This window comes from Anolis sagrei, chromosome 1 (genome assembly GCF_037176765.1).
Source record: "Anolis sagrei isolate rAnoSag1 chromosome 1, rAnoSag1.mat, whole genome shotgun sequence".
Lineage (NCBI taxonomy): Eukaryota > Metazoa > Chordata > Lepidosauria > Squamata > Dactyloidae > Anolis > Anolis sagrei.
In genome coordinates, this window is record NC_090021.1 from 10776918 (window position 1) to 10849006 (window position 72089).

At 41.9% G+C, this 72089-nt stretch overlaps 1 long non-coding RNA gene across 1 annotated transcript; it reads left to right on the plus strand.

Annotated features, from left to right (window-relative positions):
• The first annotated feature begins 48369 nt into the window (after window positions 1-48369).
• Window positions 48370-55736, plus strand: LOC132762145 (uncharacterized). The gene is made up of 3 exons (XR_009630116.2): window positions 48370-48714; window positions 53138-53257; window positions 55547-55736. It is a non-coding gene; the product is annotated as an uncharacterized lncRNA (long non-coding RNA).
• The last annotated feature ends 16353 nt before the right edge of the window (window positions 55737-72089 follow it).

Below are 72089 nucleotides of genomic sequence, written 5' to 3' on the forward strand. Positions count from 1 at the left end.
TTATTGCCCAAAGTGTCTCCATTTTGCATCTCATCCTCATTGACACTGATCACATCAGGTTCACTATCCGAGTCAGACTCAGAAACATTAGAAGGGTGAAACACTATAACAGATTCAGGTTCAAACACAGGCTGAGTCCCAACACACACGTGACTTGAGGATGTGTATCCACAGTTTGAAAATATTTTTAAATTCCACCAAGTAATATTGACTTTGCTACTTCATAAAAGGGACACTATTTTACTACACTATCACATATAATGAGACATGGACATTCATTTGGGTATCTATGGGGAGGTCTTGAAACCACACTCCACAGATGCATATCCCTGGAAATTCTAAGTTATCATGAGAAAGTTCCTGCCACGGGAAGGCAGGAAAGTTTACTCACTTCTCCAGGCTTGAGTTTGCAAGATAGTTTCACACCTGCTGCATCTAAAGAGGAGATAGATAAGACCAGTCACCATCTGGAAATCAGCCAGAACCGTAGAGATGCCCAATGTCTATGCAGGTCAGAAAGAATTCAGAAGTTAAGGTCAAAGACTGAGGGGAGTATAAATCAGTTTCAGGGATAACATTAAACATGAGCCAACAATGTGATGTGGCGGCAAAAAAAGCCAGTGGGATTTTGGCCTGCATCAAGAGGAGCCTAGTGTCTAGGTCCAGGGAAGTAATGCTACCCTTCTATTCTGCATTGGTTAGACCACACCTGGAATATTGTGTCCAATTCTGGGCACCACAATTGAAGAGAGATATTGACAAGCTGGAATGTGTCCAGAGGAGGGCGACTAAAATGATCAAGGGTCTGGAGAACAAGCTCTATGAGGAGCGGCTTAAGGAGCTGGGCATGTTTAGCCTGAAGAAGAGAAGGCTGAGAGGAGATATGATAGCCATGTATAAATATGTGAGAGGAAGCCACAGGGATGAGGGAGCAAGCTTGTTTTCTGCTTCCTTGGAGACTAGGATGCGGAACAATGGCTTCAAACTACAAGAGAGGAGATTCCATCTGAACATTAGGAAGAACTTCCTGACTGTGAGAGCTGTTCAGCAGTGGAACTCTCTGCCCCGGAGTGTGGTGGAGGCTCCTTCTTTGGAAGCTTTTAAACAGAGGCTGGATGGCCATCTGTCAGGGTTGATTTGAATGCAATATTCCTTCTTGGCAGGGTGTTGGACTGGATGGCCCATGAGGTCTCTTCCAACTCTTTGATTCTATGATTCTATGACTGGTTTTTGGTTGCAGGATTGTTTGCATCAAAACAATGCAATCGTTTAATAAAATAGTGCATCTCTTATATAATATGACAAAGTCAGGATTGATTTGTATAATTTACAACTATTTTCAAGCTGTCAGTTGACATTTTAGAACCACCTATGTGCTCTCCTTTCCTATGCCACTTTTCAACTTTGAAATTCAAGTTGGACTGGACAGCCCATTCTATCCATGGGCAGAAGCATGTCTAATTTCTACTTCCTCCATTCCTCTCCCCCTCCCTCTCTGTCCAAATTACATTATTATCCCAGTTTTCTATAAATAGTGAGAACTTTCCTGTGTTATGCAGATTGAGCTTTTGATATTTCATTGCATCTGGATTATTACAGCAAGCTTTTGTAACTTTGTTATTATTCCTATGTTTGGACACTGTTCATGTTGCTGCTTATTTGGCTTTTTGGTTCTGGACTTTTATCAACTTTATATTCATCTCTTTTATTGGCTCCAATTATTCTTCAAATAAAGATGACTCTTCTTTCAGCCAAGGTGTGGTGTAATTAATGATTAGAGGGTCCTGTTCCTGCTCTAGGGTGCAACAGTGTGCTCTCCTAACGTATGCTACTTTTCAACCTTTCTATTCAACTTGGACTGGACGGACCATCCTGTACATGGCTAGTAGCCAACTACTTCCTTCCCTTCACCTGCCGGGCTGAAGGGCAGTTTTATAAGTATGGTCCTCCCAGTTCTATAAATAGAGTTGTTTCTTTCAATTGGCAATCTTGAGATCCAAGAGAACTGCAGTAAATAGTGAGAATTGCCTGTCTTATACAGACTGAGCAGCACTTTGCTTTAGAGCTGTTTTGCCTACTTGGCAAACTTGAGCTCTCCAAGGAAGGTTATGATATGAAGTTTCTTCTCTTTTTTGGTCTGGTTGGCTTGGTCTTTTTCCAGGTTGATTCAGGTAAGCAAAGTACTCAAGATGGTTAATGAGGGGTAGGGGGGAAGGTGAATGTGGTAGAAAGAAGCACACGCATATACAGAGGGTGTCATCCTGTTAATAACCTCTACAGGTCTAAGTGTTGCTATCTTCAGGGGTGAATTCATTATGATGCAACAGATGTGTTCTGTATATAATGGTGGACATGGATTTGCTCATAATGCAATGGTATGAATTGCAGCTATGCATATTGGATTTTTTTAATTTCACTTCTGCAATTTCACATTGTGCATTGGATTTATGCATTATGCAGTGGTGGTTTCAATTAATCTTTACCCACAAATATTGATGCTACTCAGAAACAAATGTTGGTTCACAGCCAATGGGAATGATATCCGAATACTTAACTCCCTCTTCCTCTCTCTTTGATGTCAGGAAATTTAATGAATGAGAAAATATGTGCTAGATGTTAATTCTGAATTATTCCTCTCAGCATAATGACTAAAATAAAGGTTCTATGGGATTCAATGTTATTTGCTGTTATTTACTGCAGAGTGGAATGAAAAGCATACTTTTGAATTTTCATGTCCGTACTAATAAAAATGGTTGTGTTTGCATCGAGACACCCTACGAAGAAGCTGTATAACTGTGGGAAGAGTTGTTTGTATCTTGGGCCTTTTAATCTGCAATTTGTGACCAAAAAATGCTTTCGTAGCCTGTGCAGGAAATAATCCCTTAAGGATTGCATGCATGTCTTGGGAAGCCAGACTTGGCCATAGTAGCCCATGCTCTGGTTACATCCGAAATAGATTACTGCAACACACTCTACATGGGGTTGCCCTTGAAGACTGTTCAGAAGCTACAATTTGTCCAAAGGGCAGCAGCCAGATTACTCACCAGAGTGGGGTAGAGGGAGCATATAACGCCCCTGTTACGCCAGCTCCACTGGCTGCCAGTCTGCTACCAAACACAATTCAAAGTTGTTGTAGGTTTTTCCGGGCTATATGGCCATGTTCTGGAGGCAATTTTTCTCCTGACGTTTCGCCTGCATCTATGGCAAGCATCCTCAGAGGTAGTGAGGTCTGTTGGAAGCAGGAAAAATGGGTTTATATATCTGTGGAATGACCAGGGTGAGACAAAGGACTTTTGTCTACTGGGGCTAGGTGTGAATGTTTCAGTTGATCACCTTGATTAGCATTCAATGGCTTGGAAGTACCTGGGGGGAATCTTTTGTTGAGAGTGATTTTATGTGCCTGTTTGTTTCCCCTCTGTTGTTTTACTGTTGTAATTTTTGAGTTTTTTAATATACTGGTAGCCAGATTTTGTTCATTTTCATGGTTTCTTCCTTTCAGTTGAAATTGTCCACATGCTTGTGGATTTCAATGGCTTCTCTGTGTAGTCTAACACGGTGGTTGTGAGAATGGTCCAGCACTTCTGTGTTCTCAAATAATATGCTGTGTCCAGGTTGATTCATCAGGTGCTCTGCTATGGCTGATTTCTCTGGTTGGAGTAGTTTGCACAATACAATTCAACAATACAATTCAAAGTGCTGGCTTTAGCCTATAAAGCCCTAAATGGTTCTGGCCCAGCTTACTTGTCTGAACTTACCTCTATGAACCATCATGGAGGTTGAAAAAAATGCTGCCATTTATTTTCTTGGGGCAATGTGGGAATTCTAGTCACCCCTTTTGGCCCCTCTTAGGATATTTGAGGTCCATAAAAGACTTTAAAAACAAGAAGAAGTAGTGACTTACACTCACTTTTTGTTGTGAAAAAATCCTTCCTGGAGCTAGAAATGGTGAAAATGTTCCTAATGACTGTGCAATACATGTCCATTTTTATCCCTTTCAGTATTATACCAGCACTAATGACACAATTTTCCATTTCTTTTCAGCATTCTTTAAAAGCGCTTGTGAGAAAAAGAATGGCTACTGTCTTGAAGAGTTCATTCGCTGTCCCTCCAACGTTAAACTCCCATATCCATGTAAGGAAAAAAACTTTAACTGCTGTGTGAAATTGAACGTACGAAATCCTCCTAAACCCTGATATCCTGATCAAAGCAATTGATCTTCACTCAATGCAATATCATTGGTTCCACTGTGCCAAGACAGACAGAGTGAAATAAATATAATTTGATTATTAAAAGCATGCCCCCCAAAACATGGATTTCTTCTTTTGATTTTTTAAAAGCGTCTGTTAGATGCACTCCATGATATTTCGTCACTTGGACAAAATATAACAACAACAACAACAACAACAACATACTACAAGTAGAGGCATAACACTGTTGCTCAGATGATTCATTGGAACTTGTGCCACAAATACCATCTGCCTGCAACAAAGAACTGGTGGGATCACAAGCCGGAAAAAGTTACAGAGAATGAACACGCCAAGCTACCCTGGGACTTCCAGATTCATACAGACAGAGTTTTGGAGCATAATACTCCTGACCTCACAATCATGTTAAGAAACAAAGTATGGATCGTCAATGTCACAATCCCAGGTGACAGCAGGATTGCAGAGAAACAACTGGAAAGCTGACACGAAGTGAGGATTTAGAAATTAAACTGCAAAGACTCTGGCACAAACCAGTAAAGGTGGTCCCAGTGGTGATCGGCACACTGGGTGCAATGCCTAAAGACCTTGGCCTGCACTTAAACACAATCAGGAAATATCCTTAGCAGTTGAGGTTACTGGAAAGAGGGCCAAACTAAAGTGAAGGAGCTTAGATAAGATTAGACTAATTCTCTGGTGAACTACCTAATCAAACACACAGCGGAACATCCAAATTTTCAGTTGTCGAGGTTACTGGAAAGAGGGCCAAACTAAAGTGAAGGAGCTTAGATAAGGTTGGGCCAATTCTCTGGTGAACTACCTAATCAAACGCACAGCGGAACATCCAAGTTTCCAAGATTAAACTAGAAAACTCATCCCCCTTTTTCAGGGTTCCTCACCCACTGGGCCAAACCATCATTTCCATGGGTTTTGTATTCATGGATTCAACCAATTTTGGATTAAAATACGTGGATCTAGAAAGCAAAACTTAATTTGCTGTTTATCAGTAGTCAGTCACATATGCTGTACTCACACATTTTATTGCTTTCTCCAGTAATCATTTGGGTTGTATGAAATTTTATATAAGGAACACAATTTCACAATGCCCACTTGAACATCAATGGATTTTGCAACTCCACCTCCCTCCCATCCTCAGGTTTCACCTGGTGCTACAGAGAAAAACTAGGTGAGCAGAAATGAAAGAGATTAATCCACCACGAATTTAAAACCGATTACAATAACAGTGGCACTCTAAAATGGGTCGGACGCCACTTGCAATACGGTATCTGGTTTTGGGCATAATAATTCCAGAAGAATATTGACAGGCTGAAAACATACAAAGGAGCGTAAAGAAAATGGTCACAGGACTGGAAGCCAAACCCTATGAGAAGCAGGTTAAGAAGTTGTATATAGCTCTTGCAAGTAGGTTCTTCCAAACCTTATTCAAAGAGAAATCACAAGCGTAATCTTTCTAATCAGTCCCTAACAGCTCGATCATTCGGCTACCTTGTTGTAACTGATTGCTTAACCACCTCACTACCTCTGAGGATGCTTGCCATGGATGCAGGTGAAACGTCAGGAGAGAATGCCTCTAGAACATGGCCATATAGCCCAAAAAAAACCTACAACAACCCAGGAGAGAAATGATTTAATACAAAATGCAGTTTAAACAGTCTTTGTTTTCCTTTATTTTCAGAGAGATTTTTAATGACTAATTGTCTTTAAATTTAGAATCTGTTGTCAGTTAAATTTTTCCTTCCATTAAATCGCTATTTGTATGTCTTCTGTCTGTTAACAGTAAAGTTCCATAGTTTAAATTCCTCTTTTTACAGAGAAAAGGCACAACTCACCGGGTGGTATCACTGATAAGGACAGATAAGGAAAACTTGCAAACCTCATTGTTAGCTCACAGTAGCTGCTCCCAATGAAGACACAGGAATGCGCTCTGGTATCAACGAGAAACTTTACTACTGGATGCATGGACGTGTGAAAAGCCGAGATTGCTCGGCATCAGCCGGTCCCTCCTTATATATACACTAGGCCTGGGTAACAACGGAAAAATTTGTTTCTAAAATCGATTCGTTTTTTGGAGTTTTTTGCGTTTCGATATTTAAAAGAATTCCGAAATTTTCCTTAAAAAAAGTTCGATATTTACGAAATTTCGTAAATGGTAAAAAAATTACAAAACAATAACGAAACAATAACAAATTGATTCGTTAATGGCGGCCGCGATCGCGCAATACGCTAAAAAAACTTCTGAAGCTTCCCTCTCCCTCTGTTGTTGACTCTTGGTGTGATATTATAATTTTTTTTCACTAATTAAACAAAAAACAACTATAAAACTTGCCCCAGACATGCAGAAATAATAACGAAACAACCTCAAACCAATAACGAAACGAATACATAACGAAATACGAAGCATTTACGAAACGAATTGAAAAATTCGTTTCGTTTTTAAGGTGCTCCAGAATGGTTCGTTATTGCTTCGTTAACCAAAAAAAATAACGAATTTTTAATGAATTACGAATTAACGAAACGAAACCGCCCAGCCCTAATATACACCCCTCATTTGAAAGTACATTTCCCGCCAAGTCAAAAACCCCACACAACATTCCCACCTAGCTGCAAGCCGTTGTCTTTCAAGGTCGGCAGCTGCAAAAGTCTTATCAATGTCCTACATCAGGATCTCGGGTTCCAGCGCCAAATCCCAAGGCCTGGAAGCTGGATCCTGACACTCATTTGGTACACTTTAAACTAGGTCCACCGGCGGAGGGGAACAACAGCCTTCCAACAGTACTTTACTCACAATTTCAGCAAACCGCCAAGAGGCTAAACAGAGGGTTGCACAAACACAATAAGGGCCAAGTACCGAAAGCACAATAATTCCAAATAAACTGCTCAGGGGAAGATCTCAGGGGCTCACATGTCTTTACACTAATGCACAGAGCATGGGAAATAAACAAGATGAACTCCAACTTTTAGCACAACACCACAATTATGATGTCATAGACAGTACGTGTGAAAAAGATCTTGGAGTCCTCGTGGACAAGTTAAACATGAGCCAACAATGTGATGCGGTGGCTAAAAAAGCTGCCTTGGTAAGACCACACCTGGAATATTGTGTCCAATTCTGGGCACCACAACTGAAGAGAGATATTGACAAGCTGGAATGTGTCCAGACAAGGGCAACTAATATGATCAAAGGGTCTGGAGAACAAGCACAAAAGACAATGGATTCCCAAAATTGCAACAAACACAAATTCACTACACATCGTAATACATAATTCACAAAGGTAAATTTTTTGTTTGTTTGTTTTTTGCAGCTTATATAATACAATATTAAATGTATAACCAACTTATATAATACAGCATTGAGCGATATTCAAGGAACAAAAAAACGTTTATACAGTGATTTTACATCAGTCACAAAAATAGAGTCTTTCTTGCTGTAAAGCAGACTTCTGTTAAGGGCATAAGATCCCTGAAGATACTATTGAGTGGAGTTTCCAGTTCCTTGTATGAGGATATCCACGTAGAGCAGTGTTTCTCAACCTTCCTAATGCCGCGACCCCTTAGTACAGTTCCTCATGTTGTGGTGACCCCCAACCATAACATTTTCATTGCTACTTCGTAACTGTAATTTTGCTACTGTTATGAATTGTAATGTAAATATCTGATATGCAGGATGTATTTTCAAATCCAAAATACCCAATATGCCCAAATTTGAATACTGGTGGGGTTGGGGGATTGATTTTGTCATTTGGGAGCTGTAGTGGCTGGGATTTATAGTTCACCTACAATCAAAGACCATTCTGAACACCACCAATGATGAAATTGCACCAAACTTGGCACACAGAACTCCCCTGACCAAGAGAAAATACTGGGAGGATCTGATGGACATCAACCTTGAATTTTTGGAGTTGTAGTTCACCTACATCCAGAGAGTAGGCTTGGGCGGTTTCGTTCGTTAATTTCGTAATTCCTTATTAATTCGTATTTAAATTAGCTTACGATCCAATATTGAGCCATGCAGGAATTGTGTGAGGAGTAATAAAGATTCGAAACAATTTTTTCAATTTATTTTGTAATTATTTTGTAATTATTTCGTAATTATTTTCGCATGTCTGGTGCAAATTTTATAGTTGTTGTTTGTTTTATCACACCAACAGTCAACAACAGAGGGAGAGGGAAGCTTCAGAAGTTCCTCCTGTCCCATTTGGAGGTTTTTTTTAGCATATTGCGCAATCTCGTCCGCCATTAACGAATCGATTCGTAATTTTACGAAATTTTGTAAATTTCGAAAATTTTTAAAGGAAAATTTCGGAATTATTAAAAAAAACGAAATGCAAGGGCCCCCTAAAAACAAAACGAGTTTAGAACCAAATTTTTCCGTGGTTACCCAAGCCTACCAGAGAGCACTGTGGACTCAAACAATGATAGATCTGGACCAAACTTGGCACGAATACTCAATATGCTGAAATGTGAACACAGGAGGAGTGTGAGAAAAATAAACCTTAATATTTGGGAGTGGTAGTTGCTGGGATTTATAGTTCACCTACAATGATATAACATTCTGAACCCCACCAACGATAGAATTGGACCAAACTTCCCACACAGAACCCATGACCAACAGAAAATACTATGTTTTCTGATGGTCTTTGTTGACCCCTCTGACACCCCCAGGTTGAGAAACACTGACGTAGAGGATTTCCAGATTGGTTTCAACTGTCTAATGTCTTCCTCAGGTGGAGAAATGTGAAGAGTACAATGAAGTGGACATCAAGTTCTCCCAAATAACAATTCTTCCTTGGGTGGATAAGGATACAGCAAAGAAGTGGATCTAAAGGGAATATATACAGGTGGCTAGAACATGTCCCAAAAGGGATAAATATTTCCATATGTTGCCAATATGTAAGGTATACAAATCAAAAGAGGCATAGGTACTTACATCAGGTTCTCCTAAACCGTGCTCTGCAACGATTTGATTCTGTAGCAAGCACACAGCCAGCAGGTATAAACTAGTATATAAAGTGAAGCAATTAAAGGGGCCCAGAACAGGTAGAGCAGGTGATAAAAGTGTTAAAGAGCTATACACTATAGTTTACAGGAAACATTGGTACGAAATGGTGTCATTTAGACCATTGGGATGTACAGTTTAAAGGGTAAAAATCCAAAAGGATTCATGCTGTAATAATTTAGTACTCAAATCCAAATTAGAGGGGTGTGTGACAACCTCTAAAACTGTATATATTCCCTTTAGAGCCACTTCTTCATTGTATCCTTATCCACCTGAGGAAGAATTATTAGTTTGGAGAATTTGATGTCCACTTCATTGTACTCTTCACATTTATCCACCTAAGGAAGATGTTAGACCAGGGGTCCTCAAACTAAGGCCCGAGGGCCAGATGCGGCCCTCCAAGGTCATTTACCCGGCCCTTGATCAGGGTCAACCTAAGTCTGAAATGACTTGAAAGTACACAACAACAGCAACAACAATCCTATCTCATCAGCCAAAATCAGGCCCACACTTTCCATTGAAATACTAATAGGTTTATATTTGTTTAAAATTGTCCTTCATTTTAATTATTGTATTGTTTTTAAGTGTTTTTGCACTACAAATAAGATATGTGCAGTGTGCATAGGAATTCATTCATGTTTTTTCAAATTATAATCCAGCCCTCCAACAGTTTGAGCGACTGTGACCTGCCCTCTGTTTAAAAAGTTTGAGGACCCCTGCGTTCAGGGGCAGCTCGACCCATTACGCATAGTAAGCATTTGCAGTAGATTTTGCCCAGGGGTGCTCTTGAGGTGCTCTTGGGGGGAAAATATGCAAGTTGTAGTTATTGGGATGTATAGTTCACCTACAATCAAAGAGCATTCTGAACTCCACCAATGATGGAATTGAACCAAATATGGCACACAGAACTCCCACGACGAACAGAAAATATATATCAGTGATTAGTTGGTGGGGGGGGGGGGGCGCCAAAATACTGTTTGCTTACCGTTGAAAATTACCTAGGGCCGCCTCTGCCTGCGTTAGACCGCCGAAACCGGTCTGGATATCCTCTTACAAGGGACTGGAAACTCCATTCAATAGTATCTTTAGAGAAAGTAAGGGATCTTATGCCCTTAAGAGAAGTCTGTTTTACCGCAAGAAAGACTCTACTTTTGTGAATGATATAAAATCACTGTATAAATAACAGTTTTTTGTTCATTGTATATCACTCAATGCTGTATTATATAAGTTGGTTATACATTTAATATTGTATTATATAAGCTGCAAAAAACAAAAAAAACCCCTCAAAAAACCATTTACCTTTGTGAATTATGTACTACGACGTGTAGTGGATTTGTGTTTGTCTGGACAACAAGCCCCATGAAAGAGCTGGGCATGTTTAGCCTGAAGAAGAGAAGGCTGAGAGGAGACATGATAACCATGTATAAATATGTGAGAGGAAGTCATAGGGAGGAGGGAGCAAGCTTGTCTTCTGTTGCCCTGGAGACTAGGACGTGGAACAATGGCTTCAAACTACAAGAAAGGAGATTCCATCAGAACATTAGGAAGCACTTCCTGACCGTAAGAACTGTTCAGTAGTGGAACTCTATGCCTCAGAGTGTGGTGGTGGCTCCTTCTTTGGAGGCTTTTAACTAGAGGCTGGATGGCCATCTGTCGGGGGTGCTTTAATGCGATTTTCCTGCTTATGGGCAGGGGGTTGGACTGGATGGCCCACGAGGTCTCTTCCAACTCTATGATTCTATGATCCCTCATGGATATTAAAAATAATTCAATAGTGTTTTAAAATAGTGCCCCTTTGATAGAAAACGGTAAAGTCAATGTTGTTTTGTTGAATTTAAAAGTGTTTTCAAGCTGTGACCAGACATCTTAGAATGACTTATGTGCTCTGCTCTCCTTTTCTATGTCACTTCTCAACTTCTAAATTCAACTTGGACTGCATGACCCATTCTACCCATAGATAGAAACATGCCTAGCTCCAACTCCCTCTTCTTCTTCCCTTCCCTCCTGCTCAGGCTAAATGGCATTATTCTTTCTAGTTCTATAAATAATTAGGACTTTCCTGTCTTCTACAGACTGAGCAGCACTTCGCCTTAGAGCTGTTTCTCTTACTCAGAATACTTGAGATTGCCAAGGAAGATTGCGCCATGAAAATTATTCTCCTTTTCTTTCTGGTTGGCCTGGCCTTTTCCCAGGCTACTGTAGGTAAGTAAGGAACTCAAGATGATTACTGAGAGGAAAGCTCAACATCATCATCATCATCATCATCATCATCATCATCATCATATTTAATTACTTATTTATTTATTTATTTATTTGATGCACTTATTAACCGCCATTCTCAGCCCATAAGGGCGACTCATGGCGGTGTACAGTACACATAAAAGACAATTACAAAAAAGCCAGTTTCAACAACATATAAACTATACAACAATTACAGACTACACTAAAAATCCGCTTCGTCTCTTAGTGGAATCATAGCCAGTCTCATATTCCTTGTTCCATTCCAGTTCTCATTACCGTATTGTTTAGCACTTAATTAAATGCCCTCTCGAACAGCCATGTCCTAAGGCTTTTTCGAAAGGACATGAGGGAAGGCGCTTGTCTGATGTGTGCAGGGAGAGTGTTCCACAGCCGGGGGGCCACCACCGAGAAGGCCCTCTCCCTCGTCCCCGCCAAACGTGCCTGTGAGGCAGGCGGGATCGAGAGAAGGGCCTCCCCAGACGATCTCAAGGTCCTCGTGGGCTCGTAGGCCAAGATGCGGTCGGAAAGGTATTTTGGGCCGGAACCGTTTAGGGCTTTGTAGGCCAAAACCAGCACCTTGAATTGGGTCCGGTAGCAAATCGGCAGCCAGTGGAGCTGGGACAACAAGGGCGTTGTGTGCTCCCTGCGACCCGCTCCAGTTAGTAACATGGCTGCCGCGCGCTGAACCAGCTGAAGCTTCCGGGTCGTCTTCAAGGGCAGCCCCACGTAGAGAGCGTTGCAGTAGTCCAGGCGGGATGTGACAAGAGCGTGTACTTATTAATCGCCCTCCATCTGAGAATGCTCTAGGCAATTTACAGCTAAATAGTTAATTTACAGCTAAAAGTAATGGAAAGATACTCACAGACATGCAGATGCTGGTACCTTCTTAGTGTGCTGTGCAGGTCTAAATTGTGCAATGTATCAGTGGTGAAAATTTCATTATGGTGCAACAGCTGTGTTCTTAGATAATGGTGAACATAAATTTGTTCATACCATAATTGCATAATTTTAGCTATGCACATTGAACTTTGTGTTGCACTTCTTCAATTGCATACAATGCACTACCATTTCACATTGCACACTGAAATTATGCATTATGAAGTGGTGATTTCAATTACAACAACAACAACAACTTTATTCTTATATCCTGCCACCATCTCCCTGAACGGGCAGCTTCAGATGGCACAAAGTTCCTAAAAACAAACACAAAAGTGAACACAATATAAAATACAATAAAATAAAGCACATGCACATATAAAGACATCAGTTCAGACTCAATCAAGCTGCGATTCCTGCTTCTTGGCAGGGGGTTGGACTGGATGGCCCATGAGGTCTCTTCCAACTCTTTGATTCTATGATTCTATGATCCTCTAACCGTGGCGGTAAATTACTATAACCATGGCTGGGCTATAAATATTAGGAATAAAATAAGTGTCAGCTGCACTTGTGGGCAAGGGATAAAGTGCAGGATATGCAACTACTCAACTACGAAGGACAACTAGGGGCTAAATACAGTATTCCCTCACTACTTTGCTGTTTCATGGTTTTCAAAAAATATTAATTTAAAATAAATATAATGGTATTTTCGCTGCTTCACGGGTTTTTGCCACCACCACTCTTCGGGGTGCTTTTTTTCCTCAGACCTCCCTCCCTCCAGCCTTGAAGGGCCTTTCCTTCACTTTATAACTACTAAAATAATGCATAAATATTAAAATAAATATAGCATCCCTAAATCGCTGTTTTTCACTTATTACGGGAGGTCCTGGAACATAACCCCCACAATAAGTGAGGGAACACTGTATTCTCAAAGGCTTGATTGAAGAGCCACATCTTCAAGTCCCTATGAAAGGAAGACCATTTGGGGCCTGTCTAATCTCCCTAGGAAGGGAGTTCCAAAGTCGCAGGGCCACCACTGAGAAAGCCCTCTATAACTCAGCTTGTGATGTATTCACAAGAGGTAGCATTTTTTCAAATATCAACACAATTTAAGGCACTTCCATCACCTCGCTTTCATTTTGGCAAGAATTATCTCCATTTGTTTCGTGGCTAGTATTGATTTACCATATTTATATCCTGAGAGAAGTACTTACTTACTTAGGCGATCCCTCGTTTTCCGAGGAGGATTGTCTTCCAGTATTCTTGTGGGTCCGTATGTGGCTGTGGAGCCCTATTCTTGCTCTGCATCTTCTTCCACAGTGAGGGCATTGGTTTCCAGGTGGAAGGCGGTCTCGGTTGGGGTTGGCTTGACGCACCTTCCTCTTAGCACACTTCTCCCTTTCGCCCTACATTCACGCCTTTTCCAATTCTGCAGCAATGCTGGTCACAGCCGACCTCCTTCTCAGTGTCTATGCCAGAGTTTTTAAGGTTGGCTTTGAGTCCATCTTTAAATCTCTTTTCCTGTCCACCAACATTTCGTTTTCCATTCTTAAGTTCGGAGCAGAGCAACTGCTTTGGGAGACGGTGGTCGGGCATCCGGACTACGTGGCCGGTCCAGCGGATTTGATGGCGGAGGACCATTGCTTCAATGCTGGTGGTCTTTGCTTCTTCCAGCATGCTGACGTTTGTACGTCTGTCTTCCCAAGAGATTTGCAGGATTTTCCGGAGGCAGCGCTGATTTAATTGTTCCAGGAGTTGCATGTGATGTCTGTAGACAGTCCATGTCTCACAGGCATATAGCAGGGTTGGGAGGACAATAGCTCTATAAACAAGCACCTTGGTATCCCTACGGATGTCCCACTCCTCAAACACTCTCTGCTTCATTCGGAAAAATGCTGCACTTGCAGAGCTCAGGCGGTGTTGTATTTCGGTGTCGTTGTTGACTTTGGTGGAGAGGTGGCTGCCAAGGTAGCGGAAATTATCAATATTTTCTAATGAGAGAAGTGCCTCCTCAAGTTATGCAGAAGTGAAGAGGATTTTATTTTTGACAGACAAATTGGAAAAGAAAAATCACAGATTTTGTTGAGGAATACCAGAGCAAATATTAGTGACATATAGAGAACAAATATTCTTGTTAAAAACTGGTCACACCTGATTTAAAGTTTGACTAAAAACCAGAATAGACCTCTACCTCCAACATTGTCCTCCCAACCCTGATATACGCCTGTGAAACGTGGACTATCTACAGACGTCATATGCAACTCCTGGAACTATTCCATCAGCACTGCCTCTGAAAAATCCTGTAAATTTCTTGGGAAGACAGGCGGACAAATGTCAGCATGCTGGAAGAAGCAAAGACCACCAGCATTGAAGCGATGCTCTTCCGCCATCAACTTCGCTGGACTGGCCACATTGTCCGTATGCCCGATCACTGTCTCCAAAAGCAGTTACTCTACTCTGAGCTCAAAAATAGAAAAAAGAATGTTGGTGGACATGAAAAGAGATTTAAATATGGGCTTAAAGCCAACCTCAAAAACTGTGACATAGATGCAAAGAACTTGGAAGTCCTGGCTCTTGAATGCTCTAGCTGGAGGTCAGCTGTGAACAACAGTGCTGCAGAATTTGAAGGAGGACGAAAGGGAGAAACGTGCCAAGAGGAAGGCACATCAAGCCAACCCTGACTGGGACCGCTTCTATCTGGAAACCAACGTCCTCACTGCGGGAGAACATGCAGATCAAGGATAGGGCTCCACAGCCACCTACGGACCCACCGCCAAGACACCATATCTGGAAGACAATCATCCTCGAGCTACGAGGGATCACCTAAGAAGAAGGAAGTCACCATAATTTACTGGCTGTAGGGTCAAATGATATCCCTATTAAAGTGATCATTTGTACAAAAGATTTCTTTTCTACCTTCACACTTTGCAATATGTGATAATTTTTTCTCCCCTTCAGCAGCAGATCCACACTAATGACACCATTTATTGTTTCTTTTAAGTGACCCTTGGAAGACCTTGTTACCTTGGTGGTGGCTTCTGTCTTTATAAGGGTGTTGGTTGTGGCAGTGCGAAAATTCTTCAGTTAGACTGTGGTAGCGACAATACACACTGCTGTAAGCTTCCGTAACCTCCTCGGTGAAAGTCATCGATCCTGATTTCCTGATTAAAGAGACAATTCTTCACTCCATCAGTTGTCATGGGCTCTACCACTGCCAAATAGACAGAGCTAAATCTATTGATTATTAAAAGTATGCTGAAAACAAAAACACAGATTTTGATCTTTTTTTCTATAAAAAAATAGGTATATGCAGGACCCAGTCCAAGATATTTTAGCACCTAGACAAGACTGAGCTAGAAATTAAAATTGCTTTGTTAAGGTTCCTCACCTACTCATCCAAATCAATACAGTTAACATTCCATGTGTACGGGTTCTGGTGTGTGTGAAATTCCTTTGATCGATTTCGAGTTTGGATAAATTTAGCTATTCGGCAGCCAGACACCAAAAAATGGACCAGGAAGGACCCCTTTGGAGCCTTTCTTGGAACGTAACTTGAGCAGCCGAAGCTTTTCATTGGATTCAGGAAGGGTCTGTTGATTCGGCTGCCTGTTGCTCTGATTGTGTGTTCCTGCCTGGGAGAATGTGGTTGGACAATGTCCCTTGCGGTCTCTTAAATAGAGCAATGAAGATGAGAGTCAAGAACATTCTGCAACAACCACTTAACAGCCAACCCTTATGTAAGAAGGTGTTTTCCTGATGGCAGAATGAGTACAGAAACAAGGGTCAGTGTAGAAGAAGAAGAGAGTCCCACAAAGGAACCTCCTTTGAACAAGAAAGACCCAGGTGTGGAGGGAGCATTTAGATCAGTGTTTCTCAACCTGGGGGTTGGGACCCCTGAGGGGGTCGTGAGGGGTTGTCAAAGGGGTCGCCAAAGACCACCAGAAAACATAGTATTTTCTAGGTTCTTGTGGGTTTTTTCGGGCTATACAGCCATGTTCTAGAGGCATTTCTCCTGACGTTTCGCCTGCATCTATGGTAAGCATCCTCAGAGGTGTGAGGTCTGTTGGAATTAGGACAATGGGTTTATATATATCTGTGGAATGGCTGGAGTGGGGCAAGGAGCTCTTCCCTGCTGCAGTTAGGTGTGAATGTTTACCTGATCACCTTCATTAGCATTTGAAGGCCAGCCTGAGCCTGGGAAAATCTGTTCCTGGGAGGTGTTAATCTGTGCCTGGTTTTTTCCTCTCTGTTGTTTAGCTGTTATAATTTTAGAGTTTTTTAGTACTGGTAGCCAGATTTTGTTCATTTTCATGGTCTCTTCCTTTCTGTTGAAATTGTCCACATGCTTGTGGATTTCAATGGCTTCTCTGTGTAGTCTGACATGGTGGTTGTTGGTGTGGTCCAGCATTTCTGTGTTCTCAAATAATATGCTGTGTCCAGGCTGGTTCATCAGGTGCTCTGCTATGGCTGACTTCTCAGGTTGAGAGAAGTCAGAGAGGAAAAAACCAGGCACAGAATAACACCTCCCAGCAACAGATTTTCCCAGGCTCAGGCAGGCCTTCAAATGCTAATGAAGGTGGTCAGCTAAACATTCACACCTAACTGCAGCAGGGAAGAGCTCCTTGCCCCACCCCAGCCATTCCACAGATATATAAACCCATTGTCCTAATTCCAACAGACCTTCTCAACCTCTGAGGATACTTGCCATAGATGCAGGCGAAACGTCAGGAGAAATGCCTCTAGAACATGGCTCTATAGCCCGAAAAAACCCACAAGAACCTAGTGATTCCAGCCATGAAAGCCTTCGACAATACATAGTATTTTCTGTTGGTCACTGGGATTCTGTGTGGGAAGTTTGACCCAATTCTATTGTTGGTAGAGTTCAGAATGCTCTTTGATTGTAGGTGAACTATAAATCCCAACAACTACAACTCCCAAATGTCAAGGTCTATTTTCCCCAGACTCCACCAATGTTCACATTTGGGCATACTGAGTATTAGTGCTAAGTTTGGTCCATCATTGCATGAATCCACAGCACTCCTCTGGATGCAGGTGAACTACAACTCCCAAACTCAAGGCCCATGCCCACTGAACCCTTCCAGTGTTTTTTGTTGGTCATGGGAGTTCTGTGTGCCAAGTTCGGTTTAAATCCATTGCTGGTGGAGTTTAGAATGCTCTTTTATTATAGGTAAACTATAATTCCCAGCAACGACAACTCCCAAATAACAAAATCAATCCTCCCCCAACCCCACTAGCATTCACATTTGGGCATATTGGGTATTTGTGCTCAATTTAGACCAGTGAATGAAAATATATCTTGCATAGTCCACGCGCTGGTTACATCCCGTATAGATTACTGCAACGCTCTCTACGTGGGGTTGCCTTTGAAGACGGCTCGGAAGCTACAAATGGTCCAACGATCGGCAGCCAGGTTGTTAACAGGAGCGGCACTCAGGGAGCACACCACTCCTCTGCTGCGCCAGCTCCACTGGCTGCCAATTTGCTACCGGGCACAATTCAAAGTGCTGGCTTTAGCCTTTAAAGCCCTAAACTGTTCTGGCCCGACCTATCTGTCCGAACGCATCACCCCCTATGAACCAGTTAGGACATTAAGATCGTCCGGGGAGGCCCTGCTCTCGATCCCGCCAGCCTCACAAGCACGGCTGGCGGGGACGAGAGACAGGGCCTTCTCCGTGGTGGCCCCTCGGTTGTGGAACGCCCTTCCCGCAGATGTTAGATCGGCCCCCTCCCTGCTGGTGTTCAGGAGAAGAGTGAAGACCTGGCTCTTTGAACAGGCGTTCAATTAAGCAGTGCAATCAATTGACTGAATTTGGAACTGGAATAATGGATGAGGAGATCGGATTGTGATTTTACTGATGAGACGTGACGGATTAGTTATTGGATGTATTGATGTTTGTTCATTTGCTGATGTATAATTGTATTGTTTTAACTGCTTTAATGACTGTTAGATGTTAATGCTATGCTCTTTGTCTATTGTCCTGTTGTAAACCGCACTGAGTCGCCTACGGGCTGAGATAGTGCGGTATACAAATAAAGTAAATAAAGTAAATAAATAAATATTGGATATTTACATTACAATTTAAAACAGTAGTAAAATAATAGGTATCAAGTAGCAACAAAAACAATAATATGGTTGGGGGTCACCACAACATATGGAACTGCATTAAGGGGTCACAGCATTAGCAAGCTTGAGAACCACTGATTTAGATCATGTTTGGGGGGCTTCCCAGGCTTCCTAGAGCATGTGAAAACAAGTCCACCAAATTATGGACCCCCTGGACAGTTCTGGTATTCAAACTAAAAACCAGGAAGCAATTTCTGCTGTCTTCTTGTTGTTAAAAAAGATCACTCCTGTGCCTGTTGTGGGAGCATGAAACAATATAATAGGATCATGTCCCTGAACCTCAATCTTCAAAGGATTTTGCGTAGACATACCCATCTGGCTTGCTGAGGGACTGCTATTCAAAAAGACTATTTGCTCAAGAATTTCAGGAATGGATAGACATCTCTTTTTCAGCCCGAAGGCTACAATGCCTGTTACCTCATCTTCCAGAGGTTGCATGTTGTACGTAAAAAGGAAAGGCAAAGGCAATTAACTTTTCCATTGAGAAGTTAATTCTCTGACGTCTTTGCTTCACTTGGAAATATTAGCGTAGTTCAATGTAAACATCTTGAGTTGTTTGTGGTAACATAGTTGACATTTTCCAGAAAGGACAGTCTCTTCCCAGCAGTTTCAGAGACTAATATGCAAACTAAAAATTAAAATACTAAAAACAAAAATGTAGGAAGAAAAAAGTCATAGAATCATAGAATCATAGAATCAAAGAGTTGGAAGAGACCTCATGGGCCATCCAGTCCAACCCCATTCTGCCAAGAAGCAGGAATATTGCATTCAAATCACCCCTGACAGATGGCCATCCAGCCTCTGTTTAAAAGCTTCCAAAGAAGGAGCCTCCACCACACTCCGGGGCAGAGAGTTCCACTGCTGAACAGCTCTCACAGTCAGGAAGTTCTTCCTCATGTTCAGATGGAATCTCCTCTCTTGTAGTTTGAAGCCATTGTTCTGCATCCTAGTCTCCAGGGAAGCAAAAAACAAGTTTGCTCCCTCCTCCCTGTGGCTTCCTCTCACATATTTATACATGGCTATCATATCTCCTCTCAGCCTTCTCTTCTTCAGGCTAAACATGCCCAGCTCCTTAAGCCGCTCCTCATAGGGCTTGTTCTCCAGATCCTTGATCATTTTAGTCGCCCTCCTCTGGACACATTCCAGCTTGTCAATATCTCTCTTGAATTGTGGTGCCCAGAATTGGACACAATATTCCAGGTGTGGTCTAACCAGGTGTGGTCATGGCTTTCAGCTACCTAGATGATGGTCATAATTGATCATTATTCTACTTTGACTAATTTTTCTTCATAACATCAATGTCTACTGGCATTTTAATATCTGCTACTCTTCATATCCAATCCTGATAACCTTCCCCAATAGTTTCTCAAAAAAAATGCAATTATTGATTGTCGATACTCCTTAAAATTACTTAATGATTCGTCTTTAATCAAAGTCATTAGTATCATAGAATCATAGAATCAAAGAGTTGGAAGAGACCTCATGGGCCATCCAGTCCAACCCCCTGCCAAGAAGCAGGAATATTGCATTCAAATCACCCCTGACAGATGGCCATCCAGCCTCTGTTTAAAAGCTTCTAAAGAAGGAGCCTCCACCACACTCCGGGGCAGAGAGTTCCACTGCTGAATGGCTCTCACAGTCAGGAAGTTCTTCCTCATGTTCAGTATGTCAATTTCTGCGAAAATCATAACTTTTCCAACAACCCTCTTGTGACTGAATGGTTGTATCTTTCAACTCTGTGCATATAGCAACCTGGCAGCTGTAATCATCTATGGCAGTGGTTCTCAACCTTGCTAATGCCGTGACCCCTTAATGCAGTTCCATATGTTGTGGTGACCCCCAACCATAAGATTGTTTTCGTTGCTACTTGATACGTGTCATTTTACTACTGTTATAAATCATAATGTAAATATCCGATATGCAGGATGTATTTTCATTCACTGGACTAAATTGAGCACAAATACCCAATATGCCCAAATGTGAATGCTAGTGGGGTTGAGGGAGGATTGATTTTGTAATTTGGGAGTTGTAGTTGCTGGGATTTATAGTTCACCTATAATCAAAGAGCATTCTAAACTCCACCAGCGATGGATTGAAACCGAACTTGGCACACAGAACTCCCATGACACTGGAAGGGTTTGGTGGGCATTGACCTTGAGTTTGGGAGTTGTAGTTCACCTGTATCCAGAGGAGTGCTGTGGATTCATGCAATGATGGATCTGGACCAAACTTGGCACAAATACTCAATATGCCCAAATGTAAGTACTGATGGAGTCTGGGGAAAATAGACCTTGACATTTGGGAGTTGTAGTTGTTGGGGTTTATAGTTCACCTACAATCAAAGAGCATTCTGAACTCGACCAACAATAGAATTGGGTCAAACATCCCACACAGAATCCCAATGACCAACAGAAAATACTGTGTTTTCTGATGGTCTTTGGTGACCCCTTTGACACCCCCTCACGACCCCCTCAGGGGTCCCGACCACCAGGCTGAGAAACACTGATATATGGCAAGAGTGGGTTGTTGTAGGTTTTTTTGGGCTATATGGCCATGTTCTAGAGGCATTCTCTCCTGACGTTTCGTCAGGAGAGAATGCCTCTAGAACATGGCCATATAGCCCGAAAAAACCTACAACAACCCAGTGATTCCAGCCATGAAACCCTTCGACAATATGGCAAGTCTTTCTATATCTTTTATCATATTGGTCATCCCTCAGTCTCATAGAATCATAGAATAATAAAGTTGGAAAAGGCAACATGGGCCATCTAATCCAGTCCTCTGCCATGCAGGAAAAGCACAAAGTAGAAAGAATTCTGATTTCAATTGAATTTTAAACATAGAAAGTCCTCCATTACAATTTGAACAACTGTTTTGCAGGATTAGGTTTGATTTAGTTCATAGATGGAGCCACTGGTGGTGCAATGGGTTAAAACCATGTGCCGGCAGGACTGAAGACCAACAGGTCACAGGTTCGAATCCGGGGATAACACGGATGAGCTCCCTCTGTCAGCTCCAGCTCCCCCTGCGGGGACATGAGAGAAGCCTCCTACAAGGATGGTAAAACATCAAAACATCCAGGCATCCCCTGGACAACGTCTTTGTAGACTGCCAATTCTCTCACATGAGAAGCGACTTGCAGTTTCTCAAGTGGCTCCTGACACAAGAAAAAAAGGGAAAAAAGCTCATAGACAACAACTTTATAGCAATTATTTCTAGTTGCACTGACTTTGGTATCAAATTCTACAGGATAAACTAATGTGAAAGATAAACAGAAGCTATTTTACATCTGGAAGTAAGTCATGTAGGAATTGCTTTGAAGAAGAAGTAGAATTGCTTGAGAAAAGAGCACTACAAAATTGCATGTGGCGGTTTTGTACATTTTGTTTGTTAGTTGTTCCACACAATTATGTAGTAATTCCTAATTAAGCTCTGAAGTATTTCAGAATATTGCTGCTACTTTACAATAGAATTGTTCATATATTCTGTTTGATCGTGCGAAATTGTGTAGCATGCGTCAATATCCCATTGTTTCTGCAATCTTATAAATAGGGGTAAAGTTTATTTTTGAAATGAATTTCAACACAGATTGCCTTTTGGAGTGGTTTCCTCTCACGCATCCTGAAAGCTGAAGACATGAGATCTCCATATCTTCTCTTGGCTACGTTTGCTTTCCTCTTGTATAGGGCTGAAGGTAAGGGGGCAGCTCAAGCTCTTGAGATGTATAGGACATCTGTTCAACATCTTTATTAATGACTTAGATGAAGGGCTAGAAGGCAGGATCATCAAGTTTGCAGACACCACCAAATTGGGAGGGAGAGCCAAGACTCCAGAGGACAGGAGCAGGATTCAAAGGGATCTTGACAGATGAGAGAGATGATTGCCCAAAACTAACAAAATGAAGTTCAACAGGGACAAATGCAAGATACTCCACTTTGGCAGAAAAAACAAAATGCAAATATACAGAATGGGGGATGCCTGGCTCAAGAGCAGTACGTGTGAAAAAGATCTTGGAGTCCTCGTGGACAACAAGTTAAACATGAGCCAACAATGTGATGTGGCGGCAAAAAAGCCAATGGGATTTTGGCCTGCATCAATAGGAGCATAGTGTCTAGATCTAAGGAAGTCATGCTACCCCTCTATTCCGCTTTGGTTAGACCACACCTGGAATATTGTCTCCAATTCTGGGCACCACAATTCAAGAGAGATATTGACAAGCTGGAATGTGTCCAGAGGAGGGCGACTAAAATGATCAAGGGTCTGGAGAACAAGCCCTACGAGGAGCAGCTTAAAGAGCTGGGCATGTTTAGCCTGAAGAAGAGAAGGCTGAGAGGAGATATGATAGCCATGTATAAATATGTGAGAGGAAGTCACAGGGAGGAGGGAGCAAGCTTGTTTTCTGCTTCCTTGGAGACTAGGACGCAATGGAACAATGGCTTCAAACTACAAGAGAGGAGATTCCATCTGAACACGAGGAAGAACTTCCTGACTGTGAGAGCCGATCAGCAATGGAACTTACTGCCCCGGAGTGTGGTGGAGGCTCCTTCTTTAGAAGCTTTTAAACAGAGGCTGGATGGCCATCTGTCAGGGGTGATTTGAATGCAATATTCCTGCTTCTTGGCAGGGGGTTGGACTGGATGGCCCATGAGGTCTCTTCCAACTCTTTGATTCTATGATTCTAGGAGAAACTGAGGTTGTGTCTACACAGGCAAAATGATCGGGACCCAACTCTCAGCTGCTGTGGGGAGTCCACACAACATACAATGGATTCAAAGCAGGACTGCTGGAACCAGCTGTTAGTTTGGTTCAAGGAGAAATGGGTTTGACACTGGAGCTTCCAGTAAGCTCTGGAGTGATTACAGAGTTTTGGAAGTATGGACAGCGGAATTGAACTGGATACAGCTTAATCTGCTATCCATGTGGCTAATAGACCATTACTGAGTTACCAACTACAAGCCACTGGCTGCCGGTCCATTTCCGAGCACAATTCAAAGTTCTGGTTTTGACCTATAAAGCCCTATATGGTTCTGACTCAACTTACTTGTCAGAACATATCTCCTTCTACGTCCCGCCTCCGACTTTAAGATCATCCAGGGAGGCCCTGCTCTTGTTCCTGCCTTCTTTGCAAATGTGTTGAGTGGGGATGAGAGACAGGACCTTCTTGGTGGTGGCCCCCCACCTCTGGAACATCCTCCCTAGCGAGATTAGGTCAGCTCCATCCCTCCTCTCCTTCAGGAAGAAGCTTAATCATGGTTCTGGGGCCAGGCATTTGGGGAACAGACTTGATAGCCATTGCAATGTTTATGTAAACTGCCAATGGACAGGCTCTGACGCTGAATTGGATTGGACTTGGCTGAATGGTTGTTAATAATGTTTTTAAAATAGATTTTAACTTAATGGTTTTATTTAATGTGTAATGTTGTGATATATTGTGTATGCATTCTGTATGTGTTGGCATTGAATTGTTGCTGTTGGAAGCTGCCCTGAGTCCCCCTTTGGGGGTTGAGAAGGAAGGGGTATAAAGGTTGGAAATAAATAAATAAAAGCACATCCTTTGCAGGAGGCTTCCTGTCACTTCTAGTGAGGTCACACCAGGGTGCTAACTGATGTGACCAAAGGCCACAGCAACAGCATTCCTCTGCAAAGGAGTTGCTTGTGGTTGGTGATGGAGGGGTGGTGCTGACACTCTCACAACGCACCCTCAGCCTTACCTCGGAACAGAGTGTTCTTGGGCTATGGAGCAGTTTACCTTGGATTAATTGGATAAGTAAAGCCATAGCCTGGATCTCATCCTTACTCATTTGAATTTTAGCATTTGCCCCAATTAAAGGAGACAAATAAATCCTTTACTTCTAAGACTATGACCAATACTACTACTACTATTAATAATAATCTCTTTCGTTGCCCACCTCTCCATGGCTTATACCAACTTTAGGGAAACTCTGGTCCATGGGGCAGCATATGGATCCAAGACTATGTGTGCACAAGGTCCTGCAAATGTTTTCTTTAAAAAAATATTTTGAGATTGGTTTTTTTTTTACTCCCTTTTGTTTCCAAACACCTCTTAGGACAATGTTTCCATACCTTCCTAATACCATGACCCCTTAATACAGTTCCTCATGTTGTGGTGACTCCCAACCATAAAATTATTTTTGTTGCTGCTTCACAACTGTAATTTGCTGTCTGTTTGCTGACGACACATTGCTATTTATAGAAAATATAGTAGAGAAAATGGATAAAATAAAGGATCATTTGGAGATATTTGGGGAAACAACAGGTTTACAAGTTAATTGGAATAAGTCAGAAATGATGCTTCTCAATTACACAAAGAAAGAAGAAAAAGAATATATAGAACAGAGTAAAATGGGAATAAGAATTAAGAATAAATTAAAATACCTGGGAGTAATAATAACAAAGGATTTAAAAGAAATGGAAGGGGTAAACGTAGTAACATTGAGGAAAGCGGTTCAGAAAACGATAATAGAGTATGAAGATATATGATTATCTTGGTTTGGAAGAATAGCATTAGTAAAAATGAAAATACTTCCAAAGATAAATTTCATATTTAGGATGCTACCACTTCAAATTACAGAAGATGAATTAAATAGATGGCAACAAATGATAAATAAGTATTGCAATGGTAATAAAGGAAATAGATTAAATAAACAGTTATGGTATAAATCGCAAAAAGAGGGAGGATTAGCATTACCCAATATTAAAAAATATTATGAGGCGAGCAGATTAAAAATGGTGATAGAAGGAATGGTTAAAAAAGAGGGAACAGATTGGCTTAGCAAAGACTCAGAAGAAGTGGAAGAAGAAATTTGGAATATATATTTTAAACAGTTCACGAGAAAAGAAATTAGGGAAATTAGAAACCCAATGTTGAGCAATATATTAGAAGTATGGAACAAATATAGGAGATTGTTAATATCGGATGGGTCAAGTATAATCCCAATTGTAATGGAAAAGAAATTTCCAAAAAACCTAAAAAAAGTAATGGATAAAACGTTAAGGGAAATTTTTTTAGACAAGATAGGGGATTGGATAAAGGTGGGAATGAAGAAGGAAATGATTATGAAATTGTTTAAAGAAATAAAATTGACATGGTTCCATTGTATACAATTAGAACAATGGTTTAAAAATTGGGAAAAAATAATAAAAATGGAAGCAAACTTAATCAATTTGAGCAAATAATACAGAATGGAAGGGCTGAAGAAGAGCATGAAAATTTGAGAGGAACAATTAGTAAAATATATAAGATAATAATTGAAATGAAGGAAGGCAACACAAAAAATAATACCCTTAAAGAGGTTTAGGAAGAAGATTTAGCGATAAAAATAAACAAAACAGAGTGGCAACAATTATGGAGACAAAGACATTTAAATAATCTATCAATACGAGTTAAAGAAAATTATTATAAGCTAATATGGAAGTGGTACTTGACACCAGTAAGAATAGCATATATAAATAAAAATAATTCAAAAAATTGTTGGAGAGGGTGTCAAGAACCAGGAACATATATACATATGTGGTGGCAATGTAAATATGTAAATAATTTTGGGGGGAAAGTATTTAGAGAAATAGAGGTTATAATGAATATGAAAATTGAGAAAAGTCCTAGTATAGCTTTATTATCATTATATAATAATAAACAATTGAAAAAGGAGGATAAAGAAGCGATAACAAACCTATTAACAATAGCACTGGAAAAAAGAAATGAATATACAAATAGAGGAGTGGTACAAGGAAGCATGGAAATTGGCAATAAATGATAAACTTACATGTATATCAAAGGTTAAAAAAGGTATATGGAAACAAAGTGATTTTGATGTTGTATGGGGTAAATTTGTTGTACATGGTTTAAAAAACAAAGAAGGAAGGTTACCGTCACAAAAAGAAATGAGATTTTGGACGGATGATATGTAAAAGCTGTGGCTTGAGACGGGGGAGGGGAGCACAGTGGTGGAAAAAAAAGGGGGGGGGGAATTAAAAAGAAAAAAAAACAACTGTAATTTTGCTACTGTTATGAATCGTAATGTAAATATCTGATATGCAGGATGTATTTTCATTCACTGGGCCAAATTTGGTACAAATACCCGATACGCCCACATTTGAATACTGGTATTGATTTTGTCATTTGGGTGTTGTAGTTGCTCGGATTTATAGTTAACCTACAATCAAAGAGCATTGTGAACTCCATCAACGATGGAATTGAACCAGTCTTGGCACACAGAACTCCCATGACCAACAGAAAGTACTAGAAAGGTCTGGTGGACATTGACTTTGAGTTTTGGAGTTGTAGTTCACCCACATTCAGACAGCATCATGGACTCAAACAATGATGAATCTGGACCAAACTTAGCATGAATAGCCAATGTGCCTAAATTTGAATACTGGTGGGGTTGGGGGGGGGGTTATTTTGTCATTTGGGAGTTGTAGTTGCTGGGATTTCTAGTTCACCTACAATCAAATAGCATCCTGAACCCCATCAATGAAAGAATTGGGCCAAACACTACACAAAACCCCCATGACCAACCAAAAATACTGTGTTTTCTTATGGTCTTTGCAACCCCTCTGACACCCCCTCACGACCTCCTCAGGGGTCCTGATCCCCAGGTTGAGAAACACTCTATGGATATGTGTGGAATTTTTTTTCATGCTCTGCCAAGTCTGCTTTAGACCTAGGAGAAGGCTCTTCCAACCACACTGAACTACCAATAAATACACCCACTTGGTTTAATATAGTGATCAGCTCATCTTGGGACCTAAGTAAAAGATCCAAGGTGAAAGTAAAAAGGTAAACTGAAAGATATAGGAGCTAGAGAGTTATAATTGCTGTGCCAAGCTGGATGTGTATGCTGCATTGGTTTAATGTGCCTACTCTAGCCAGGATTAAAAGCTGGACTGATGCCACTGATAACATCTTCTTTTTTCGTTTAGGACGGCCTTGTGAAGATGAATGCAGTTCAAAAAGTGAAGAATGCGACAGAAGCGAAGAGCGTTCTGATGGCTGTGATAACAATGGTAAGCAACACCATACTGTAAGTGTTTTGTTGTTGTTGTTCATTCGTTCAGTCGTCTCTGACTCTTCGTGACCTCATGGACCAGCCCACGCCAGGGCTCCCTGTCGGCCGTCACCACCCCCAGCTCCTTCAAGGTCAATCAGTCACTTCAAGGATGCCATCCATCCATCTTGCCCTTGGTCGGCCCTTCTTCCTTTTGCCTTCCACCTTCCCCAGCATAATTGTCTTCTCTAGGCTTTGCTGTCTTCTCATGATGTGGCCAAAGGACTTCAACTTTGTCTCTAGTATCCTTCCCTCCAGTGAGCAGTGTAGTATTTAGTTATTACTCCAGATTACAGAATCAAATGTCATCTTCATATGATTTTTTATTGACATCCAATCAAACGATTGCCAACATTAGATAAAATAAGTCAACATAGATTGTAAGGACCTTGTTGATATTGCTGCTTTTATATCGATCTCATCTTATAGCAATTCCATAGTGAACATAACATAATTTTTTCTTGGCAAGGAAAGGATTTGCCTTAAGGTCACTTGCTGATAAATCTGTGGCCAGTTTGCAGTAGTATATGATGGCGTTGCTGCTGCTGATAAATAATAATAATAATAATAATAATAATGTGGCATAATATAAATAAACCACACGTAGTTCACATTTGGTCAGCCCACACACTGTGTCAGAACCCAGAAGCCTTAAACCACGCCAGACACAGATTAAAGGTTCAAACACAGCTTTATTGCAAACAAAAGGACCTAAAAAGCACTTAACTACAGTGCTAAGGTCTGCTGGAGCAATTTGGCACCAAAAACAAGTCAATAGGAGAAACAAAAATATAATCCGGATTATAGCGCTGCCTCTTAATCCGGATTAAATTAAAGATGAAGCGAATTGCTTAAAAATCAAAATGTAGCAAGAACACAGTCTGTAAAGTTGAAAAAAAGTTGTAACAAAACTGAAAGTTGTTAAAGTCACAAAGATATTAGCAAACAAAGTCCAGAAGTCCAAAAGCGAAGTCAAACCAGTCCGTAGTCAATTCCGTAGAGAAGCAAAGCTGGAACGTTGAAGTCACCCAGGAAACAGCAGCACAGGAACACACGAAGCTATAGCCCAGGACCCAAGGTGGAAAGTTGGCAGGTACAAGAATTATGTCCCCAAGAAGACACTTTGCCTCCTGCGACTTGCAATTCAAACTGAACCCCCTTTTATCTTACAATTCGTCTTCAGAGCTTGATGAGCTCCCCACCTTCTCATCATCACTCCCAGCTGCTCCCAAGCCTGCAGCTGAATGCCCATCCCTCCACCTCTGCCAACGATTATCAGGATTCAGATCCTGCCAAGAGTCCCCTGGCTGCCAATCATCAGTGAACCCCTCAAATCCCTCACTAGAGGTGGGCTGGTTACAGATATCCCTTATGTTTTGCACACGGGTCCAATTTAACTCCTCATAATCTTCCATATCACTCCCAGTCCCAGAACTCCTTTCAAACCCAAAGAAATCTTCATCCTCTGTTGGTGAACAAAGTTTTTCCCAAATACGCTTCCTTTGTAATTCCCCTTCAGACTCTGGCTCACGAGCAGCCCTCTTTACACCTCTGCTCCCTTCCCCATCCCCCATCTCCCAATCGGAGAAATCTGGGAATGTGTCAGTATCGCTTGGAGCCATAATGATTTCTCTAATGTGCTGACACTGCTGTTCCCCTTCTTACTCTAAAGGAGATCCGTTCTCCCTGCTACTAGGAGTAGCAACTCACGCAACACGCTGAACTACAACACACTGCCTTGCCAGAGAAAGAAAATATGCCACGCAGATGAACAATAAAGAACAAATAGTTTACTCTTCATAGTTCGGAAAAAAACATATGTACAATGTGATCAGTTGCATCAACTCACATAACTTCCTTTTATGAGAAATTTAAAATGGTCTTTCTTTGTCCATGAGGATAAACTCCTTCAGCAGCTCATGAAGCAAGTTCACACTCCAAACTCTCTCTCTCTGCTTCTCTGTGCTTCTCTCTGAGCTCCTGCATAGCTCAAGCTGAATAATGTAACTGTATCCAAAAGTCCCAGGCTCAGCCTGCTCGCCAGGCATTGCTTGATCAATCAGCTTCATGCATATTATTTTACAGTTGACACACATACATTAACTCTTTCAGCAGCTCATGAAGCAAGTGCATACTCCAAACTCTCTCTCTGCTTCTCTGTGCTTCTCTCTGAGCACCTGCATAGCCCAAGCATGAATAATGTAACTGTATCCAAAAGTCCCAGGCTCAGCCTGCTCGCCAGGCATTGCCTGATCAATCAGCTTCATGCATATTATTTTACAGTTGACATACATACATTAACTGATTCCTTTCCTGCTCCAACAAATCATGCCAATAATAAACTTATTGCCGGCCTTGCAACTCGAGGCGGAATACAACATGGTGGAAACAGAGTGATAAATCAACACTATTAAAATACATATAACAAGGTACACACGGAAAAAATGCAGGTTCAAATTCACAAGTTAAAATGGACTGGGTAGACTTGCTAGGAGAGATAGGTCTTCAGCTTTATTTTTCATTATGACAAGTGATTTAGCAGTTGGAGCTCTTTTGGCAGGTCATTCCATAGTCTTGGGGCAACCAATGAAAAGATCTTCTAAATAAAATCAAAAGAAGAGAAGAACTGAAGAAAACCATAATGCCCCTGCCAAAACACACATAGTTCATTGAATGAGAAAGAAAAATAAGTAAAACCTGCCTTTCAGACCTAAAGCACCTGATATTTTGTAAAAGAATGATAACTTTTGAATGCCTAAGCAAACAAATTAATCCCCAACTCTATTCCTTCTGATATGAGGACTTATCATTTCACATTTGTCTTCAATTGGCCCCCAATCCCAATTCTTCAGTGGCTTCCCAGTTGGAAAAATTGATTAAGCGGATTAAACCGTTGAGCTGCTGAACTTGCTGACCGAAAGGTTGGTGGTTTAAATCCGGGGGCGAGTGAGCTCCCATTGTTAGGTCCAGCTTCTGCCCACCAAGCAATTCAAAACATGCAAATGTGAGTAGATCAATTGGTACCTTCTGTGGGAAAGTAACAGCGCTTCATGCAGTTATGCTGACCACAAGACCTAGGAGGTGTCTAAGGACAACGCTGGCTCTTTGGCTTAGGAATAGAGATGAGCACCAGCTCCCAGAGTCAGACACAACCAGACTCAATGTCAGGGGAAGCCTTTACCTTTACCTATATATATAAAAAAATCAAACTCGTTGCTAACTCAACAGGAAGTATATACACAGAAAACACAGGGCAGATTGTATTAGTGTCAAACTCACAAGTAAGTTCCCCTGACCTTACAGTCTTTTCTGTTTGGACTACTGAATGGATGCATTCAGTTCACTGAAGTCTGCAAGTGTAAGGATTTTACAAGTACTTCCATGAAATGACTGGAATTGCAGAAAAAGCCACTGTGTATTTCCCATTACAAAAGAGGGAGCCCCCAGTGGCACAGTGGGTTAAACCCCTGTGTTGGCAGGACTGAAGACTGATGGGCCGCAGGTTCAAATTTGGGGAGAGTGCACATGAGCTCCCTCTATCAGTCTAGCTCCCCATGCGGGGACATGAGAGAAGCCTCCCACAAGGATGATAAAACATCAAAACATTCGGGCGTCCACTGGGCAACGTCCTTGCAGATGACCAAATCTCTCACACCAGAAGTGACTTGCAGTTTCTCAAGTATGAGCCCCCAGTGACACAGTGGGTTAAACCCCTGTGTCGGCAGGACTGAAGACTGATGGGTCGCAGGTTCGAATTCGGGGTAGTGCACATGAGCTCCCTCTATCAGCTCTAGCTCCCTATGCGGGGACATGAGAGAAGCCTCTCACACAGATGGTAAAACATCAAAACATTCGGGCGTCCACTGGGCAACATCCTTGCAGATGACCAAATCTCTCACACCAGAAGTGACTTGCAGTTTCTCAAACCCCTGTGTCGGCAGGACTGAAGACTGATGGGCCGCAGGTTCGAATTCAGGGAGAGCGCACATGAGCTCCCTCTATCAGCTCTAGCTCCCCATGCGGGGACATGAGAGAAGCCTCTCACACAGATGGTAAAACATCAAAACATTCGGGCGTCCACTGGGCAACGTCCTTGCAGATTACCAAATCTCTCACACCACAAGTGACTTGCAGTTTCTCAAGTATGAGCCCCCAGTGGCGCAGTGGGTTAAACCCCTGTGTCAGCAGGACTGAAGACTGATGGGTCGCAGGTTCGAATTTGGGGAGAGCGCACATGAGCTCCCTCTATCAGCTCTAGCTCCCCATGTGGGGACATGAGAGAAGCCTCTCACACAGATGGTAAAACATCAAAACATTCGGGCGTCCACTGGGCAACGTCCTTGCAGATGGCCAATTCTCTCACACCACAAGTGACTTGCAGTTTCTCAAGTATGAGTCCCCAGTGGCACAGTGGGTTAAACCCCAGTGTTGGCAGGACTGAAGATTGATGGGTCGCAGGTACGAATTCAGGGAGAGTGCGGATGAGCTCCCTCTATCAGCTCCAGCTCCCCATGCGGGGACATGAGAGAAGCCTCTCACACAGATGGCGTCCACTGGGCAACGTTCTTGCAGATGGCCAAATCTCCCACACCAGAAGCAACTTGCAGTTTCTCAAGTTGCTCCTGACACACACACACACACACACACAATTACAACAGGGTTTAATAGACACACCGGCACATATGCAATTGATTGTACAATGTCAGTGTGGTAAAGCAGCACAAACTTCAACGTAGTTAGATTTCAATCTGCACCATGCAGACACGTCGTATGAGCTCAGCCACAGTTTTGTTCACAGGAAATTGTGTTCAGTGCACAAAGAAACATGTATTTCCTCACCTCTTAACGCTTTTTTGGATGAGGGGATGGGAGGAAATCAAAACTTAAAGTGCAAACAGCTAGCAAAACTCCACTCAAACTATCATATCCTTCTACATATTGAGTAGAAGGGCATTTTTTTGAAATTCAGGGATGAAATAACATTTAGATTCGTAAGAAAGAGCACAAAAGGTCTTAAGTCATCGATTTATTTGCATGGTAAAATATACATTGTACAAGTATATCCATAACCATCATCTCTCTCAAACTACATATACCCTCTGTTCTTTTGCTCTGTTGTTTACCTTTTACTTTTCACCTATACTATTTTATTTTCTAAGATGTAATTAGCCCTATAGCACACCCCTCCATACAAGAAAACAAAAGTTTCAAATGTGAAAGCCAGTTATTTTAAGCTCCAGCATTTTAACAGAAATGTTATGCCCATCCTTACATGCCTAGTTTTGCCACTAAAGTTGAGAGCAAAGTATGCTGCTAAGTTTTGAATGATATGAGCCCCTGGTATCTGCTTCCTTGGTATCTTCTTGAATTTAGTTCCAAGCGGATACCATGGATACCAAAATCTGTGGGTGGATGCTCAAGTCCAATTATATACAGTAGTGTAAAAAAATATTGTCAAGCCATAGATGGTTGAATCTATCAATGCAGTCCAACTCTATCCTTATCTAAAGAAGCATTAAATATGCTTTGGCAGAGTTGAAAACAGCAAAAAAATGAATTGTCGAAGGCTTTCATGGCTGGAATCACTGGGTTGTTGTGGGTTTTTTCGGGCTATATGGCCATGTTCTAGAGGCATTCTCTCCATTTTCCTAGTTCCAACAGACCTCACTACCTCTGAGGATGCTTGCCATAGATACAGGCAAAACGTCAGGAGAGAATGCCTCTAGAACATGGCCATATAGCCCAAAAAAACCCCACAACAACACAAAAAAATGAATGTCTTTTTGTCCATGCACAGAAAATATTCTCTTTTATACATTGGAGATACCAGGATAATGGAAAAGATTCAAAACTAAGATTAATTTACTGGGGGCCCATCCAGACAGTCTCAAAAGTTGGGACGTGTCTCGGTTTTTACCAGAGGCATCCAAATGACATGTTATGAGGAAAACCAGGAAGCTTTTTAGTAAGTTTTAGAGGGGTTAATTGGGGGCTTTGGGGTGGCTTTATGTAACCACCACAGGAAGGAATTCCTGAGGTTGTGGGGACTAGAACAGATGCCAAAGAGGGTTACTTGAATCCATTTTGGTGTGGGATTTAGTACTGTCTGGAAGGGCCCTGGGTGTGATGGTCAAGAAATAGATTCGATGATTTGCAAGTGAATATGAGGAACGCTTCCATTACTCCAAATCAACATCTTCATAATGATATATGTACTTGAGTCAGGAGGATGTAATTATGCAGAAGGTAATGTCATCAGAGATAAGGGTTCATCATGGTTCCAAATTTGTATCAGTTGAATTTTTGTTAAGATCATAGCTATTAGGCTTGGGTAACCACGGAAAAATTTGGTCCTAAACTCGTTTTGTTTTTAGGGGGCCCTTGCGTTTCGTTTTTTAAAAATAATTCTGAAATTTTACTTTAAAAAATTTCGAAATTTACGAAATTTCGTAAAATTACAAATCGATTCGTTAATGGTGGACGAGATTGCGCAATATGCTAAAAAAAACCTCCAAATGGGACAGGAGGAACTTCTGAAGCTTCCCTCTCCCTCTGTTGTTGACTGTTGGTGTGATAAAACAAACAACAACTATAAAACTTGCACCAGACATGCGAAAATAATTACGAAATAATTACGAAATAATTACGAAATAATTATGAAATAATTATGAAATAAATTGAAAAAATTGTTTCGAATCTTTATTACTCCTCACACAATTCCTGCATGGCTCAATATTGGATCGTAAGCTAATTTAAATATGAATTAATAACGAATTACGAAATTAACGAACGAAACCGCCCAAGCCTAATAGCTATCCTTAACCAGGAGGCTTAAATATATTATGTCTAGTGGGCACCAAGCTGGAGAAGTTTCCTTTTACCCTTTTCAATCTGTTCCCAATGAACAGAAAGTCATGCTTGCATAGTATAAATCTATATTCATGTTGTTAAACAGTGGATCCACCTACAGTCTTATGCTGGCTACAAAAAATCTTTAATTGACTATATTCATCTCCATGTAAATAGAGGATGCATATAACATTTCCTTTATCTCCTTTCTTTCTGAAAAAAAAGCCACCCCCCCCCCCCTGTAAGCATGACAAATAATTTAACTGTTTTGTGTAGCTAAGAACATTTTCCCAAGATTTTCAACACCTTTCTCATGTGTCAAAAACTTACTGTTTTTATTTATTCCCAATTTGAAATTTAAATAAAGATTCTGGAGAAAAAGCCCTGGAATCTCCGTCTTCTACAAGAGGTCATGGTGATGAAGGTGATGATGGTGATGACGACAATGCCAAAAAAAGAGAACCTGGGATTGACAGTAACTCTGGAACTATCCCTTCTTCAACAGAAGACTTTGGGGATGACAGTGACCCACATCATGAGGATGACGATGGTTCCAAAACTGCCCTTTCCCCAATGGAAGGCCCACCCCCTGGGGATGATGATAACTCTGAAACTACCCTTTCCATAACCCAAGGCTCTTTGAGTGACAATGTCCTACCCCAAGATGGTGGTGATGGCTCTGAAAGCACTCCTTCCCAAATAGGCAGCCCAGGCCCTGAGAATGATGATGACCCCGAAACTGCTCGTTCCATACCACAAGGCTCTGTGGGTGACAATGTCCTACCCCAAGATGATGATGATGCTGGCTCTGAAACCACTCCTTCCCCAATAGGCAGCCCAGGCTCTGAGAGTGATAACCCCGAAACTCCTCGTGCCATAACACAAGACTCTGTGGGTGACAATGTCCTACCCCAAGATGATAATGCTGGCTCTGAAACCACTCCTTCCCCAATAGGCAGCTCAGGCTCTGAGATCGTGGATGACCCTGAAGCTGCTAGTTCAAAAACAGAAGTCTCTGCGGATGACAATGCCGTAGCCGATGATGATGGCTCTGAAACCACTCCTTCCCCCATGGTCGGCCCAGCCTCTGAGAGTGTGGATGACCCTGAAGCTGCTAGTTCAAAAACAGAAGACTCTGCGAGTGACAATGCCCTAGGCGATGATGATGGCTCTGAAACCACTCCTTCCCCCATGGTTGGCCCAGCCTCTCAGAGTGTGGATGACCCTGAAGCTGCTAGTTCAAAAACAGAAGACTCTGCGAGTGACAATGCCCTAGGCGATGATGATGGCTCTGAAACCACTCCTTCCCCCATGGTTGGCCCAGCCTCTCAGAGTGTGGATGACCCTGAAGCTGCTAGTTCAAAAACAGAAGACTCTGCGAGTGACAATGCCCTAGGCGATGATGATGGCTCTGAAACCACTCCTTCCCCCATGGTTGGCCCAGCCTCTCAGAGTGTGGATGACCCTGAAGCTGCTAGTTCAAAAACAGAAGACTCTGCGAGTGACAATGCCCTAGGCGATGATGATGGCTCTGAAACCACTCCTTCCCCCATGGTTGGCCCAGCCTCTCAGAGTGTGGATGACCCTGAAGCTGCTAGTTCAAAAACAGAAGACTCTGCGAGTGACAATGCCCTAGGCGATGATGATGGCTCTGAAACCACTCCTTCCCCCATGGTTGGCCCAGCCTCTCAGAGTGTGGATGACCCTGAAGCTGCTAGTTCAAAAACAGAAGACTCTGCGAGTGACAATGCCCTAGGCGATGATGATGGCTCTGAAACCACTCCTTCCCCCATGGTTGGCCCAGCCTCTCAGAGTGTGGATGACCCTGAAGCTGCTAGTTCAAAAACAGAAGACTCTGTGGGTGACAGTGCCCTACCCCATGATGATGATACTGGCTCTGAAACCACTCCTTCCCCCATGGTCGTCCCAGCCCCTGAGAGTGCAGATGACCCTGAAGCTGCTAGTTCAAAAACAGAAGACTCTGTGGGTGACAGTGCCCTACCCCATGATGATGGTGCTGGCTCTGAAACCACTCCTTCCCCCATGGTCGTCCCAGCCCCTGAGAGTGCGGATGACCCTGAAGCTGCTAGTTCAAAAACAGAAGACTCTGTGGGTGACAGTGCCCTACCCCATGATGATGATACTGGCTCTGAAACCACTCCTTCCCCCATGGTCGTCCCAGCCCCCGAGAGTGCGGATCACCCTGAAGCTGCTAGTTCAAAAACAGAAGACTCTGTGGGTGACAGTGCCCTACCCCATGATGATGGTGCTGGCTCTGAAACCACTCCTTCCCCAATAGGCAGCCCAGGCTCTGAGAGTGATGACCCCGAAACTGCTCGTGCCATAACACAAGACTCTGTGGGTGACAATGTCCAACCCCAAGATGATGGTGCTGGCTCTGAAACCACTCCTTCCCCAATAGATGCCTCAGTCCTTGGGGGTGATGATGGCTCTGAAGCCACTCCTCCCCCAAATGGCGGCCCAGGCCCTGGAGATGATGGTGGCTCCGAAACTACTCCTTCCCTAACAGGCGACCCAGAATTTGGGAGTGATGATGACTCTAAAACTGCCCATTCCATAATTGGCTCTGAGGGTGACAATGTCTCTGAAACCACCCCTTCCTCAATAAATGTTGCAGGCTCTGCGGATGACAATGACAATGACCCTAATACTAACCATTCCCCAACAGAGAGCTTTGCGGCTGCCCATGAGCCATTGCCTAGCGATGATGATGGGTCTCAAATCACCCCTTCTCCAGCAGAAGGCATAGGCCTTGAGGATGACAATGTCTTTGAAAGCACCCCTTCCTCAATAAATGCTGCAGTCTTAGAGGATGACAATGGCCCTAAAACTAACCATTCCCTAACAGAGAGCTTTGGGGCTGGCCATGATGATGATGAGTCTCAAATCACCCCTTCTCCAGCATAAGGCACAGGCCTTGAGGAGACAATGTCTTTGAAAGCACCCTTTCCTCAATAAATGCTGCAGTCTTTGAGGATGACAATGACCCTAAAACTAGCCATTACCTAACAGAGCGCTCTGGGGATGACAATGTCTGGAAAATGATCAATTCCTTAATGGAAGTCTCTGGAGATTGCCATGGCCCAATTGTTGAGGGTAATGAGGACTTTGAAACCACCCCTTCTCCAACAGAAGACACAGGCCTTGAGGATGACGGTGGCTACCCCAGAAACTACCCCTCCCCTAACAAAAAAAGATGGTCATGATGACTACCCTGTATATTCTTCTCCTACACATTGAGAACCTGAGGATAACAAAGGCCCTGAACCCACCTCACCTGAAGAGGAGGGATCTTTTGAGATGAGAGACACCTGGTCTGCTCATTCCTAAAAGAAGCCACACAGTAATGAGAAAATCCTATCGTCTCCTTCTGACAACAATCTCAGAAAATGAATCCCCATGAATCCCCATAAATTCAACATCTGAATCCATGTATCTTCAATGGAAAAATTCAGCAGAGAGCAAAAGTCGGCCTATATTTATCCACAACAATTTGCCAATGAGAAATACCTTGGGTCTCACCTCATCCTAATAGAACAACTGAGAGGGGAAAAAAATCTAAGACTTCTCCTTTTTATGTGGAATAAGTTGACAAAATGAAAGATTCTGATTCACATAGAAATAGGATGCTTGCCATAGATGCAGGCGAAACGTCAGGAAAGAATGCCTCTAGACCATGGCCATATAGCCCAAAAAAACCTATAACAACCCAAAGAGAAGATTCTTTAAAGGAAAAGTTTATTCTAAGCAACCAAAACTTACATTAGCAAATATTATCTTGCACATTAATGCACCTTCCTTCAAGAATTATATAAGAGCAGTTTTAAATCGTGTTTATCTAGTTTAAGGAAGAAATGTAAACACTAACATGGCTAGACTGCACATTTTCCTATTTTACTTTTAATGGAGCAGGCATCCTGGGACTTTGGATGTTCATGGGTAAGCTGGGATCTGAACTTGTGCCCAGTCTACAATAGCTGTTTCTCAGAGGATGATGAAAGAGGCAGCACTGCTCCTATTCCTCCATCAGTCCTAAACTCGCTATCTTTCTGCTTGTTCCATCATGTTTTTATAGCTGCTCATATTTGAGGAATTTCACAAGTACATCATCCCACTAGAGATTGCCTGTAGTGGTATAGCATATCCAGTTCTGCGCACCACAATTCAAGCGTGCTGGTACTAACCTTTAATGCCTTATATGGTCTGGGGCTGGTGTACCTGAGGGCCCGCTTATCCCCTTACCAACCCCAGAGATTACTTCGGTCCGAGGACCAAAATTTGCTTGAAGTCCCCAACATCTGGACTTATCATCTGTCCTCTACTAGACAGAGAGCCTTCTCGATTGTGGCCCCTTATTTATGGAATGCCTTGCCAGTTGAAATCTGAACCATCCAAGAGCTACTTGATTTTTGGAAAGCCTGTAAGACCTTTCTTTTCCGACAAGTTTTCGATGGGTGAATAACTCGGGACTATGTCAGTTCTCGTTATTATTGTATTTTAAAGTTGGTTGTATTGTTTTAATCTAAGGCTGTAAACTGCTCCGAGCCAAATTGGGAGTTGCGGTATACAAGTAAAAAATAAATAAAAATAAAGTAGACTCCATGGGATATAAGGGAAAAGTGAGGAAGCTGCATCACATGCTCTTTCTCAGCCAATTATAGTTTGGACTTCAAATCCCAGGATTCCCTGTGCATCTGGTCCCCCCCCCCCCCCCGCAAGCTATGTCTTGTCTCTTCCTCTTAATAGCAAAAACAGAATTTTTTAAAAAAATCCAAAAAAGTCAGTGGATGATCAGATATTTCTGAAACTTTGCAGGAATGCTGCCCTTCTCATCTTCTGTCGCTGCAGAGATATTGAAGTGGGCACATCTTTTGGTTTTTCAAAAAAAATATATTTGTAAAACTTTTTAAAATTCCAGAAAAATCACTGGATGAGTGAAATGTTCTGAAACTTGACAGGCAAACAGTGGCAAATGTACTGTATTCTACAAGTTAGACAAGTTTCATCCCAATAGCCTTTGAAAAAAACCCAATCCTCTGAGGTTTAGCGAGTGTGACTCGCCTGAGGTGCTTAAATTGTGAAAAAAATCCTAAAAATCAGTGTATGATCGGATCATTCTGAAACTTTGCAGGAATGATGGCCTACTCATGTTCTGCCTCTGTGGAAAAATTAAAGTAAATACCACTTTTGGTTTTGTAAAATATTATTTTAATTTTTTTTAAAAAAAATCTAAAAATTAGTGGATGAGCAAAACGTTCTGAAACTTAGGGGCTTACAGTTGTCAATGGATCTGTAATTGGTTAAATGGATGAACCCAGAGGGTGCTCACCAATGCTTCCTCTTCATCTTGGAAAGAAGTGACAAGTGGAGTGCCGCAGGGCTCTGTCCTGGGCCCGGTCCGGTTCAACATCTTTATTAATGACTTAGATGAAGGGTTAGAAGGCATGATCATCAAGTTTGCAGACGACACCAAATTGGGAGGGATAGCCAATACTCCAGAGGACAGGAGCAGGATTCAAAACGATCTTGACAGATTAGAGAGATGGGCCGAAACTAACAAGATGAAGTTCAACAGTGACAAATGCAAGATACTCCACTTTGGCAGGAAGAACGAAATCCAAAGATACAAACTGGGGGACATGCCTGGCTCGAGAGCAGTACGTGTGAAAACGATCTTGGAGTCCTCATGGACAACAAGTTAAACATGAGCCAACAATGTGATGTGGCGGCAAAAAAAGCCAATGGGATTTTGGCCTGCATCAAAAGGAGCATAGTGTCTAGATCTAAGGAAGTCATGCTACCCCTCTATTCCGCTTTGGTTAGACCACATCTGGAATATTGTGTCCAATTCTGGGCACCACAATTCAAGAGAGATATTGACAAGCTGGAATGTGTCCAGAGGAGGGTGACTAAAATGATCAAGGGTCTGGAGAGCAAGCCCTATGAGGAGCGGCTTAAGGGGCTGGGCATGTTTAGCCTGAAGAAGAGAAGGCTGAGAGGAGATATGATAGCCATGTTTAAATATGTGAGAGGAAGCCACAGGGAGGAGGGAGCAAGCTTGTTTTCTGCTTCCTTGCAGACTAGGACGCGGAACAATGGCTTCAAACTACAAGAGAGGAGATTCCATCTGAACATGAGGAAGAACTTCCTGACTGTGAGAGCCATTCAGCAGTGGAACTCTCTGCCCCGGAGTGTGGTGGAGGCTCCTTCTTTGGAGGCTTTTAGACAGAGGCTGGATGGCCATCTGTCAGGGGTGATTTGAATGCAACATTCCTGCTTCTTGGCAGGGGCTTGGACTGGATGGCCCGTGATGTCTCTTCCAACTCTTTGATTCTATGATTCTATGAATGTGTCCTATTTCTATATTTCTATTCAAGTGTGGCATGTACATTAGAGATGTGCAAAATTCTGGATGTCATTTTCAGATTTGGAAAATTTCAGCAATTTGGATATATGAACTGCCAAAACAAGTTGGAAAAAAAATCCTAAAAATCAGTGGATAAATGGATCTTTCTGAAACTTGCAAGGGATGATGACCTACTCCTGTTTTGTTGCTGTGGAGAAATTGAAAGGGATAACTCTTTTGGTATTTTTAGAGACACTTTATTTGTACAAAATTAAAAGGAATCCTAAAAATATGTGGATGAGCAAAAAGTTCTGAAATCTGGCAGGTTTACAGTCATAAATGTGGCTTATGTGTCTGGCAAGTTTCAGCCTCAAATTTTCAAGCCTCTGAGGCTGAGAAAGCGTGACTTGCCCAAGGCTCTTAAAGTGGAAAATATTCCTAAAAATCAGTGAAACATGACTTGAGCCCCCGGTGGTGCAGTGGGTTAGACCCCTGTGCTGGCCGGACTGAAGACCAACAGGTCGTAGGTTCAAATCCGGGGAGAGGCGGATGAGCTACCTCTATCAGCTCCAGCTCCTCATGCGGGAACATGAGAGAAGCCTCCCACAAGGATGATAAAACATCAAAAAACATCCCCCGGGCAACGTCCTTGCAGACGGTCAATTCTCTCACACCAGAAGCGACTTGCAGTTTCTCAGGTCACTCCTGACATGACAAAAAAAAAAGTGAAACATGGCAGGAATAATGCCCTACTCCCGTTCTGTTGCAATGGAGAAATTTAAGGGGATACCTCTTTTTTTGTTTTTAAGGAAACATTTTATAAATGTCCTAAAAATCAGTGAATAAACGAAATGTTCTGAAACTTGGCAGGCTTACAGTTGCAAAGATGTTCTACAAGTGTGGCATGTTTCATCTCGATAGCCATAAAAATGACAGAAAGCCAAGCTTTTCAAACATCCCCATTGAATGTATTGTCGAAGGTTTTCATGGCCGGAATCACTGGGTTGTTGTAGGTTTTTTCGGGCTATATAGCCATGGTCTAGAGGCATTCTCTCCTGACGTTTCGCCTGCTTCTATGGCAGGCATCCTCAGAGGTAGAGAGGACCTCACTACCTCTGAGGATGCTTGCCATAGATGCAGGCGAAACGTCAGGAGGGAATGCCTCTAGACCATTGCCATATAGCCTGAAAAAACCTACAACAACCCATCCCCATTGAAGCTAATTGGCCAAATCTTTCTGAATCGAAATCTCTGGATTTCAAATTACAAATCGAAATGCCCCCCTCTGAATCTCCCCAAATAGTCCCAAAATAAAACCAGGAGGGGGGATCTAAAATTAGAAACAAAACCGAAATGAATTTCTGCCATTTCACACACCCCTACTGTACATGTCATGCCTTACTGTTCTTTGTAGATGATTGTTACAAGATGCTGTAACAGCAACCTGCCAAATGAGAAGATCGCATTCGTAGGTCTGGTGAGGAGGCAAGAAATTTTGTAGGAAACCTCAGTCTTTTCAGACTTGCAGTTCGATGAAAGCCTGTTGCATCACTCTAAGATGTCCCTGAATCAGTAGGACAAAACACATAAATAAAGGATATCATTTATATATGAGGAAAATGGCTTTGCACAAAGAAATAACAAATCAGTAATGGAACTAGTGAGATGCACAATCAGCCCTCTACATTTTCGAAGTCACACAACATCTGTGGATTTCTTAATTTGTCTGAGAGAATATCTTTTTAGGAATCTTTAGGCATGTGCTGGGCGTTAACCATAGAGTTATATTGGAGATCCCAGAGATTCCTAGAAAGGTGTTCTCTCTAGGAATTTCAAAGTCCTCCAACATTATTCTGTGATCAGCATCTGGGGGATATTGACCCTAGACTCACATTGGAGTGGTTAGAGATTCCTAGAGTGGTGCATTGCTCTGGAGAGGCTATGATAGTTGCTATATGTCAATAGAGAGATTTTATCTCTGTGTTAGTGAAAAGTTCACATAGATCACCTCATAATGTTCAGATCTGCATTCCAATGGAGAAGGGTGGGGGTAATGACTGATTGTTTTGCAGGATATGAAACCTACAAAATCTTGAATCTGAAAACAATAACATTATTGGAGAGCAGAGTTGTATATGTTGATGATGATGGAAGGTGATGTCACACCAGCCAGGTTGATGTGAGCTGGTCAACAACAGGAACCACAGCTAAGAAGAAGTATTAAGTTATTAGTGAAGACATTGAGTTTATGTGTCTCCATTGCTATCTAAACACAATAAGAACAATTTTCAGATTAATATGCATTGACCTATGCATGAAGACTGCCTTTCCACGTGTAGAGAAGTCAAGAATTATATTCACACCAAGCAGCTACCTGGATTTTAGATATTAGGAAGCAACTATTAGTATGCAAATATTTATTATCTAAAGCGAGTTGTACAAGCAATAAATGAGAAGTTAGACTAGATGCACATCAGATAAACTGGGGCTTCATCTACACTGTAGAATTAATGCAGTTTGCACCACTTTAAATGCTAGGCTTAATGTTATGGGATCCTGAGAGCTATAGTCTTCTAAGGTGTTTGGCCTTCTCTGCCCAAGCATGCCTATAACTCCTATAATTCCATAGTATTGAGCAATGGAAGTTAAAGTGGTGTCAAAGTGCATTACTTCTACAATGTGAATGTACCCTAAACATGTCTGGTTAAAAATGTGGTTATGGAATTCAGGAGATAAGCAATGCAGACAAAACCTGCTATTTATACAGAACTATTCTTCCTTGTTCATCTTGATCTATGTTGTTGCTGTATATTTTTTAATAAAAAAAACCCTCCAGATATAAAAACAAAATAAGTTCTCAGCTTTTCATTTTGGTATTCTGTAGAATGGAGAATAGAGAAAAAAAACCATGGAAAAAAGTTCCCTAAAGTCCGGTTTTGGCAAAAGTATGAAGACTTCGACAGGAATTCATAACCTTGTATATTTATGCAAAATGTTTGTGATTGGCAAAGAAAAAAAAAACTGTGTGAAGACAGCACTACATAATATGGAAGAATCCCAGAAGGCATATTTATTAGATACACTTCCAGAGAGCAAGAAAGTTAACATAAAAGAAGGAAAGATTATTTATATGTAAATAAAGCACTCTAACCTAGATACTGTTTTCCTAGCTGTCTGGCAAACCTCAAATCACAGAGAAACAAATTATTCCATGGGCGTTTATTGGATCTAACAGCTTTTAGCTGCATCATCATCATCTATATATCTATCTATATATATAAATGTGGACGTCGTCGTGAGTGGCTTAAAAATGGAAAAAATACAGGACCAAATATCACCAAATTTGGCCTTCAAATGCCTCATACCCCAAAGTATGACCAACAATCATAAAAATTAAAATAAACCACCAAAACAAACTCACAAATTCTAAAAAAAAAAGGAGAGGACAACACGGAGCATGCGCACAGGGGTGGGGAGGGTGCACGCGCGCAGGAGAGGTCCTCCATCATCTCTCTCCCTCACCTCGGCTGAACAGTCCTCCTTGCTCTGGCCACTTGCTTTCCCCGTTCCCATACACACAGAGAGATACACAATAGTACTGCTATAGAATAATGTTCCTAATGGGAAGGCAATGGGAAGCCAGAGCATCCTCTCTCTCCAATGGCTGTGCCTGGAAAGGGAGGGCGCGAGGGAGGGAGGAAGGAGCCCCCCCCCCACCTCCGGAGGCCTCCCTCACCAGCCGGGTGCCTCCTCATTGCATAATCCCTGGGAAGGCACCGGGGGGGGGGGGGGGCAGGGAGGAGGCACAGGAGGAGGCGCAGAGACCCCCATCATCCCGGGGGGAAGGGCGAGGGAGGGCGAGGGCGGGCCCGGCTGACATCACCAGCCCCGCAGGTTGGTTGCGGGAGAGGCGCGCCATTGGCCGCAGACACGCCACCGCCAAAAAGGGGCAGGCCAAGAAGGATGCCCCGGTGAAGGAGGCCCACTATGTCACCTTGGCAACCGAAGCGCCCCCCCCCCCCACCCACTCACCCCCCAACCCCCACCCTGCCTTGCCAGGGGGATCTGAGGGAGAGAGGGAAGGAAGGAGGGAGGGAGAAGGGGCATGCCGGGGGCAGGGGTTTGCTGCTGCCGCTGCTTCCAGATAGGGGTCTGCCCCACTGTCATACCGGTTGTGGGTCCAGCACCTGAGTCGGGAGCAGCATCACGGTTGGGAAGGGGGAGGTAAAAACAGAAAGAAGGAAGGAAGGAAGGAAGGAAGGATGGAAGGAAGGAAGGAAGGAAGGAGAGAAGGAAGGAAAGGAAAAAAGGCAGGAAAGAAAGAAGGAAGGAGGGAGGGAAGGAAGGAAGGAAGGAAGGAAGGAAGGGGAGAAAGAAACACAAGGAAAAAAGGAAGGAGGGAAGGAAAGACAGAAAAATTAAAGGAAGGAAGGAAAGAAAAAAAGAACGTAAGGAAGGAAAGCAGAAAGGGAAAACAGAAATGGAAGGGAGGGAGGGAGGGAGGGAGGAAGGAAGGAAGGAAGGAAGGAAGGAAGGAAGGAAGGAAGGAAGGAAGGAAGGAAGGGACAATACATCTATCAGGCCATTGAGTGACCATCACTCATAAAACACTGAAAAACACAGCAGACAAGCCTTAAAACCCCAAAAAACAAACCCACTGCAATGCACGCACATAACCACATTGTTCCCATTACATTAAGTCTCGGACACAACGGGACTTAATGTAATGGGAACAATGTGGTTATGTGCGTGCATTGCAGTGGGTTTGTCCGATTTGAGGTGTGTGTGTGTGTTGGTACTCATCTCCATTTCTAAGCCCAAGAGCTGGCGTTGTACATAGACACCTCCAAAGTCATGTGGCCTGCATGACTGCATGGAGCACCCTTACCTACCCGCCAGACAGGTACCTATTGATCTACTCACATTTTCAGGTTTTCAAATTCCTAGGTTGGCAGAAGCTGGGGCTAACAGCGGGAGCTCATGCCGCTCCCTGGATTCAAACTTCCAACCTTTCCGTTACCAAGTTTCACAGTTTAACCCACTGCAGGCTTCAGCATAACCACATGTGTATTTATGCATAAACAGTCACATACACACATATATACATATATACACACACAAAACACATATACACAGATTGGGCCACAGCAATGCGTGGCAGGGGACAGCTAGTGTATATATATATATATATATATATATATATATATATATATATATATATATATTAGGCCTGGGTAACAACGCAAAAATTTGTTTCTAAAATCGATTTGTATTTGGGGTTTTTTTTTGTTTCGATATTTAAAATAATTACAAAATTTTCCTTTTAAAAAGTTCGATATTTACGAAATTTCGTAAATGGTAAAAAATTAACGAATCGATTTCCGAAACAATAATGAATCAATTCGTTAATGGCGGACGCGACTGCGAAATACGCTAAAAAACCTCCAAAAACTTCTGAAGCTTCCCTCTCCCTCTGTTCTCGACTGTTGGTGTGATATTATAAATTTTTTTTCACTAATTAAACCATAAAACTGGCCCAGACATGCGGAAATAATAACGAAACGACCTCGGAACAATAACGAAACGGATACAATAACGAAATACGAAGCATTTACAAAACGTATTTAAAAATTCGTTTTTTTAAATAAATGCTCCAGAATGGTTCGTTATCGTTTTGTAATTGGAAAAAATAACGAATTATTAACGAATTACGAATTAACGAAACGAAACCGCCCAGGCCTAATATATATATATATATATATATATATATATATATATATATATATATATATATAAATGCTCTGTGCATAATGAGTACCTTAAAAACAAAAGAACCAGTGAACGAAATCACACCAAATTTGGCAACAAAACGTCTCACAACACAAGGAGTGACCATCACTCAAAAAATTATTATTTTTGTCATTTGGGAGTTGTAGTTCAAAGAGGCACAAATGGAGGGCGAAAGAGAGAAATGTGTCAAGAGGAAGGTGTGTGAAGCCAACCCTGACTGGGACCAACTTGCGCTTGGAAACCGATGTCCTTACTGTGGGAGAACATGTGGATCAAGACTAAGGCTCCACAGCCACCTACGGACCCACCGCCAAGACACTACACTTGGAGGACCATCATCATTGAGCTATGAGGGATCGCCTAACTGAATTAACTGAGAGTAGCACCTGAAATTTAGAATTAATGCAGTTTGACATGTTTTAATTGCACGGCTCATTGCTGTGGAGTCTTTGCAGTTGAAATTTGGTGAGGCTCCAGCACTCTGTGGTGGAGAAGCCCAAATGGCTTATCAAATTAGGAATGCACACTAAAGTACCCCTGTCTCATCTATCTATCTATATATAAAATGCTTTGTGTGTAATGAGTACCTTAAAAACAAAAGAACCAATGAAAGAAATCACACCAAATTTGGCAACAAAACATCTCACAACACAAGGAGTGACCATCACTCAAAAATTTATGATTTTGTCATCTGGGATTTATAGTTCACCTATAATCAAAGAGCATTCTGAACTCCACCAACAATGGAATTGAACCAAACTTGGCACACAGAACTCCCATGACCAACAGAAAATACTGAAAGGGTATGGTGGGCATTGACCTTGAATTTTGGAATTGTAGTTCACCTCCATCCAGAGAACACTGTGGACTCAGACAATGATGGATCTGGACCAAACTTGACGGGAATATTCAATATGCCCAAATGTGAACACAGATGGAGTTTTGGGGAAATAGACTTTGACATTTGGGAGTTGTAGTTGCTGGGATTTATAGTTCACCTACAATCAAAGAGAATTCTGAATCCCACCAACGATGGAATTGGGCCAAACATCCCACACACAACCCCCATGACCAACAGAAAATACTGTGTTTTCTGGTGGTCTTTGGTGACCCTTCTGACACCCCCCAGTGACCCCCTCCCCGGGGTCTTGACTTCCCAGGTTGAAAAATGTTGCCTTAAGGCCATCCAGTCCAACTCCCTTCACCAGGATAAGAAAACATAATCAAAGCCCACCCGACAAAGGACCATCCAGCCATTCACACACACACTCATATATATGACAGATGCAGTATCAAATATTTGAAAGGGACCCCTAAAGAAAGACAATTATATGTTGCATGTTCCAGAGTAGGCAAACCAGACCATCTCCACATCAACACTGAAAAAGAAACAACAAGAAGTACTGTTTACCCACAAGCATCAAGACATTACATATATTAGAAACCAACACTTTCTCATTACTTTATTTTTCCATATCACCAGACTGGGCCACAGCAACGCCTGACGGGGACCACTAGTTATTTATAATAGTGTAGTAAACTGTATCCTTTTGATAAAACCACAAAATCAAGATTTTCTTTTGGCGATTTCTTTGAATATTTTCAAGCTGTGGATGTTTGAATTCATGGATGCAAAATCTGGATATGGAGGCCAACTTTACACTGCAATTGCATTATGACGTCACTTCCGCTACCATGGCAGCAGATTCCTATCAAATCCTGGAGTGTGTAGATTAGTGAAGCATGAGAACTCTCAACTCAAAACAGATCATGCAAACCTACCAATATTCACTGTCATTTTGCAGAATCTCCTCTCTTCGTAAAGGAAAGGAGAGCAATAGTCACAGAGAGAAATCATGGAATCACAGAGTTGGAAGAGACCGCAAGGGTCATCCAGTCCAACCAAGCTGTAATCAGACTAGGTATGGGAAAAAGGAAACACTAAAACATTTCCTTGTGGGATCGTTGACTTTGCAGTTTTCTACTCTGCTGCCTGAATGCAAAAGGATGGGAAAACTACAGCCCCCATGATTCTGTCAGGAAATGATGTTGCTAACCTTGCTAGAGGCAGTCAGTTCTTGCTTTGAGTCAGACAATCAATCCACATGTCCTTGAGATTTCCCCCACAGCTGGTTTGCTGTCCTTGACTGAACACAAAGGTAAGGAATGCATTTGTTTTCTTTTGTTTTATTCTGGCAAAGTGGGATCATATAGGAGAGAATTCAAACTGACAGGGGGAGAAGATTAGGCAGAAATGATTCCCATTTTCCACAATTTCCTTTGATAAATTGAATTTTCAAAAAACATATACACATCACCCTTACGATACTGAAACCGTAATATGGTGATGAAATCTTTTTGATATGTAAGTATTTTTTTCATTCAAGAAAGTATAATAGAAAGGCAACAATAATAGAGAGAAACAAGATTTTGCAATATGTAATGCTACATTCTAGCTACTGTAACTAATCACAAACCTACATCAAAACAAAAACCAAATGCACACACAGGCACATGCAAACTGTAGAATTTGTGATAAAATCTAAAGATTAATTCAAAGAGCTGGTTTTGCAGGAAAGCAACAGAAATATGGGGAGGGTGTTTACACCATTAATTGTGACTATTAAAGTACAACAGAACCAGTATCCATGGTTTCATTTATCCACATCCTGCAAATATGCCTTTGCTTGGCATTTTCTAGATCTTTTAGTATTACTCAAAGGTATCATTGGTCTGGAAGTCTTTAATTTGTAAGATTTACTATTATTTGCAATTTGTGTATCCATGCACGGTCTGAAAATGTGTTACCCGTGGATATAGAGATTGTGCTGTATATCTGAATGGAGGCAGAGAAATAGCAATGACCCTTCCTTGCTATTCAGCTACAGAAAGGCTTTTCATGCCTGCAATGTATTATTGATTGTCACCATTGTGCAGGTATTGATTCTTTATTTCTTTACCACACTTTTATCCCGCCCTTTTCAGCCTGAAGGCAACTCAGGGCGACGTACAAACTGGCAACAATTAGATGCCGAACACACACATATACATAATTTAAAACAGATTAAATCACGTAATAAAATTCAAAATAAAACTGTTTAAAACTATAAAAAATCAATGACTTCTGAGTTAAAATCCATGTCCATTTGCATCGTTAAGCCATTCCATATTCGTTCACAATACAATGAGGTTCCAAAAGCTTGCACGAAGAGCCAGGTTTTCACTCTTTTCCTAAAGGTCAGGGGGGAGGGGGCTGATCTAATATCCCCAGAAGGGAGTTCCACAGTTGAGAGGCCACCACTGAGAAGGCCCTGTCTCTTGTCCCCGCCAAATGCGCCTGTAAAGCAAGCAGGATCGAGAGCAGGGCCTCCTCAGATGATCCCTAGTTCCTAGGGGGTTCATAGGGAGAGATGCATTCGGATAGGTAAGTTGGGACGGAACCATTAAGGGCTTTATAGGCTAAAGCCAGCTCTTTAAATTGTGCCTGGTAGCAAATTGGGAGCCAGTGGATGTATAAATACAAACTAGTTCATTCCTGCTATGTTAGAGTTATATCTATTCCTTTTGTAAAAATACTGACATTTCATAAACATTCTTTGAAAATGGTATAGATTATACGAGCAACTATATGTGTGCATTTTGTTCCATTTTTGGACTGTTTTGGCACAGAGTTATCACCTTCTCTCCTGGAATATGTTTTTTGTTCCTGGGTTATAAATGTCATTTCCTAATTGGTTCTATCATAAACACATGGGGAAATGTTTTTAAACTGCAAAAACTTTGCCTTCGCAGGAGAGACATCCTGCTATAGCAATCCCTTCCATTCCAGCAATCCTCCTCCTTTCTCTCTCTCTCTCTCTCCTTTCCCATATTGGAAGAAGGAAGGAAGAAAGGAAGGAAGGAGAGGAGAGGAGAGGAAAGGAGGAGGGAGAGTAAAAAGAGTCCCTGTTAACTCACAACCTGAACCAGGCCACAAAGGAGGAGGAGGAGGAGGAGGAGGAGGAGGTCAGCCATGGTCAACCTGGTCTCCTTCCTTTCTTTTTCTCTCCCCCCCCCCCCCCAATAAATACTTTATATATAGACCACCCTCTCTGCTGGAGGGGACTCAGAGCAGTTTTCCTTCTGGATGGGGAGGAGGAGGGCTTTGTGTGTTGCATGCTTTCCATCTTGAGAAAAGGAGGGGGAAGAGGGCAGGGGAAAGAGGCAACCTTAGGTAAGGAAGAAGGGAAGGAAACAAGGAAGGGGAGAGAGAGGGAGAAAGGAGGGAAAGAAGGAAACGGAAGAAGGGAAAGGAAATAAAAAGGAGAGGAGGAAATGAAAGAGGGAGAGAGGGATATCTAGATAGAATCATAGAATCATAGAATCAAAGAGTTGGAAGAGACCTCATGGGCCATCCAGTCCAACCCCCTGCCAAAAAGCAGGAATATTGCATTCAAATCACCCCTGACAAATGGCCATCCAGCCTCTGCTTAAAAGCTTCCAATGAAGGAGCCTCCACCACACTCCGGGGCAGAGAGTTCCACTGCTGAACGGCTCTCACAGTCAGGAAGTTTTTCCTAATGTTCAGATGGAATCTCCTCTCTTGTAGTTTGAAGCCATTGTTCCGCGTCCTAGTCTCCAAGGAAGCAGAAAACAAGCTTGCTCCCTCCTCCCTGTGGCTTCCTCTCACATATTTATACATGGCTATCATATCTCCCCTCAGCCTTCTCTTCTTCAGGCTAAACATGCCCAGTTCCCTAAGCCGCTCCTCATAGGGCTTGTTCTCCAGACCCTTGATCATTTTAGTCGCCCTCCTCTGGACACATTCCAGCTTGTCAATATCTCTCTTGAATTGTGGTGCCCAGAATTGGACACAATATTCCAGATGTGGTCTAACCAAAGCAGAATAGAGGGGTAGCATTACTTCCTTAGATCTAGACACTATGCTCCTATTGATGCAGGCCAAAATCCCATTGGCTTTTTTTGCCGCCACATCACATTGTTGGCTCATGTTTAACTTGTTGTCCACGAGGACTCCAAGATCTTTTTCACACGTACTGCTCTCGAGCCAGGCGTCCCCCATTCTGTATCTTTGCATTTCATTTTTTCTGCCAAAGTGGAGTATCTTGCATTTGTCACTGTTGAACTTCATTTTGTTAGTTTTGGCCCATCTCTCTAATCTGTCAAGATCGTTTTGAATTCTGCTCCTGTCCTCTGGATTATTGGCTATCCCTCCCAATTTGGTGTCGTCTGCAAACTTGATGATCCTGCCTTCTAGCCCTTCATCTAAGTCATTAATAAAGATGTTGAACAGGACCGGGCCCAGGACGGAACCCTGCGGCACTCCACTTGTCACTTCTTTCCAAGATGAAGAGGAAGCATTAGTGAGCACTCTCTGTGTTCGTCCACTTAACCAATTACAGATCCACCTCCCCGTAGTTTTGCCTAGCCCACATTGGACTAGTTTCCTTGCCAGAAGGTCATGGGGGACCTTGTCGAAGGCCTTACTGAAATCCAGGTACGCCACATCCACGGCATTCCCCGCATCTACCCAGCTTGTAGCTCTATCGAAGAAAGAGATCAGATTAGTCTGGCATGACTTGTTTTTGATAAATCCATGTTGACTATTAGCGATGACTGCATTTGTTTCTAAGTGTTTGCAGACCGCTTCCTTAACAATCTTTTCCAGAATCTTGCCCGGTATTGACGTGAGGCTGACCGGACGGTAGTTGTTTGGGTCGTCCTTTTTTCCCTTCTTGAAGATTGGGACCACATTGGCCCTCCTCCAATCTGCTGGAACTTCTCCCGTTCTCCAAGAACTCTCAAAGATGGCTGCCAATGGTTCCGAAATGACTTCCGCTAGTTCCTTCAGTACTCTTGGGTGTAGTTGATCTGGCCCTGGGGACTTGAACTCATTAAGGGCGGCCAGGTATTCCTGGACGACTTCTTTCCCAATTTGGGGTTGGATGTCCTCCAATCCCTCATCCACTCCATCTTGCTGAGGTTGAAGACTCTCTTTTTGTGAGAAGACCGAGGCAAAGAAGGCATTAAGTAGTTCTGCCTTTTCCCTGTCCCCTGTCAGCATTGCCCCATCTTCTCCTAACTAAGGCAGCTTAGTTGTAAGGGAAATGGGGGAAGGAGGATAGAAGATGAGTAAAAGCACAAAGAAGGAACTCCCTGCAAATCCTCCCTCCTGGGTAATGGCAGAGCTCAAGATATGTGTTCTCAAAAGGGGCAGTTTGGCTCCTTTCACAAATTAGGTAAACATATAATTTTAAAGCTGAGAACAACAAATGCAATCACATGACAGAATTGGCCATTTTGTCCATCTCTATCCAAATAATTCACCAAAAAGTCACTTGTCAACCAGCTCAGGAAGCATAGGAAATAATATTTGAAATTCTTTAGAAACGGAAAGAATGCTCTTCCTTACATTTGAAACCAAAACCATGTGATGAACACAGTAGGTTGCAGTGCCTTAAGTGGGTGGCTCACTAGAATTTCAGTAGATATTCATGCCTGTGATGAATTGGAAGGATTTTGTGCACTTGAATCTTTAAAAGCTTAATACATTCTTCCTGTGATCCTTTGTTTCTAACCCAGGTTTTTCTCTTCTTGGGGTATCTTCTTCACAAGAATAGTACTATACTGAATAAACATTGATCATGAAGATCCTTCATTGTCTCTTTGCTGTTATCTTCTTCTTGGTCCTGGGTTTGCAAGGTAAGTGATGAACAAACTCATTCATGGTGGGAAGTGAGTCTTGTGATATTGAGATATAGGTTGAGCATCCCTTATGTGAAAATCCATAATTGTCCAAATGGGTGGTTGAGATAATGGCAACATTTCTTTCTATGGTGCAATGCATACAAACATATAAAATATTGCATACAATTACCTTAAGGTTATATTTTTAAGAAATATATGAAGCACAAGTAAATTTTATATTTAGCCATGGGCTACTTCTCCAACATATTGGTTCCATGGATTTCGGATAAGGGATACTCAACCTGTACTATATTATGCTGGCCTCCTACAAGTTGAAAATTCCACAAAATGAGAGTGAGGGAAGATCGATGTTACACAATTTGGGGATTTGTTTGGGTGTATGTGGAGAGACAGATACCATTTAGAGTTGGTCAAAATGTTCTGCCAAGGTGAGTGACAAGGAGCTTGACATTTTTGATGGTACAATGCCCATATATCTACTTTTGGAAATTATTTCCTTCCAATCCTTCCAAGACACCGTAGAAAGAAGTCAGGAAAACGTTGTCCTCACCATGATAGACCTAAAAATGATTTGGAACTAGTCATACACAAAAGGCAAAAGGAAGAGGGGCCGACCAAGAGCAAAATGGATGGATGGCATCCTTGAAGTGACTGGACTGACCTTGAAGGAGCTGGGGGTGGTGACGGCCGACAGGGAGCTCTGGCGTGGGCTGGTCCATGAGGTCACGAAGAGTCAGAAATGACTGAACGAATGAACAACAACAACAACAACTCTGAAGAAAGCAAGCTTTCATATGGACTGATAGACATATAATCCTACTAATGACTGATGATGGCTGGTCTTCTAGGACAGCTAATACAAATACCAAAAAAAAAGCATGTAAAAGCTTTGTAAATACATACCAAACATTGTAAATACATACCAAATCTACACAAATCTGAGTTGGTGGTGGTTCTATCTCTCCTAATTCATGTACCTACCTAGTTGTTACAGAATTGTATGAAATGTTTTCAATAAAGGACAGGGAGATGGGATCTAACTTGCATCCAACTGTGATTTTCAACCCACTCCATCTTAAAACTTGCTTACATTGACTTGGCAGATCAGCTTTAGTGGGTGCAGCACTCAACAACTGTTTCTTGAAGTAGGGAAGATTTTTCCAGATGTCTGGATCTTTATGCTACTCTAAAATATAACATTTGAAAATCATTGTTCTAAGAGTTTGTAGATCCCTATAGTTGTATGTTATGTGTGTGTGCATTCTTGTATTCCCAGAATTCTGTGGAGGAAGCTCATGCAACAAATCCTCCATACATAATTGTAATCTATGCACATGCAGCTGAAACAACATGCTGTTCTTGTTGTATAATCCATATTTCCATCACTCTTCCTTCCTTTTATCATGTTCTCTCTGGCCCCATCTACATTTCCATGTGATGCAGTTTCATAATGCAGTTTAACTGTATTGAAATGCATTATATGAGTCTACACTGTCATAGGATGCAGTTAAAAACTGAATTTTGAAAGTGCATTTTATAGCAGTGTAGATGGGGGTCTCTGTTTGCATGCAAACCCTCCTTCAGGTCCTTTTTATATGGCTATAGACCACACAGGTTGGAGTTTTCGAGATAGAAATTTCCCAGAATATTAATGGGGCCAAAATAGTGCACATGGTATTGAAGAATATGTGCCAGCTAGGGCTGTCCAAACACGGAAAAATTTGTTTCTAAACTCGATTAGTTTTTAGGGGGGTTTTGCGTTTCGTTATTTAAAAGAATTCCAAAATTTTCCTTAAAAATAGTTCGATATTTACGAAATTTCGGAAATCATAAAACAATTACGAAACAATTACGAATTGATTACGAATCGATTCGTTAATGGCGGCCGTGATCGCGCAATACGCTAAAAAAACTTCTGAAGCTTCCCTCTCCCTCTGTTGTTGACTGTTGGTGTGATAATTATATTTTTTTTCACTGAGAAAACAAACAGCAACCCTAAAACTTGCACCAGACATGCGGAAATAATAACGAAACATTTACGAATCAATAATGAATCAATAATGAATCAATCCCAAAACAATTACGAAACGAATTGGAAAAAATTCGTTTCGTTTTTTAGTTGCTCCTGAATGGTTCAATATCGCTTCGTTATCAAAAAAAATAACGAATTTTTAACGAATTACGAAATTACGAAACGAAACCGCCCAGCCCTAGTGCCAGCACATATTTGTTCAGAATAATAGACATCTCAATGAGTCTTTGTTGTTTCTATTCTCTTCACAGGGGAGATCCCAGTGGAAGCCATGCTCCTTACCTGCAGTTCTCTCGGTGGATTTTGTCTGCGGCTACCCAATGACACTTGTCCATCGGGCATTATCCTGGATATGCCTTGCCATTTCCAAAGAAGATGTTGCTCAAAGATAGCAGTATAACTTTGACTTTTGTGGAATAAATCTGCTGAACCATCAAAAAAGATCGCTTATTAAATCAATGCAAAACTATCATGTTTAATTTAATCCCATGAATTATAATTGGCAATTAGTACAAGGAATGAGAGTAGCGGCAATCTGTTTAAGATCAAGTCAAGGTCTAGAAGGTCTCTTCCACATAAACTGTGATGGGTTGCAGATTAACCTTTGGCATCCAAATGACACCTCAGGTTGATTCCAATTAATCTGGACTAAACTGGGATTTCCCAGTTTCCTCTGGATTAAAGAAATACCTGGAAATATCCAGACTTTACTGCAAAATTAGAATGTTGTGCCTATGGGGATTGACTCTCGAGACCACCTTCTGCTACTCCAGAAGTCAATCACCATTACCATCCCAGTTTTCGAGCTTTAAGAGCCTAAGTTTTGAGATGTCACTCCCATCCTCCCCTCTCAGCCCCCCATTTTCCCTCTAGACTTACCAGAGGGGCTTGGCTGTATCCTTAGGACCCACAGAGAAAGCTCTGACATGTCATAAAATCCCAGTTCCTTTTAGGATTTGGGCATGTCTGGAAGGGGCCAAAGATATAGAAACGAGATTATTTCCAAGCTTGTTTCCCCTTTTCAACATTTTTCATAGTTGAGTGAAGTTTTCAAAAGTTCTTCATAGTTCAGGACCCATTCTGCACAGAATCCCCATAGGATTATATTTTAAATTGTATTATCATGTTTTAAGGTTGAGAAATCATAGAATCAAAGAGTTGGAAGAGACCTCATGGGCCATCCAGTCCAACCCCATTCTGCCAAGAAGCAGGAATATTGCATTCAAAGCACCCCTGACAGATGGCCATCCAGCCTCTGTTTAAAAGCTTCCAAAGAAGGAGCCTCCACCACACTCCGGGGCAGAGATTTCCACTGCTGAACAGCTCTCACAGTCAGGAAGTTCTTCCTCATGTTCAGATGGAATCTCCTCTCTTGTAGTTTGAAGCCATTGTTCCGCGTCTTAGTCTCCAGGGAAGCAGACAACAAGCTTGCTCCCTCCTCCTCCCTGTGGTTTTCTCTCACATATTTATACATGGCTATCATACCCCCTCTCAGCCTTCTCTTCTTCAGGCTAAACATGCCCAGGTCCTTAAGCCGCTCCTCATAGGGCTTGTTCTCCAGACCTTTTATCATTTCAGTCGCCCTCCTCTGGACACATTCCAGCTTGTCAATATCTCTCTTGAATTGTGGTGCCCAGAATTGGACACAATATTCCAGGTGTGGTCTAACATGGGGAACCATTTCTGTGCAGAAAATAATCCCATTTCTTATACAGAAATGCTATTTTCTGTAGAAAACAACCATGTGCAAATTTTGTGCAAGATAGGTCCTAAATTGTGAGTAGGTCTTAAAAACTGCATAGCTTTTGTAAAATCCTTACAGCATGAGGAAATTTGCTAAAACGACATTGCTTCCTTCAAGAAGCAAATGAGTAAAGAACTCCCTCCTTGCTCATGAGCAGGAATGGAAAATGATTAACATGTCAAAACGCCCCTGGCGTACAGAGAACTTTGCACAAGTTTGGGTCAATGAGTACTTACAGATCCTTCTTGGTTTCAGAACAAAAACTTCAATGCAGTATGACAGAAACCCATGCAGTTCCCGAAACTGATGCTATCAGGTTAACTGCTATTAGAAAGGGAATTATTTGAACAAAACAGGAATTTAGTTCCTGGTACAGTCTTCTTGATCAGGATGGAACTTTAAAATATCTCTCTCTCCAGGAGTCATGGGCCCGGTATTTGTGTCATCTGTTTATTTCATGTTTCCATTTCATACCATCCATTAGGCCTGGGTAACAACAGAAAAATTTGTTTCTAAAATCGATTCGTTTTTTGGGGGGTTTTGCGTTTCGTTATTTAAAATAATTACAAAATTTTCCTTAAAAAAAGTTCGATATTTACGAAATTTTGTAAATGGTAAAAAAATTACAAAACAATAACGAAACAATAACGAATCGATTCGTTAATGGCGGCCGCGATCGCGCAATACGCTAAAAAAACTTCTGAAGCTTCCCTCTCCCTCTGTTGTTGACTGTTGGTGTGATATTATAATTTTTTTTCACTAGTTAAACAAAAAACAACTATAAAACTTGCCCCAGACATGCGGAAATAATAACGAAACGACCTCAAACCAATAACGAAACGAATACATAACGAAATACGAAGCATTTACAAAACGTATTTAAAAATTTGTTTCGTTTTTAAGTTGCTCCAGAATGGTTCGTTATCGCTTCGTTATTAAAAAATTAACGAATTTTTAACGAATTACAAATTAACGAAACGAAACCGCCCAGCCCTACCATCCATTCAGATGGCACGGAATGCTACACCCCCTCTGGTATGGAAATATCAGTGAAAGAAAAGGAAAGGGGGAACAGTAACAGTTTGGTCGCCTGATTTTTGTCCCATTGGCAGCAATGGGTGGGCTTCCCATGCTTCCCTTCCCTTCGGTTTTAGGGCTAGGGGGTTTCACCATTTCACTGATCCTCAGGCTCTCTCCAGCAATCATTTGAGTTGTTAGGGTTGGTGGGATAAACCCCTGTCTCTGAATCCGGATAGGTAAAATGCACTCTGTGGCTCATTATTGCTGTTTTGCAGCCCTTGGCTCTTCTTCAGGCTCCATTATCTTATTTAAAAGGGTAACAATTTATTTGGGTTGTTGTAGGTTTTTTCGGCCTATATGGCCATGGTCTAGAGGCATTCTCTCCTGACGTTTCACCTGCATCTATGGCAAGGATCCTCAGAAGTGGATTGTGGCACAGCTGGCTGAGTGTCAGCTGCATTAAGATCACTCTGACCAAAAGGTCATGAGTTCAAAGCCAGCCCGGGCTGGAGTGGGTGTCCAGCCATTGTGTAGCCCGTTGTCGACCTTTGCAACCCGAAAGATAGTTGCATCTGTCAAGTAGGAAAATAAGGTACCACCTTGTGTGGGAGGCTAAATTTAACTAATTTATGAGGCCATAAAGAAAACAGACTCCGGGGAATGTGGAATGCGGAAGAACTTCATCGGTGTCGCTGATGGACGATGAAAAGCAGCAGCTCCCCTGGCGGCCAGAAAAAAAGTTAAATAGCCTCGGTGTATTTGTGTGTTAAACGTTGTTTGTCAAACTGGCATTGAATGTTTGCCATATATGTGTTGACTGTAATCCGCCCTGAGTCCCCTGCGGGGTGAGAAGGGCGGAATATAAGAACTGTAAATAAATAATAAAAATAAATAAATAAGTAGTGAGGTCTGTTGGAACTAGGGAAAAGGGTTTATATATCTGTGGAAAGACCAGGGTGGGACAAAGGACTCTTGTCTGCTGGAGCTAGGTGTGAATGTTTCAACTGACCACCTTGATTAGCATTTGATAGCCTGGCAGTGCCTGGAGCAATCTTTTGTTGAGAGGTGATTAGATGTCCCTGATTGTTTCCTCTCTGTTGTTTTGCTGTTGTAATTTTAGAGTTTTTTTTTAATACTGGTAGCCAGATTTTGTTCATTTCCATGGTTTCCTCCTTTCTGTTGAAATTATCCACATGTTTGTGGATTTCAATGGCTTCTCTGTGTAGTCTGACATGGTGGTTGTGAGAGTGGTCCAGCATTTCTGTGTTCTCAAATAATATGCTGTGTCCGGGTTGGTTCATCAGGTGCTCTGCTATGGCTGACTTCTTGGGTTGAAGTAGTCTGCAGTGCCTTTCATGTTCCTTGATTCGTGTTTGGGCGAATGAACCAACCTGGACACAGCATATTATTTGAGAACACAGAAATGCTGGACCACTCTCACAACCACCATGTCAGACTACACATAGTGCAGCAGGGGACTTGGCCAAAAATGTCACTAGCATCTTTTTTTTCTTGAGCTGTAGAGATCTGAGTAATAAAACCAAATCCAAAGGACTTTTGTGAGTGGCCTACATTGCTAGCTAGAGCCTGCAGGTAGTGACACCTGTGCTCTGCTCGCCCATTGTGCCGCACCAGTGCAATTTGGTGCACCTGAAAAGATGTGATGTCACCTCAAACTGCCATTTTGGCCAATTTTCAGTATATATTTTCTCTCTTTTTAGAGTTTTGGGGAGATTTGTAGGTTGGCTGCTTGGCAAAATAATCTACTGAATTTCTAGGTGCAATTTTGGATGGTTTGGAGGCAAAAGAAGTCACACGCCCAAATTGAGCTGAAATAAATGTTTGAGTGATGGCAGTATCATGGTGGAAGGATTAGGAGAACAAATACTGTTGATGTATTACTTTCTCAAGTTTCCCTAACCCTTTCTTACCAAACTTAAGATCAAGAGAATATTATCTTACATACTCAGCCTAAAGCAAATATACCATTACTACTGATAAATGATAGACAAACATCCCCATCTACCATTAAACTTTGTCAACTTCCTTGAACAAAGCAGTGTTACGGGAAAGCTCATGTTTGTTAATGGAAATACATCCAAAATTAAGTTTGTGTGTACTGTTGTTAATGGGATTGAATTACCCCACCACCTTATCTTTAAAAGAAATAGTCACAGGAGAATTAAAATTGTCTTAATATTTTGATCTTGTAATAATAATAATAATCTTTCTTAGTCGCCTCTCCTTGTAGATTGAGGTAGGTTACAATACCACTAAAACACAATCATTATGTAAAATACATATATTAGAACACATTTCTACAAAACACATATATTAAATAAAACAGAAGAAATATTAAAATATAGTGAACCCAAGACGCAAGTTTAAAATTCATGATTAAAAGTAACTGGGTGGGCCTGCCGGAAGATAAAGGTCTTCAGTTGGGTTTTAAATTCTGACAGCTCATTAGCTGTTGGATATCTTCTGGAAGGTCATACCACAGTTGTGGGGTGGCCAATAAAAAGGGGGTCCTCTGGGTGACGATCGCCAGTCGAGTTCTTTCTTCTGAAGTAGTCACCCCCCCCCCCCCGAGGACTTAAGTGTGCGGGATGGATTTTATGGAAGAAGGCAGTCCTGTAGGTAACCAGGACCAAAACCATGTAGCGCTTTAAATTTCATAAAACAAAACTTTGTATTGTGCCCAGAAACCAATTGACAGCCAGGAGAGCAACTTTAGAATGGGTGTAATATGCTCACCCCTGGATGTTCCTGTAACCAACCTGGCTGCCTTATTTTGAACCAACCAGAGTTTCCAAACTTGGTCAGAAGAAGGTGGTTGAAGAAATTGGAAGAAAGGATTCTGGTTAGGGTAATGAGTTACTTCTTTTAAAAAGTGCCTCTAACCAAGTTTCTCTCATAATAATCCCAAGTCTCTCTCAAACACATATAGATAAAATATAAAAGTACTCAGCCACACCATGCTGCACATTAATTGGGATGTTCTCCTCTTATTTATTGGTGGCAGTGGTCGGATAGAAAAATACTGACAAAAGTCCTTTGTCTCACCCTGGTCATTCCACAGATATATAAACCCTTTCCCCCAGTTCCAACAGACCTCACCTCTGAGGATGCTTGCCATAGATGCAGGCGAAACGTCAGGAGAAATGCCTCTAGAACATGGCCATATAGACCGAAAAAAACCCACAAGAACTTTAAGATCCATCCTGCCACATGACAGATCTGAGTGTCCTACAACCATTGAAGGATTGAGTCAGAGGCGCTGCTCTCCTTGGACTAGCTTAGAATCAATGTGATTCGACAACCATTTACCTGCGATGGCGCAATGCTACAGAATACCTTGTAAAACTACAGATCCCATGATATCATAGCATTGAACCATGGCAGTTAAAGTGGTGTCAAAGTATACTAATTATTCAGTGAAGATGCACTCAAGAGGAGTCACCAGTATTGTCTCTCCTCCAAACAGAGCACACACTGGAAAGTCACAGAGGCTGGGTGGCCATCTGTCAGGGATGATTTGAATGCAATATTCCTGCTTCTTGGCAGGGGGTTGGACTGGAGGTGTCTTCCAACTCTTTGATTCTATGAGTACCTTTGGTGCCCCTTATCAGTGTGGAAGAAAGTAAACAAAACAACAACAAAAACAGTGCTTGAGAACAGAAGGCAGAATGACTATCAAGGCTATCATAAATGTATCATTATCTTTAGAAGTTATGAACATCTTTGTTCGCAATGTGGGAAAGTTTGCAAATTTCATCCTACCATCATGGTCAAATCTGCCCACCTATATCGTACATTTATTTTATTCAAGGTTCCTTTGAATGTATTATTTTTCTCCTAGACTATTTGGCACAGCGTGTCTTCGAAGCTCCAGTAAAGAGTAATGTTAACTTGCAATGTTGTGCTAAGATGTAACATTCTAGTGTGTTAAGGTCCTAAAAAGGCACTCTTTGAAAATACTCTTTATTTAAATACCAGGGAGAAGTACCTCTTTTGATGATAAGATTGTTCCCAAACACTTTGTATTTGTTTCAAGGATCCTTCTTACATAAGAGGTGTGAAAAGCAAAAGTAGGTACTAATTTAACCAGGAAGCAATACGGGAAATGAATGGGCATGAAGCCAATCAAAACAATACTATTGCCAGATCTATTCTACTTTGCATTCTTGGGCATTGCAATTTTGAAACTGAAAGCAAGGTGGGTTGAGGTTCTGAAAGGGCAGTGCTCATGAAATACTGAAATATCAATTGTGTAGCATTAGATTTGAGTCCCTACATATGTTATCCAAGAGTTTAGCCCAGGGGTCCCCAAACCTTTTGAACAGAGGGCCGGGTCACAGTCCCGCAAACTGTTGGGGGGCCGGATTATAATTTGAAAAAAAAATGAATTAATTCCTATGCACTCTGCACATATATTATTTGCAGTGCAACCCCCCCCCCCCCAAATAAAAAAGCAAAGACCCACACTTCTATATAAATAAAAATGTAATGTTTGTTTGTGGGATTAACAGAACTCAAAAACCACTGGACGAATTGACACCAATTTTAGACACAAGACACTTAACAACCCAATGTATATCCTTCACTAAAAAAAATGATTTTGTCATTTGGGAGTTGTAGTTGCTGAGATTTATAGTTCACCTACAATCAAAGAGCATTCTGAACCCCATCAACGGTGGAATTGAACCAAACCTGGCACACAGTTCTCCCATGACCAACAGAAAATACTGGAAGGGTTTGGTGGGCAGTGTCCTTTGGTTTTGGAGTTGTAGTTCACCTGCCTCCATCAATCACTGTGGACTTAATGATAGATCTGGACCAAACTTGGCAGTGATATTCCATATGCCCAAATGTGAACACTTGTGGAGTATGGGGAAAATAGAATCTTGATGTTTGAGAGTTGTAGTTGCTGGGATTTATAGTTCACCTACAATCAAAGAGCATTCTGAACCCCATCAACAGTGGAATTGAACCAAACTTGGCACACAGTTTTCCCATGACCAACGGAAAATACTGGAAGGGTTTGGTGGGCGGTGTCCTTTGGTTTTGGAGTTGTAGTTTACCTGCCTCCTTGGAGACCAGAGCGGCCAGAGCAGCGGGTTCCAGCGATGGTTGGAGCGGCGCCGGGTGGGCGTGGCCAGAGAACGCCAGCGTTCCTTGGCCACGCCCACCCGGCACCGCTGGCCACGCCCACCCACCGCCGCTCCGGCCTTCGCAGGAACCCTCTGCTCCGGCTGCTCTGGTCTCCAAGGAGGCAGGTAAACTACAAAAGGCTTCTGCCTCCCACACGAACATAAGGGCCGGAGCAGAGGGTTCTTGCGATGGCGGAGTGGTGCCGGGTGGGCATGGCCAAGCCAGGCCGCGCGGGCCGGAGAAATGCCCTCAGCGGGCCGCATACGGCCCGCGGGCCGTAGTTTGGGGAGCCCTGGTTTAGCCTATAGCATCCCTTTTCCTCAAAATCTGGATTTCATGCAACTAGTTGTGTCTCACCAAGATTTCTCATCCCTATCTAGTGAGACTAAAGATTGAACATGGGGCATTTTGCATACTTGTGCACTATAGATTGCAGCAGAACGTATAAAAGCATCTGATACTGACTGATACTGACAATAATAATAAAAAACTTTATTTATATAACCTCCTATCTCCCAATGCCATACAACAAACATAAGTAAATACTCATCCTACTCAAATCCCAAAACAATCTTATATTTATACCAAAAGTAAGGTAAAGGTTTCCCCTGACATTTAGTTGTGTCCGACTCTAGGGGTGGTGCTCATCTCCATTTCTGAGCCGAAGAGCCGGCGTTGTCCATTGAAATCTCCAAGGTTGTGTGGCCAGCCTGACTGCATTGAGTGTCATTACCTTCCCACAAAAGTGCTACCTATTGCTCTACTCACATTTGCATGTTTTTGAACTGCTAGGTTGGCAGAAACTGGGGCTAACAGGAAGAGCTCACCCCACTCCCTGAAGTCAAACCGCCAACCTTTTGGTCAGTAAGTTTAGCGACTCAGCGGTTTAAGCCCCTGTGCCACCAGACTTCTTACCAAAAGTAAGAATCATTAGAACAGATGATAGCATATAAGGTTTACAATTCCATAATAACCAATGGCAAAGATTAATATCAGCATGTTAATCTTCCATTTCCTCTGTTAAGAAAATTGGATATTAGGGTATAGAAAGGAACAAACTTTCATTATTTTGGAGGGTTTTCAATGTGTCTCCATCATACCAGCTGTAATGTACGAAAGTGTGCTCATCAACATAAAACGTGCAAACTTGAATATTTTTGTGTCTCGTTTGCAGACAGTACAATAATACTGTAAGCATAGAATCATCGAATCAAAGAGTTGGAAAAGACCTCATGGGCCATCCAGTCCAACCCCCTGCCGAGAAGCAGGAATATTGCATTCAAATCACCCCTGACAGATGGCCATCCAGCCTCTGTTTAAAAGCTTCCAAAGAAGGAGCCTCCACCACACTCCAGGGCAGAGAGTTCCACTGCTGAACAGCTCTCACAGTCAGGAAGTTCTTCCTCATGTTCAGATGGAATCTCCTCTCTTGTAGTTTGAAGCCATTGTTCCGCGTCCTAGTCTCCAAGGAAGCAGAAAACAAGCTTGCTCCCTCCTCCCTGTGGCTTCCTCTCACATATTTATACATGGCTATCATATCTCCTCTCAGCCTTCTCTTCTTCAGGCTAAACATGCCCAGTTCCTTAAGCTGCTCCTCATAGGGCTTGTTCTCCAGACCCTTGATCATTTTAGTCGCCCTCCTCTGGACACATTCCATCTTGTCAATATCTCTCTTGAATTGTGGTGCCCAGAATTGGACACAATATTCCAGGTGTGGTCTAACCAAAGCAGAATAGAGGGGCAGCATTACTTCCTTAGATCTAGACACTATGCTCCTATTGATGCAGGCCAAAATCCCATTGGCTTTTTTTGCCGCCACATCACATTGTTGGCTCATGTTTAGCTTGTTGTCCACAAGGACTCCAAGATCTTTTTCACACGTACTGCTCTCGAGCCAGGCATCGTCCCCCATTCTGTATCTTTGCATTTCGTTTTTTCTGCCTAAGTGGAGTGTCTTGCATTTGTCACTGTTGAACTTCATTTTGTTAGTTTTGGCCCATGTCTCTAATCTGTCAAGATCGTTTTGAATCCTGCTCCTGTCCTCTGGAGTATTGGCTATCCCTCCCAATTTGATGTCGTCTGCAAACTTGATGATCATGGTGATGAGCATTATTGGATCATCATCATAAATAATAAACTGTTCTACACTGCAGATGCTATGGCTGGATCTACTCTGAGTCAGTGTAGCCTCATATAATAATGCAATTCTGTGCAGTCATATTGCATTGCGTGTTAGTGTAGATCCAGCCTAAGGCTCCACTGGAACTTAGCAAAGCAATGGGTTGTCTCTAGATGAGACTCGCAGTTGAATTTAGGCCAGCATGAGGGAAGTGTTTGAAGTGCTAGAGTAAAGAGAATGAGATAATTAGGTTCTCCATTCAGTGAAGGACTGGGTGAATTGTAAACAGAAAGAGTTTCAAATGGTTTCAAGTAGTTTCAAGTGGTAACTAAAAAGTGAAATTTAATTGTGTTAACTGCAGCCTTGGCGACAAAATAAAATTCCATGGGTCGTTTCCTCCCAGGAGAAAAATTGTATAAATACCAAGGATTTGGAAAAGTTTTCCCAAAATTTTCTGAACTTCCTTCCTTGAGGGTTACTTTTATTTTCATTGGCATTCAGGCTATAGCCAACATCTGACAATGAAGACTCTTTACCCTCTCTTTCTTCTTGCTTTCTTTGTCTTCCAGGTACAGAGCAATCCAAATCCACCAGCTGAATTGAGACGAAATGGCGATGAGTTACAGGAGTTTGCTAACATACAAGAAGATGGTAAGTTGGACCAAGTCAATATTCATCTAGTAGGTATTGGGGGATATACAAGAATCCTAGGATTGTAGCAGGAAGTTGACCCTGAAGCATGGCTGCCAGCTAAGCTTCAGGATCAGTTGCGGTAAGTCATAGCAGGTCCAAGTGTGTGTGTGTGCTGAAGAAAAACCTTATGGTGTTAATTATTATGTGCAGCTGGTAATGTAGGTCAACCAGTAAGTTTGGACTACACTCAATGGGGTATATCTGTATGGGTTTTTTTAAAAAATACAGTGTGGGTGTGAGTGGTTAAGAGCTTTTTCTCTGAGGAGATCTATGCTCAAAGGCTTTGGTCTGGAGAGCAGCATGGAGAAGCTACTCTGAAGGAGGTTATGGTGGAATAGCTATTTACTCAAGGTTTATTTTTTGCTCTCTCATTTGATGTAAGATGAAGATGCCTTATTTTGTGTTACTTACAAGGACTATGCAGGTTTGTTGCATTGTTTGATTTCTGTATGCAACATTACAAGTTTATGTTTCATCTCTGCTGAGTAAAGAGTAATTTTTTTCTGTTCACTTTTACTCTTGTCTGTGAGTATATTGCATTTGGATTTTGGGCGCTGGGTAAAATCTGCTGCTGTGCAACAGGATCAACTATAGAAGAAGGCAAGATATGGTTCTAAATGACAGAGTTGATAGGAAAAGGCAAAAGAAGGTGCTTCTTGAAATGTTGATCCTAATATGAATAGACATTTATGACTTTAATCAGAGATCCATTATATATTCCAACACTCAGGTCCCATCTACATTGACCAATTAATGCAGTTTTAAAGAAAGTGATTTAGCTGTGCAGATAATTACATAACAAATCTTGGGACCAGTTTGAGGCCTGAATGGCAGTTGCACAAACCACAAATAACTGATGTATATGAAGGGCTTTCTTTTGCACACTTTCATTACAATCTATTGTAGCTACTGCAATTTGAAGCTAGCTTTGATCTGCATTAATTGTCAGTGTAGATAATTATTATTTATTATTATTAACTTTATTTGTACCCCACTAGCATTAAGTATTAAGGGGTTGCAGCATTAGAAAGACTGAGAACCACTGGTCTATCAGGAAGTCTTGTGCAGTGTCCTGTTGCACAAAACATCCCATAGCACTCCAAAACCCCAAATGTAATGGGACACATAGTACAGCAGCCAAGTTTTGTTGGTTCCATTTGTGCAATGGTCCTGGAGGCATACTGTAGAATTAATGCAATTTGGCAGCATTTTAACTGCCAGGTTTCAGTCCTATGAATTCTAGGGTTTGTAATTTTGTTAGGCATCAGTAGACTTTGGCAGAGAAGGGTAAAGAGTTGTAAAACTGCAAATTATATTATTCCATAGCATTAAGCCATAGCAGGTAAAGTGGTGTCAGGCTGCATTAATTCTACAGTGAAGATTAGGTTTGTGTAATTCAGCTGGAGGATGATCAATTTTTGGTATCCAAATTTTGATGGGAACCCAGATCCCTTTTCAGGAACTTCTTGAATATCAGCTAATGGAAAAATCTGTTTTTGACTAGGCAGCCGAGAGATCTGGAAAGACTTGGCCCATTGGCGGGAATGTGGGACTTACAAGGCTCTTCTTTCTGTTCCTGGGATCCTTCTTCCTTTCAAGGGAGCCTGGGTTTGAGCAATGAGTTAAGGAAACCTCCTTTCTGGGACCCTTTCCTTTTTTTACTTTCAAGGGAGTCTGGGTTTGAAGAATGGGGTTATGGAAGTACCCCTCCTGGGAACCTTTCCTATCTTCCTTTCAAGGGAGTTTGGGTTTGAAGAATGGGGTTAAGTAAATGCCCTTCCTGGGACCCTTTTCTTTCTTCCTTTAAAGGAAGTCTGAGTTTGAGCAACAAAGTTAAGGAAGCTGTGTGTAAGACACATCATGGCATTCTTCTATTCCGATTGACCCAAAAGGCAGGACTCACAGGGAAACCCCATGTGAGCAGCACGTGGAAGCCTCTCCATTCACAGCATGGTTCCATATGGGGAGGAGGAGCCATGATCGGCTGCCATGTGGTCCTGTTATGGACAAAAAAATGTATCTATTAGGCTTGGCGGTTTCGTTTGTTAATTTCGTAATTCGTTATTAATTCGTATTTAAATTAGCTTATGATCCAATATTGAGCAATGCAGGAATAGTGTGAGGAGTAAATTAGATTTGAAACAATTTTTTCAATTTATTTTGTAATTATTTTGTAATTATTTCGTAATTATTTTGTAATTATTTCGTAATTATTTTGTAATTATTTTGTAATTATTTCATAATTATTTCGTAATTATTTTGCATGTCTGGTGCAAGTTTTATAGTTATTGTTTGTTTTATCACACCAACAGTCAACAACAGAGGGAGAGGGAAGCTTCAGAAGTTCCCCCTGTCCCATTTGGAGGTTTTTTTTAGCATATTGCGCAATCGCGTCCGCCATTAACGAATCGATTCGTAATTATACGAAATTTCGTATATTTCAAAAATTTTAAAAGGAAAATTTCGGAATTATTAAAAAAAACGAAACACAAGGGCCCCCTAAAAACAAAACGAGTTTAGAACCAAATTTTTCCGTGGTTACCCAAGCCTAGTATCTATCTATCTGGAAGATTGCTGGGAGTTGCACTCCAGGAATTGGAAATTGGAAATATGCAGGGATTGGGATGCTCTCAAAGAAATCCAAGGAGAAGAAAGCTTGCAGTTTGGAAGCAGTGCACTTGGATTATCCTCCTCTCCTAAAAAGCCTGGTCTAGGGGATGCTGAGAGCTGTAGTCTGGACAAGAGTGTGGGTATGCTATTGTGTGTTTTGTTTGCCATAAGTAGTTGTTTTTATGCATGCGCTGTAGCATCCTTTTGCTTTTTTGGCTTTTAAGTCCCTTCTGCTGTGTTTTTCTGTGATTTTATGAGTGACGGTCACTCGTTGGCCTGATAGGTGTATTGTGTCCAAATTTGGTGTCAATTCTTTCAGTGGTTTTTGAGTTATGTTAATCCCAAAAATGAACATTACATTTTTATTTATATAGAAGATTTGAAGTAGGGCCTGTCAAAGTGGACTGAATCAGACCCAATACCAGTGTCCAGACTATCTCAAGAGTTTCCTGCAAACTCCAGAATGTTCAAGACTTTGCTAAAAGCAGGGCAAAATCAGTTTAATCTAAATAAATCTTCAATTGTCACCAGAAGCTACTGTGTGTCATGAACATAGCTACTGGTCCATTGGAGTGAATCTGTGGTTTTGGATTCATATAGACAAGTCCCCAGTCAAACACTCAAACCACTTCACCATGTTGGCTCTTAATGCAGCATCTTGTACACTATATGGAATATTGTGTCCAATTCTGGGCACCACAATTCAAGAGAGATATTGACAAGCTGGAATGTGTCCAGAGGAGAGCGACTAAAATGATAAAAGGTCTGGAGAACAAGCCCTATGAGGAGCAGCTTAAGGAGCTGGGCATGTTTAGCCTGAAGTAGAGAAGGCTGAGAGGGGATATGATAGCCATGTATAGATATGTGAGAGGAAGCCACAGGGAGGAGGGAGCAAGCTTGTTTTCTGCTTCCCTGGAGACTAGGACGCGGAACAATGGCTTCAAACTACAAGAAAGGAGATTCCATCTGAACATGAGGAAGAACTTCCTGACTGTGAGAGCCGTTCAGCAGTGGAACTCTCTGCCCCGGAGTGTGGTGGAGGCTCCTTCTTTGGAAGCTTTTAAACAGAGGCTGGATGGCCATCTGTCAGGGGTGATTTGAATGCAATATTCCTGCTTCTTGGCAGGGGGTTGGACTGGATGGCCCATGAGGTCTCTTCCAACTCTTTGATTCTATGATTCTATGATTCTATATCATAATATATGCTTCCAGGTTCAATGCAACAATCACCATCGATACTGTGCCCCAGTCCCCATTTTTTAAAATGGTAAAAACTCTGGTTTCCCCTATTTTAGAGTTCTGGACAGATGATTAGAAACATCATTATGATCAATGTTGATGTTTTCATGCAGGTAAACCATTGAAAAATGAAGCAGAAGCTCAGTTCCGAGGAGTTCGAGAACCTTGCTTTCAGAAGAAGGGGTATTGCCTGCCCCGCATTTTTGCTTGTAGCTCCGGCTTCGTGTTCAAGGAACAGTACAACACTTGCTCTGGAAAGGAGTTTTACAAGTGCTGCCTTCACTGAAGAACTCAAGAACTTGCTGAAACTCTCTGTCCTGGAGTGTAGTGGAGGCTCCTTCTTTGGAGGCTTTTAAACAGAGGCTGGATGGCCATCTGTTAGGGATGCTTTGAATGCAATTTTCCTGCTTCTTGGCAGAATGAGGTTGGACCAGATGGCCCATGAGGTCTCTTCCAACTCTGTGATTCTATGATTCTATGATCCTTAACACAATGTTAAGCCATCAATGAGAATAATTCCTTACATACCTTTCAATAAATTGTATGTTGATTATTGCATTCTTTGTTTATCATATTTTGGAGTGTGGGTTTCGCTTTGTGTTATTTGTTTGCTTAAAAGTGTGGTCCCAAAATCAGGCAATATGTGATCATCATATTAAAATCTTATCCTAGATCAGTGTTTCTCAACCTGGGGGTCGGGACCCCCCATGGGGGGTCGCAAGGGGGTGTCAGAGGGGTCGCCAAAGACCATCTGAAAACATAGTATTTTCTGTTGGTCATGGGGGTTCTGTGTGGAAACTTTGGTCCAATTCTATCGTTGGTGGGGTTCAGAATGCTATTTCATTGTGGGTGAACTATACATTCCAACAATTACAACTCCCAAATGGCAAGGTCTATTTTCTCCAAACTCTACCCATGTTCACATTTGGGCGTATTGAGTATTTGTGCCAAGTTTGATCCAGATCCATCATTGCTTGAGTCCACAGTGTTCTCTGGATGTAGGTGAACTACAACTCCAAAAACTCAAGGTCAATGTCCACTAGACATTTTCTCCCAGTATTTTCTCTTGGTCATGGGAATTCTGTGTGTCATGTTTGATTCAATTCCATCATTGATGGAGTTCAGAAGGCTCTTTGATTTAAGGTGAACTATAAATCCCAGCAACTCCAGCATTACCAAATGACAAAATCAATCACCCCCAACCCCACCAGTATTCAAATTTTGCGTGTACCAGGTATTTGTGCCAAAGTTGGTCCCCTGACTGAGAATACATCCTGCATATCAGATATTTACATTACGATTCATAGCAGGAGCAAAATTACAGTTATTTATTTATTTATTTACATCACTTATATCCCGCCCATATCAGCCCGCAGACGACTCAGGGCGGTCTCGCAGGTGACTCAGGGCGGTTATGAAGTAGCGACGAAAATAACGTTATGGTTGGGGGTCACCACAACATGAGGACCTGCACTAAGGGGTCGCGGCATTAAGAAGGTTGAGAAACACTGTCCTAGATTGAAAGATCAGCCAGTGTGCAATTATTGAAGGAGAACTGCAACTGAATGATGCACATTGAACATCCTTTCTCTAAAATGTTTAGGACCAGAAGTGTTTCAAATTTCTGAATTATTTTTGCGTAGAGATAACGATATAACTTTGAGGTGGGACCCATATCTAAACACAAAATTATTTTATGTTTTCAGATGCACCTTATATGAATAGCCCAACTGCCATTTTATGCCCAATATTTTAAATAATTTTGTGTGAAAAGTTCAGATCAGAAAACAAAGATGTCACTGGGCTGCTGTAAGATTTCCAGGCTGTATGACCATGTTCCAGAAACATTCTCTCCTGATGTTTTGTCCACATTGATGGCAGGCATTCTCAGTGGTTGTGAGGTCTAGCAGCCAGGCTTTGAAGCTGCAAGGCCATTCAGTGCTAATCAAGTTTGCCAATTGCAACATTTACACTTGCCTCAAATAGGTAAGAGTTCTTTCTCCCACCCTGGACATTCTACAGATACAGGCCCATAGCCAGGATTTCGTTTCGGGGGGGGGGGGCTGAATTTCGGGGGGCTGAGTCTGAGTGAAAGAGGGTCTAGCCTAGCAAACCTTTTGTATCATTACACCAATACCCCCATGCATATGGGATATATTGAGTATGGTGATCAGATCATGATATGAATAAACATTACAGTTTAAATAATGCACCA